The 59,331-nt window shown below is 44.4% G+C and overlaps 3 protein-coding genes across 4 annotated transcripts; 1 reads left to right on the top strand and 2 right to left on the bottom strand.

The window, feature by feature from the left end:
- The first annotated feature begins 8,608 nt into the window (after nt 1-8,608).
- LOC147603965 (uncharacterized) lies at nt 8,609-52,190 on the top strand. 2 transcript variants are annotated; one of them, XM_086796019.1, is made up of 7 exons: nt 8,611-8,948; nt 50,420-50,536; nt 50,672-50,767; nt 51,049-51,141; nt 51,314-51,349; nt 51,434-51,556; nt 51,902-52,190. In XM_086796019.1, exons 1-7 carry the CDS (start codon nt 8,673-8,675, stop codon nt 51,920-51,922), a joined length of 762 nt encoding a protein of 253 aa, XP_086652145.1. In that variant the 5' UTR covers nt 8,611-8,672; the 3' UTR covers nt 51,923-52,190. The 2 variants fall into 2 exon arrangements, with proteins under 2 accessions (XP_086652146.1, XP_086652145.1); XM_086796020.1 differs by lacking the exons at nt 50,420-50,536; nt 50,672-50,767 and having other exon boundaries at nt 8,609-8,948.
- LOC147603967 (uncharacterized) lies at nt 28,682-33,612 on the bottom strand. Its single transcript, XM_086795927.1, has 4 exons — nt 33,187-33,612; nt 32,932-33,093; nt 32,506-32,843; nt 28,682-29,035 (listed from the first exon to the last, which is right to left on the bottom strand). Exons 1-4 carry the CDS (start codon nt 33,610-33,612, stop codon nt 28,900-28,902), a joined length of 1,062 nt encoding a protein of 353 aa, XP_086652053.1. The 3' UTR covers nt 28,682-28,899.
- On the bottom strand, nt 33,662-34,121 carry LOC147603966 (uncharacterized). Its single transcript, XM_086796154.1, has one exon. It carries the CDS (start codon nt 34,115-34,117, stop codon nt 33,662-33,664), a length of 456 nt encoding a protein of 151 aa, XP_086652280.1. The 5' UTR covers nt 34,118-34,121.
- Nucleotides 52,191-59,331: the final 7,141 nt, after the last annotated feature.

Below are 59,331 nucleotides of genomic sequence, written 5' to 3'. Positions count from 1 at the left end.
CTCATCCTCTCATCACATGTACCTATGTGACAATGTAATATATTCAAAAATAAATCATGAGATGATAATTAAAAGACAACATATACAATAGAAATGTCATCAATTTAGAACGATACAGTGATGGATTGGTTAGGGTTCGATCTCATCTTCAAGATCCATCCTTGCCAAACGATCAACATCAATATCCATTTGATCAATTTGTAAGGCTACGATTAAATTTATTCCACTATCGATATTCTGTCCATTGATAATGGTACCGATGCCCTGATCATCCTCATCAACATCACCATCATCCTCAATGGTAGGGTCATCCTCATGATCATGAGAAATGGCATGCTCATCCTCATTATCATGATGTTTGTAATATTGAATCGTGAATTGATAGTATTGCATTCATGTCTGTCTTGAATCGTGTAATGACAATGTATGCATTCATGTCGTTCTTGAATCGTGTAATGACAATGCACTAAATCTTCCTCGTGGATGGTGCAATGCACCCAAAAAAAAATCCAAAGAGTGCTATTGGGTGCTCGAATGGTGAAACAGCATTCAGGTACTAAATAGCACTCTCTGGATTTTTTTTTTTGCTCTCTGTTCGCGTGTATAAACGCGTCAACTTTGTGAAAGTCGCGTGTATATACGCGGATACTCTGTGATATGCACGTGTATAAGCACAGCTAAACTGACAAAACACGTATATAAGCCCCCGTATCAGCGCGTCTGACTGCGTCTATACACACGCTTTTACACGCATGTCTTTGGCCGCGATGATACACGCGCTGATACACGGGCCGCTACTTTTTTTCCACAAGTCATTTTTTGCCGGCTACTACAAGCGCGGGTATGAGCCCGATCCCTTATAGTGGATGAAAATTTGGATTCCAAAATCCACTTTATTAACAAAATGGATTCTAGAATCCAAATTTCGGACACACTCACATTTTTATTCGTGAGAGTAAAATTTTCATCTAAAAAAAGAGAAATTTTGATCCATAAAATGAACGAAAATTTCACTTTTATTGGACAAAAAATGTAGTCCGTCGCCAAAAAAATTTCTCGATGGAAAAAATTCCGTCGAAATTTTTCATCGATGAAGACTTTCCATCAAAAAATTTCATTGATGAAAAAAAATATGTCGATAAAAATTTGGATACTAAAGTCCACTTGGATTCTGGAATCCAAATTTCTGTCGATGGATTGAAATTTTCGTCGACAAAAATTTCAATCTGTCGACGAAAATTTGGATTCCGTTGACAAATTTTTTTCCGTCAACAGAAATTTTCAACGGAATTTTTTCACAAAATTTTTTTCCGTCAACGAAATTTTTTCACAGACTAAATTTTCATCTAATAAAAGTGAAATTTTTTGTTCGTTTTATGGACCAAAATTTCTCTTTTTTTGGATGAAAATTTTAATGTCACAATAGAAATGTTACTCTTAATGGAATTTTATATTCTAGAATCCACTTTATCAACAAAGTGGATTCTAGAATCCAAATTTCCATCAATTTTTTAAAACGACAACTGTTGTTATTTTCATGGCTCAAAATCTAACTGTTATAAACTAAAAACTATGTTTTTACAAAGACTATAACTCTAAATCAAACTATTAGATCAAAATAAAGTAAAACTGATAAATTATAGTACTCACTATCATCTAAAATTTGATCGATCATTGGATTTCTATCTAAATCTAGAGACATCTTTGCTTTCAATAAACCTCTTCTCTATGGCCATGGACTCCATATACCTACCTTTCTTAATATCAAAATATGCTTAAATTCAACCATTGGATCAACTTTGTGTACAAAGAAAATTTATTTTCTTAGACAATGTACTAACTCCATGTAAGAGTTTCATCAAATTATATCGGGTCTAAAAGTAGCATCAATTTTATCACCTATCAGTTTGTTGATAACACGCTACGTATAACACACAGTGTAGAAATGTGTATTGGTACAAAACTTATCCGTGCTCAAGGGAAAGTATGACCTAGAGATGCTTAAACAAAGCAAAAAAGGAAAGAAAAGTGAAATTTGTTGACATGTGGACATGCTTAATTTGCATGATATAGAAATTGTTGTGTATGGATTTGAGTTAAAAAAACTTCTTGACACTTGCACCAGAAAATAATTGATACTTTTAAGCAAAAGGTCCAATGACTCTCCTAGAGTTGATTGGAAGAGTTTCTTCTCTTTTGTAATTCTTTTTTCAACTGGACGTTTTTGGGTTTAGAGTAAAATGTAAGTAATGTTTTATGCATTCTTTTTTCACAAAAGTAGTGTGTTTTTTTAATGTTTAACATGAAAGTATGTCTTTTGTCTCCATAAATTTAAAAAAAAATGTATATTTTTGGTTTTTTTTCCAAAAATGGAGTTGAGTTATCATTTGTATGATTTTGTTGTCATTTCTCATGACTCATTGTTCAAAGTGAAGAAATAAAGTTCAACCATATTTTGGTCTATGTTCAAGATTCTTGAACATGTTCTGGCCTTTATTCAAGATTCTTGAACGTATTTTGGCCTTTATTCAAGACTCTTGAATAACGTTCAACTATATTTTGGCCTATGTTCAAGACTCTTAAACATGTATTTGGCCTTTATTCAAGACACTTGTTCAAATAAAGTTCAACCATATTTTGGTCTTTGCTCAAGGGTCTTGAACCTACACGGTCTCTCCATCAAAATTTTAGTATGAAGAAAGACTCAAGTTTGACCATCATACAAAGTGTTTAAGAATTTCAACACAAACTTGAGCCATTTTGGGAGTATTGAGATAAGTCAAATTTTTGTTCTTTATTTATTTATTTATAAAAAATATTCATAACACCTCTATTTAGATATATGTTTGCAGCACATGGCTGATTTACGTGCACCACCCCCATAATGCAAGAGCAAATTATAGCACTTCAAAGGCAAATAGCAACTAAGTATAATCATAGGCACGAGTGGAACACCATATCAAACATTATAAAGTGATTATGTTCAAACACTGTATCAAACATTATAAAGTGATTATGTTCAAACACTGTATCAAACATTCTAAAGTAAGCAAGCTCAAACACTATATCAAACATTCAATAGTGATCATGTTTGATGCAATGTTAATGCTACATTAAGTGCCTAGAGTTCTCAAAAAGATTCACAAATTAGCAAAAGGCATTCACTTTTTATAATTTTGATGGCAATATAGATGTTCATGTGCTTATTGTATGGCTCAGTTAGTTAGATTATTATTTTAGAGGAGAAATTTTCTCCCAAAAAAAAAGAGATAAGGTTAAGCTTGCTTGCAAATTAATTTATTGAACGTGTTTCTTTAGGTTATGTGATTAAGCAAGGAAATCATCAACCTAGTACATATAAAGACTTTTAGAAAAGCTTGAAACATTTTCTTCCTTCACAATACAAGGGGACAAATCTTATCAATGATGGGATTCACTACACCAAGTGGAGAAAGAAAATGCATAGACATACATGGACATATTCTAGGATATCTTATTGTAGGTTCAAGTGATTGAGAAAGTCAAAGAAATTGAGCAAAGAAGGAAATTCTTTACCGGTATTAAGCCTATTATTAGGGTAGATGTTAATATGTTTCATCGCTACTTTGAAGCCTCTTGTCCCCCGACGCCAACAAAAGCAACTGCTCTAAGCGATGGGTGACTGACTCTTTGGAGAGAGACTGGAAGTCACTACATGTCAGAAACTAGAAATAATAAATTCCATCAACACCATAACTCCTAGGCCATACATTAATGAGAAAGAAGTGTGTCTTATCGGCAACCTTATAAAGTGTCCGGAATGCCCATAATGCAAAATATAACTTGTGATCCCAGTTTGTTTGATTCTAATTAACAATCTTTTTCAAGATTTTTTATAATACTTAATTTGTGGATTTACCCTATCTATTTGACTGTGGATAATAAAGTGTGGTTTTTTTTTGTGGGTTACCATATGATATTCTGTCGGACTTTGGATGACCGCATTTAAGAAGTGTCTGCCTTAATCACTCACTAACGCAATTGGACAGCCAAATCTGGTCATTATCCTTCCACCCACTTTGTGTAATAATCAGTACCAAAATGTACTTATTGCCAATTCTTTAAGCTAGAGGTTCACAAAAATCCAACCCCCATTTTTTTAATGCTTGTGATGGTAATATCGGATTATACGGCATTCTATCCACAACATTCGGCTGACCTAACCGTTGGCAAAAATCATACGCTTTTATAAACTGTTAGGCATCTTAAAATACTATAGGCTGCCATAAACTTGCTTGGAATATCTTCCTACCTGTAATTTGTCGAGAGAAGTGTCCTCCACTCACACCTTGATGTGCTTCTACAATTACCATAACTTTCCCATGCCATTACCATGACTCTCTCATCCTGTGACCCCAGATTTGGATGCCTTCACTATAAATTTATCCAGCATGTCGTGCATTTTTCCAATTTCCACCTCAAGTAAGAAATTTGATTATTTAGATGAGCCCATAATTTGGTTATCCCACGTCAAGATATAATTTGCATATTAGGATTTAGAATATGATAACAGCTGAAACTGGCAAATGGGAAAATAAATAGCAAACTCCAATTATTTACGGCAAGATTTATACTCGTTATCTTTTGAAACCTCTTCATATTTCCAGCAACAAAACACAGAAACAGATAGTCTGAAGAAGTAAGAGATCGAAATGAAACACAGGAATCGTTCGTTGGGAGGCCGCCAGAAGCGACTGAAACCGATAAATTTACGACCAAAAAGAGGAAAAGATCCATGCAAAAGCTATGAGCGAGGCGTACAAAAATTACAGGAGGGAGGAATGGAAGGTGAAATCCTCATACTCATGGGTAAGCTGGCGAGCAACATCATGGGACAGGAGAGGATGAAGGTTAACTACACTATGCAGGCGTACGCAGGCGTTGTTTTAAAACGGAATGCCGCCTCGGACTCGGGGGTAGACGACGCGGTTAGGGTGGGTGAGTATGCGGCGGCCTTTGATGCGACGGAAGCAGTACACCACGCCCCCAACGGGCCACTCGATGGCGGCCGCCACGCAGAAGGCCAGGAAGCCCAGCGTAGGGCCAACCACCTTGCACCCGCACGGGTTCTGCCGGGTCCCGCATTGCCAGCACAACGGGACGCCGGGGCTGTAGCCAGTCTTCGTTGCAGCGGCAGTGTGGTGGTGCGGGGGGTGGTGGTGGTGGCCGTGGTTGTGGTGGTGGTGGGCGGCTGCGGCCGTGTGCCTGACGTGATGCCGAGCCATTCTCTGTTACCAAATACAAGATATCGAAGACAACGGAGTGCAAGCCCGTCAGATAGCAAAACGAACGTTGCCTCACGCACTACTACCTGCACATTTTATCGCTATGCCCTACCTAACACGTAGCTAGTTCCATCCACTTGTCGCTTCGCTATAGCTCAGACGTGGCATCCTTGCACCACAAGCCGGCCAAGGGAATTACATCATTTATTTATCATCTTTTTTTTGGACCAATATATATATATATATATATGTATATATATGTATATATATATATATATATGGAAAGATGTAATGCTTTTCGAATAATATTTATCATCTTTTCTAAACTACATATAAGGGTGGTTGCAGTCTAGCCTTTTGAAGATCATACATATCATATAGCGTTGCCCCCTCCCACGGTCTTATCACTCGGCATCTGGCCATCGGGTTGCAAACAAAATTACAAAAACAAAAGGATTATGCATCAAGCTAATATTATCAAAACAGCTTACTAAAAGAATATGTATATACTCATCACATGTATATCTTGATAAGCATATAATCCCCTGCATAATCCACATCGGCTACCAGCACCGACGGCTCATCTTGCCCCACCTTCCAAGACGCCATCAATCATGTCGCCCGAAAGAACAGCTGTGTCTATCTCATCGGTGCCATTCAGAAAAGCTGTGCTCCTGCCCTCCAACAGCCGTGCGTGCGCAAATACCTGGCCGCCCTCTCCTCTTGCATGTCAGGCTGCCGCTACCGCCTATAGCTTATAGCTTGCCGTCGTTTATTAGACCATCCTTGCATGTACTCTCCTAGTCAACCGCCTCCTGTTCCACCTTCCTTGCTGAGATCAGAGCATCGTGCTATGACCTCCAAGAAATCAGCGATGACTCATTAGATGGTCGGCAAAGTGCGAAAAGCGATACGTCATGTACAAGCAATAAGATAAATAAAATCAGCGTTTATTGTGTCTGCACAGGACGGTTTTACAAGTTTTAACGCAGAGACCTACAGATATCTGATGGAGATACCAATGGATTAAGTCGAGGAGAACGTTTCAACGTAGAGAGAGAGGGGGGGGTGGCGATAGCGGTTGAGAGGGGGAGAGCGGTTGTTAATGAATTTAAAACGTAAGGTTTTTTGAACCTTAGGTTTTTCGATTCAAATAATTAATGAATTTTATTTATCGCTCATTGTGTGCCCCTATTAGTTAAAATTAATCATTAAAAAAGAATCATGACTATTAATCAATATCCTTGGCTTATTCTATGCTAAGGGCCGTGATATTGAGCTACATGCTTTCAATGATTCCAATCGAGTTGAGTGTTATGACACTAGTTGCTTTTGCTTTGTTCTTTTAGTGATTCATGTATATCATGGCTTAGCAACAAGAAGACAGTGGACACTTTGAGCTGTGAAGCTAAGGTGTTGATTTAAGGTATAACGAGCCTCCTTCATTGATTACACACAAAGAGAGAGAGAGAGAGAGAGAGAGAGAGAGAGAGAGAGAGAGAGAGAGAGCTTCAATGGAAAGCTCGACTACCACAAGCTATGAAAGCTTACACACAGTGAAGATAAAACCATAAAGCAAGCTATGTAAAAACTTTTCTTTGATACCACTATTAGCTCAAACAGAATGGAAAGCCAGACTCTCTCACACACACAATGCTCAAAGATAAGAATATAAGGGTGTTAAGTGCGAGAGAGAATGGCAAACTCAAAGGAGAGAGATGAAAGCTCTCTACAAGTACAAAGAGAAATTACAAATGAGCAAGCAACCCTAAATTGTGAATAAGTTTGCTTATATACTAGCTAACTCTAAGGTGCCCATTTGTGCCTAGATGGCCATGAGGAAAAACTTAGTAGGACAAGAATGCCCATGACCGTATAAGTGCATGACCTCATAGTGTCGTACTCCCAAGTATCTAGCATAAACCAAATTTATTTTTAACTATTTTAAAATAAGAAATTTAAAACAAGGAAAACCATAATCAACAAAGTAAAAGACTACTTTTTTGTAGTTGAATTTTACGCAAGAGAAAGTTAACATATGATCATGGATTACTTTAGATTGTTATGATGATTACTTAAACCTTCCACCCAATTTACATAAACATGTACATTACGTGTGATTCTAAATTACTACCAAAAAACATACAAGATTCTCAAACCCACAAACATAGTCACACTTGCTACAAAAATTAAAAAAATAGACAATGTTGCGTTGGGCTCTCTAGAACCCCTTTGGACAAGACACTAATATTGGATCCCTTAATTAAAGATGAATTATTTAAAAATAAAGAGCACAAAGAAAGCTTCAAGAAAATGAAAGAAAATTCATGAGATCTATAAAAAAGAAAGATGAAAGAAAAATTAATGATGAATTATTCCAAAAGAAAGAGCACAAAGAAGACTTGAAGAAAATGAGAGAAAATTTAAAAGATAAACATATACGAATGGCTCAATTATTTATCAATGACAAAAGATGAACACATGTACTAATTATACATAGTTCTTTGGGCAAACCAACTTTGTTTCTTCAAAGGGAATTTTTGGATATATATATATATATATATATATATATATATATATATATAATATAATAAGTTTACTATGGTAAGCTAATATCGATATACAATATCTTATGAATACATATACAACAATTTACTATTGTACTTCTTATATAATGAAGAATGACACTTCAATAACTAAGCTTCTTAAACAAACAATGTAAAAATGTATCGAAGAAAAAACAAACACCTACGACAGATTATGTAAAATGAGAAACATAAAACTTGCCTAGAAAAATTAGATCATGGACTCGCATATACTACCCTTCCTACTAGAGTATGTGAAATGGAGAATCTATTCCTCTTAAACCCACCAATGATGATCGATTTCAAAGTAGGTAACATTCTGATATCAAAGATGGGAAGATTGGCAACGTCCTTCAAAATTGAATATTTCCATTCCAATAACCACAAAACTAAACCCAAAAATAATAATCCATGTCTAAATACAAGAACTTTGAAGAAACATCACCAAGATGTAGTAAGCACAGAATACATAATGAAATTCAACATGTTAATATTGCATCGAGACAAATCAAGGAATGCAATTCATATCAGCAAACTTCAATTTACCAAACACAAAAGATTTGACTATAATAATCTGCTTAAAGGACCACCTCAATCAAAACACTTACTGAAGTACCAAAATTTTGTTTGCACATTAATTAGACTATATTTATTTAAAGCTCCACACCAAGTCTTCTTGGAGGTCTCAACATTATCTCCAACACCAACCTAAAGCCCTTCAAAAATTTCCAAGGAGTTGCAATTTACAAGGGGAGTTACAAGGAGTTGCAGTTAAGTACAATCACAATAAAGAAACAACTAGACTGATAGGAGCAGACCAGTCATGGCTATGCTTGCTACGAAATCATGGCTTGGTTCTCCCATTGTTGGGCTTCCAGCGAAAGCTCCGATCACATTTTTGGATGGTTGCCCTTACAGTGCATCAGGTACCTCTGCTATTCGAAATCCTGCTTGCTACACAAACAGCGGTGGGCGACGCAGGGACAGCAGGAGCGGCGCCGTTGCGGTTGCAGGAGGAGACGGCCCTTCCTTCTCCTCTCCAGAAGCCAGGCCTTCTCTTGCCCAACTCTGCCACACGCTGGAGCTCTGCTTCTTTGAAGTAAGTTTCTCTGTGCCCTAGTGGCTCAGCTTGACTCATCGTAGTCTACTCCATTCCTCAGTGAAAATGTGAATGATTCAAAAAGCAAAAGCACATGCCTGGCAACCTTGTAGATCTTGCAAGAGGTTGCCGCAGGCGTGAGTCAAAATTTTAGCAGGAATTTGTGACTTAGGTCTTTTCCCACCTGTGGTCACATCAGAACCTCAGAGCTCTGGGAACACATGCTGCGGGTGCTGATTTGTGATCGTACGTTAATTTTGATGTAGAAATCCACCTGATTGTACGGCTGAAATGAAGCTTCCTAGGACCTAGAACCATGACCTTGTCTTGGTAGCTTTGAGCCAGTGTTGTTGGGTTGCTGCTTTCAACTGTTTAGCAGAAGCGTTGCCATGAATACCAATGCTGCCGCTGTCAAACAAGACAACGACTCTCTGGCCACCTATGTAGCCAAAGGACTTGAGCAATTCGCTGCGCTCATACTCCTGGTCATGGGCGCCCTTTTGCTTATCTTCGAGATCCCGGCTAATAATTGCTCCAACTGAAGCACAGATCCCGGCTAATAATTGCTCCAACTGAAGCACCGGGGTTTGAAGAACTAGGGGTAGCCGCTGGGGTCTGTGTGGCATAGTAGCAACGGAACGAGAATGGGAACGGAACGAAAGCACCACCAGGGGAACAGGAACGGGGAAAAGGGAGAGCGGGAACGAGGGGGAACGAAAACAGGGAACGACCTAGATAATTCTTAGAAATGACGATAAATCTTAACATACAATGCTCATTTATATAACCAAATCAGAGACACACTAAAGTCTAGTGCACCACAATTTGCATGGCCAGATACTAACACTGAATAGATCTCACAAGTCAAAATAAATTAGCCCACATCATACATGACATAAGTGACAAAAAGCACAAAATGTGGCCCACATGGCACAGCCTAGATAAAAGAAACAATCCAAGTCCAAAGTCCAAGCCTCAAGGTGACATGCAAATAGTAAGGAGATATCATGCATGGCTACTGCCAGTGATGCCATCAAGGAGACTATCATCTATGTCATCCAAGAAAGCCATATCATCAAGACCAACATCTGCAGCATCCAAATCTTCAATCCCATCCTGACCAGGATCTGCAAGTCCATGTGTCTCCTCATCATCGGAGGACTCCTTATCAAGCAATATAAACTTCTCTGGTTTGGGAGAAGCCATATCACCAAGCAAGCGCAAATTAGCACTTACAAAAATCAAGTCATTGACTTGTTTTGTCCCAAATTTGTTCCTCTTCTTGGATGCAACATGGCCGAACACACTCCATAGTTGCTCAATCGGAGAGGAGCTTGCACCTTGAGACAAGATCCTTACTGCCAATGATTGAAGCTGTGGTGTACGAGTCCCATAATCCTCCCACCATAAAGCAGCCCCTATCTTAAACCTATCTCTCTGTGCATCAGCCGATCCAAACCTTCCCAACTTGCTGCGATAAAATCCAAGTTGGTCTTTCACCAACCTTCGTTTATCTGCATCACGAACTTGCCTAGAAAGCACTGTCTCCCAACCATCCACAACCTCATCATCGGCCTCTTGTCCACATCCTTGGAACTCGGGATCCAAGACATACGCAACAGCATGCATAGGAGAATGATAACCATTCCATCGTGCTTCACATAATTCTCGAACCTCTGTATATTTCTCATCAGACAGGCCCATTTTTCCTATTTTCTCGATCATTTGTGAATGAGTAGAATTAGGGTTAGAGTTTATGTGGGAGACATACAAGGGAGAGAGGCAAGGGAGAGAGAGAGAGAGACATATGTGGGGATAAGTCACCTCATGGGAATGAGTGTGTGACTCCCCTATCACACATGTATATTGCACTAGTATACATAGTGCACTTAGTACATTAAAAGTACTAAGTGTACTATGTCCTATAACTTATGGGCTAGTACACACTATAAGGGTGGGCATAATGCCTTTACCCCAACAACCTCCCACTTAAAGGCAAAGTGCCCTTAAGTAAAGAAAAAGAAAAAATCAGCATGTACATGGTAATATACAAGGCCATATCAAGGCTGAAACTGGTCTCATCCAACGCCCATCAAGTGTCTGCAATGAGCAAACCGCTCCGGAGGCAAACTCTTTGTCAACAGATTAGCCGGGTTGTCATCCGTATGAATCTTAACAAGCTGAATTTGCTTGTTCTCTATCACCTCTCTGATGAAGTGATACTTCACATCCACATGCTTCGTCTTTGCATGAAAGACAGGGTTCTTTGCCAACTGGATGGCACTCTGACTGTCACAATGCAACAATGGAATATCCCCTGTATAACCTAAATCAACCACTAACCGAGATAGCCATAATGCCTCCTTGTAAGCCTCTGTGGTGGCTGCAATATACTCGGCCTCTGTAGTAGATAAGGCAGTGCACTTCTGCATCCTGGATATCCATGACACAGCACCTCTTGTGAATGTAAACACATAACCGGTAGTAGACTTCCGGTTATCTGGATGACCGGCATAATCCGAATCCGTGTAACCATGCACTAATGCATCATGTTTGCCAAAGCATATGCACATATCCTGTGTGCCCTTCAGGTATCTCATGACACCTTTCACTGCTTCCCAATGCTTCTTGCCAGGGTTGGCCATGTATCTAGAAACCACTCCCACTGCAAATGCAATGTCCGGCCTAGTAGCAACCATGGCATACATGAGACTGCCACAAGCTGAAGCATACGGAATCTTGGCTATATCAGCCCTGCCACTATCTGACTGTGGGCTGTCCATAGCACTGAGTTTCACATATGGAGGCAAAGGAGTACTAGTCTTCTTCCCCCCGTCCATATTGAACCTCTGCAAAACTTTGCCAATGTATTCCTTCTGAGACAAATATAACACATGCTGATTTCTGTCCCGAAGTATCTGCATACCCAAAATGTGATTTGCATCACCCAAATCCTTCATATCAAAGGTTTTATGCAGCCTCTTCTTCAAGGCATCCATCTCTTTATGAGATTTCCCGGCAATCAACATATAAGATGAGGATCAATAGACTGCCATCCAAAGCTTTCTTGGTGTATAAGCAGTGATCTATGTCACTTCTCCTGAAATGCTGTGATTTCATGAATGTATCAAATTTATGATACCATTCCCTTGGTGCCTGTTTGAGCCCATAGAGACTCTTTTTCAGCTTGCATACAAGCTTCTCCTTTCCATTTACTGCATAACCCTCTGACTGTTGCATATATATCTCCTCATGGAGATCAGCGTGAGGAAAAGCAGTCTTCACATCCATCTGAATCAAATCCAGATTATCATGAGCAACCAAAGCTAATACAGTTAAGTGTGGTCATTTTGACCACTGGAGAGAAGATCTCATCAAAGTCCACACCATATTCCTGCTTAAAGCCCTTAGTCACTAACCTGGCTTTGTATCTTGGCTTTGCATCAGGTGCAACTTTGAGCCTGTAAACCCACTTGCAAGGCAAAACCTTCTTGCTTGTAGGCAAATGCACCAACTTCCATGTTCCATTTTTGTGCAGAGAATCCATCTCTGACTTCATAGCACGCTCCCAAAGAGCCTTGTCTGCCCTCTGTAAAGCCTCCTTATAACATGAGGGCTCCCCACAATCAGTGAGCATCAAGTAGTCAACCCCTGGAACAAACCTGTCAGGGGCTCTGGAGGGTCTTGTGGACCTCCGTACCCAATGACCATCATTTGCAGGTTGCTGTCCAGCCTGCATATCACCTATTGGTGGCTCCTGTTCCATGCCATAAGGCTGAAATATCATGCCCGGTATCTCCTCTAACTGTGGCATATCCATAGGGATATCTTCTGCCATCTCTAGCTGTCCATTTGGACCATTTTCAGCACCATTTAAGGACTGGTTTTGCTGCTGTAATGGCTGATTTACAGCCCTTGGTTGTTGTCCATGATGTCCATCATCATCAAAGATGACTCTGCCAGGCTCCTGTTGCCTTGCAGGCTCCTTATACTCTCCACCATTGTCGGAACGCAAAGCCTTCAGTGTTTTGCCAGTTTGATTCTCAACAAGAGCAACAAACTTCTCAAACACTGAGAATGTATCACTCTTCAAACGAAGAGAATAAACCCACACCTTGCGTGTGGCATCATCAATAAAAGAGACAAAATATTTTGCCCCTCCCAAAGAAAGCTGAGGCATCTCACATACATCTGTATGCACAAGCTCTAACTGAGCATCTTTCTGTCCAAGAGCTTTCTTGTGGGGGCCTTGTAGTTGCCTACCATATATACAATGCTCACAAAACTGAAAACTTGAAAACTTTAGAGAAGGCAAGTAACCCAAACGAGACAATTGCTCCATTCCTTTGACACTCATGTGTCCCAACCGGCTATGCCACATAGAGATTTCCGGCAGCTCGGTTGCATTTACATTAGCATGGTGACAAACACCTGCATGCATGAAGTAAAGAGTGTCCACCTTAGAGCCTCTGGCAACAACCAGTGAGCCCTTACTAATTTTCCACTTTCCACGACCAAATGTGGTAACATAATCATCATCATTAAGCTGTCCAGTAGAAAGCAGGTTCTTCTTGATCTTAGGCACATGCCTGACATCATGGAGCATAAGCTGTGAGCCATTTGAAAACACAAGCCTCACATCACCTCTGCCAAGAATCTTGCATGCATGGTTATCACCCAAATAAACTACTCCTTCATTGCCAGCAGTATACCTGACAAACAAGTCTCTGCAACCTGTGACATGAAAGGAGGCACCTGAATCAATGATCCATGAGTACATACCATGACCATCTCCTGCAAGAAGTGAATGGGCATCAAGTGAAGACGTGAATAGGACTTCATCCTCACTGTCACCTGCATGTGACACATTGACTTCTTCAATCTTGACTCCACTTTTGCCCTTTGGCTTTACATCTTTGGCTTCATCTTTGTCTTTGTCTTTGCCTTTTCCCTTTTCCTTTTGATCATTTTTCCATTTGTAGCATTGCTTTTTTGTGTGTCCCTTCTTGCCACAATAATGGCATTCCAAGTTCTTTTTGGAGCGGGACTTGCTCCTTCCCCGTTCTTGGCTTTTTCCCCTTTGCTGGGATCTCCCACGTGCATTCATTGCATTGGACTTTCCAACAGAATTGTTCTTCCTGTTCATCTCTTCGTGAAGAAGAGCACCCTCAACATCTGCATATGACAGCATAGCATTCGAATTGCTAGTGGCTGTCCTGAATGTGTCCCAACTCTCTGGCAAAGTGCATAAGAGAAAGGTGGCTTTGAACTCATCGTCCATTGCCAACTTTTGATTAATGACTTGGCTGACAATACCATTAAACTCATTTAGATGGGCTGTCATAGACGCCCCTTCCTTCATGTGAAGACCTCTGAGTTTCTTCAACCAATACACTTTGCTTGAGGCACTTTGCTGGGCATACAAGTCCTGCAATCTCTGCCACATTCCCCAAGCTGTCTTCTGTTCACGAATGCTGAAAAGTAAAGAGTCTGACACAGACAACATGATAGTAGATCTTGCCAGCTCATCCATATCTTCGTACTCTTCAGCAGTAAGAGAAGCGGGCTTTACACCCCTTTCTTTGATAGGCTTGTGCTCCTTGTTTTGGAGCAACACATTATAGCACTGGGTTTGCCAAATATCATAGTTCTGTGAGCCTTCAAGCTTCTTGATGTGAAGCAATGAAGAGCTCTCACCTGTGGTTGCCATAGCAATATGCAACCTGTCAATGCCTGACTCCTTGCAAAATGTGCAAACACTGCACCAAAAGCACACAAAGTGCTCACAGTTGTTCTCCCAAACTACTGCGGAAGCAAGAATGCAACTTTTCTCCCACTGTATGTGATGAAATCACCAAAATCTGGTTGCTGCAGATTTAGGACAGCACCTTAAATGTGCTCTGTTGCCCTTCCAAAGTACTGTACAACAGTACCAAGTGCTCACCAATGATGTACCAAACCTGTACCGGCAAGTACAGCAGCTGAAAATGAAGCTTTTCCTTGCTCAAATCAGTGTACAGCCATGCCAAAACTTGCGCAAAGATGCACCAAATCTGTACCAGCAGGTACAGTAGCAATAAATGCTCTCCTGGCTGTCCAAATGAGTGAAAATCAGACTTTTACAGTCCCGACCACTGCATACAACAGTCCCGAACAGAAATTGGGCAAAAGCCCCTTGACTGCAAGCTGATTTCTGAGGATTCAAAGCATAAAAGTCTTGCTTGCTGCTTTGCCAAGCTCAACAAGCATAAAATCTTGAAAAGCCCCTTGATTTAAGATCAATTTCTGATCATACATGGTACATTAACGCACATGAAGGCATCCAGAGTCTTCGCGATGCTTCCCCCTGGCCACATATACATCCAATACATGAAAGCCCCTTGATTTACAGGCACATTGAGTGCTTGTGGGGCATCAACACGTTGCCCAAAGCATCAAATGCGAGTGCCTGCATGCAAATCAATCCAATCGGCACAAAAGCCCCTTGATTTGCACTGCAATTTGCTGCAATTTTGCCCGAATGTGTGATTTCTCACATCATACAGCATGTACGAATGCCCAATTGCACAAATACATCAAAAGCCCCAAATTTTGACATCCAATTTCTTGCAAATTGATCTTGATTGTGACCAATGTCACCCAATTTTGCCAATTTTGCTCAAAAATTGAGCAATTTGGCACCTGTACCTGCTCAATTAATGATTGTACCTGCTCAATTGCAAATCCCAAAAAAAAAATTGAGGCAAATACCTTGTAATTTTTGATTTTTCTTTTTGTTGCAGGAAAAGGGGTTGATGATGCTGCTGCTGTTTTGGTGAAGGACTCCTCAGGCGATTTCTGATTGCAGGAAAGAAGGGGGTCGTGATGATGCTGCTGTAGCTGCAGACCTTTGTAGTCGGGCTTGGGCAGCCCTCTGCGCTGCCTGGTTGGGCAGCGTGGCTGCTGCTGGGCAGCTGCTGCTGCTGTTGTAGGCGCCTAAGATGCAGGCGCTCTTGGAGGTAGGCGCACGAAAAAAAAACGGGATGAAGCCGACTACAGAGGTGCCCGCACTTCGATCTCTACGCTACGCACAACACACTTCACAGCATGGCAGCCGTCAATACCGTCGCCGTCTGCTCCTCGTCCGTTAGTGAACCGTTGAAGCTAGACTGTAACGCCCAACGCGTTTATGCAAGCGCACGAGCTCAGCTGCCTTGTGGTTTGCTACGCGTAGCTCTGCCCGTCAACACCTAGCGTTTAGCTCTGGGCGCCTCACCGGCTGCGAGCGCTGCTGCCCTGTGGTGTGATGCCTTGTGGCCAAGAGTCTGACGTCTTGCTGCAACTGTCACGTTGCCTACGACTTATTCGCTACCTACTGTGCAGCGCGTTGCTGCGCTGCCTGTCATGGCGGCTGCTGACACCTGCAACACCCAAGCTAGCCGCTATCTGTAAGCACCTGCTCCACAGCCTGAAATGCAGCTTCAAACTGTGCACATGAAACAGCCTCACAATTTGGATAAGCTCTACTTGCCGCTGGGAGAGGATCAAGACAGCCACCTAAGCTCTCATACCAGTTGAATGAGTAGAATTAGGGTTAGAGTTCATGTGGGAGACATACAAGGGAGAGAGGCAAGGGAGAGAGAGAGAGAGACATATGTGGGGATAAGTCAACTCATGGGAATGAGTGTGTGACTCCCCTATCACACATGTATATTGCACTAGTACACATAGTGCACTTAGTACATTAAAAGTACTAAGTGTACTATGTCCTATAACTTATGGACTAGTACACACTATAAGGGTGGGCATAATGCCTTTACCCCAACAATTCGGTTAGCCCCCTCATAAACCTTGCCAATGCCTGGCTCCTGTCCATCTGCAAATCGGCATCAAGTGCATGATCGGCTTCATCATAGCATTGATAGTGTTGACTTCATCCCAAAATGTGAAGTCTTGTATGGTTCTTGCAACCTCTATGCCGGCTCTTGATCGAGAAAGAGCCCATCCCATCCACTCATTGCATACAACCAACTGCTTCAAAGGCAATTGCACTTTGGATAACCTCTTCATCATGAGAAAGTTATAACCAAACCGTGTCTCTGAGTACTTCAAGAGATCCTTTTTGGGCGATCTCTTGCAGAATTCATTCAAAATAAACTGATGGTTTTGAATGAAGCTTATTATCTCGTTGCCTTTTTGAATGTGTGGATCAACCCATGGCAAGCTGCCAACATCCTTCAATAAGTTGCTCAAACAATGAGCAAAGCATGGACTAAATGTGATATGCGGATACCTGTCTTCAAGCTTAAGACCAGCTGCTCTATTTGTTGCCTCACCATCAGCTAAGAACTGAATAACATTCTCTGGTCCAACTTTCTCAATACCTTCGGCCCACTCTTCCACAAGCTGACCTGCAGTTTTTCTAGTCCCAGAAGCATCATGTGAGGAAGTGAATTGCATTCTTTCTCGAGAATAAGCAACCATGCCATGAATGGACCTTTTTCGAGTGTCACTCCAACCATCTGCAATAAGTGACACACCATTCTTTGCCCAACTTTCATGCACAGACTCTAAAGCACATTCAATTGCAGCTTTCTCCTTTTGCAACATGGTGGTGCGTAGTGTCTCATACGAAGGAGGCTTGTATGTTGGGCCATAGTGCAATCTCCTGGACCATTTCAATGAAATATGGAGACCTGGCAACATTGAATGCTACATGATCATGATAAAAGAACCTTGCAACAGCTGCATCTACCCTCTCTTTCTTGCGGGGATCCCAAGCTGCTCCCAAGGTTTGTTGCTTGCCGGAACTTGCACCCATCGACTGCGAATCTTGGGAAAATGCAAAGCTCCCAAGTCCTCCATACTGTTGTCCATCTCCCAAGTGTACATCTTCCCCATGTCTATTGAAGTAAGATGCATCAATTGCCGGTTTCTTTCGTGCACATGCTTTCTCCTCTTCACTTGGGTACTTTGCCAAAAGCTCTCTACGCATTTCAGGTGTTGTCCCTGGGCATTTGTTCACTTGTGCTTTTTCATTGTTTACATGGCATAGATGTGCTCTCACACGGTTTGCTCCTCCCGACTTCTCTTTGTTACATTGCTTGCATTTCCATCGTGTTGCACCTCCCTTAGATGAATACCTTTCTAGCCTTTCAACCTCGTCCCACCAAGTAGCATTCGAAGCCGATCGCTTTGAACCCGAGTAAGCCATGATTTCTGCAAATTCGGGCAAAAATTTGAAGAGACTTTCAAAGTTAACCATTACAGTGAAACGAGTCCTTTTTTTTTCTTTTGTTTAATGGGGAGAGACTGTGCAGTCCAGATTGTGACATAGGTAATTTTTAAAACACCAAAAGTTCAAACAAAGAAAGAGAGAGAGAAGAAAGAGAAAAGCTTGCTGCCTTGTCTTCTAAAGATGTAAACTGTTGAACTTGAGTCTTGATCACTCGGGCCCAGGCAGATTGCACTGTTGCTGCTTGCAGGTTGGTACGAGGCAGTGTTGAGAACTTGAGTCACGAGTGAATGGGAGAATTAGGGTTAGGTTTTCATGTGGGAGACATACACACACAGAGAGAAGAAGGAAGAGAGAGAGAGAGAGAGTTGTGGGGATAAGTCAACTCAAGCATTGAGTGTGTGACTCCCCTATCACACATGTATATTGCACTAGTACACATAGTGCACTTAGTACATTAAAAGTACTATGTGTACTATGTACTATAACTTATGGGCTTGTACACACTATAAGGGTGGGCATAATGCCTTTACCCCAACAACCTCCCACTTAAAGGCAAAGTGCCCTTAAGTAAAGGAAAAGAAAAATCAGCATGTACATGATAATATACAAGGCCATATCAAGGCTGAAACTGGCCTCATCCAATGCCCATCAAGTGTCTGCAATGAGCAAACCGCTTCGGAGGCAAACTCTTTGTCAACAGATCAGCCGGGTTGTCATCCGTATGAATCTTAACAAGCTGAATTTGCTTGTTCTCTATCACCTCTCCGATGAAGTGATACTTCACATCCACATGCTTCGTCTTTGCATGAAAGACAGGGTTCTTTGCCAATTGGATGGCACTCTGACTGTCACAATGCAACAATGGAATATCCCCTGTATAACCCAAATCAACCACTAACCGAGATAGCCATAATACCTCCTTGCAAGCCTCTGTGGCTGCAATATACTCGGCCTCTGTAGTAGATAAGGCAGTGCACTTCTGCATCCTGGATATCCATGACACAGCACCTCTTGTGAATGTAAACACATAACCGGTAGTAGACTTCCGGTTATCTGGATGACCGGCATAATCCGAATCCGTGTAACCATGCACTAATGCATCCTGTTTGCCAAAGCATATGCACATATCCTGTGTGCCCTTCAGGTATCTCATGACACCTCATTGCTTCCCAATGCTTCTTGCCAGGGTTGGCCCTGTATCTAGAAACCACTCCCACTGCAAATGCAATGTCCGGCCTAGTAGCAACCATGGCATACATGAGACTGCCACCACAAGCTGAAGCATACGGAATCTTGGCCATATCAGCCCTGCCACTATCTGACTGTGGGCTGTCCATAGCACTGAGTTTCACATATGGAGGCAAAGGAGTACTAGTCTTCTTCCCCCCGTCCATATTGAACCTCTGCAAAACTTTGCCAATGTATTCCTTCTGAGACAAATACAACACATGCTGATTTCTGTCCCGAAGTATCCGCATACCCAAAATGTGATTTGCATCACCCAAATCCTTCATATCAAAGGTTTTATGCAGGCTCTTCTTCAAGGCATCCATCTCTTTACGAGATTTCCCGGCAATCAACATATCATCAACATATAAGATGAGGATCAATAGACTGCCATCCAAAGCTTTCTTGGTGTATAAGCAATGATCTATGTCACTTCTCCTGAAATGCTGTGATTTCATGAATGTATCAAATTTATGATACCATTCCCTTGGTGCTTGTTTGAGCCCATAAAGACTCTTTTCAGCTTACATACAAGCTTCTCCTTTCCACTCACTGCATAACCCTCTGGCTGTTGCATATATATCTCCTTATGGAGATCACCGTGAAGAAAAGCAGTCTTCACATCCATCTGAATCAAATCCAGATCATCATGAGCAACCAAAGCTAATACAGCTCTAAGTGTGGTCATTTTGATCACCGGAGAGAAGATCTCATCAAAGTCCACACCATATTCTTGCTTGAAGCCCTTAGCCACTAACCTGGCTTTGTATCTTGGCTTTGCATCAGGTGCAACTTTGAGCCTGTAAACCCACTTGCAAGGCAAAACCTTCTTGCCTGTAGGCAAATGCACCAACTTCCATGTTCCATTTTTGTGCAGAGAATCCATCTCTGACTTCATAGCACGCTCCCATAGAGCCTTGTCTGCCCTCTGTAAAGCCTCCTGATAACATGAGGGCTCCCCACAGTCAGTGAGCATCAAGTAGTCAACCCCTGGAACAAACCTGTCAGGGGCTCTGGAGGGTCTTGTGGACCTCCGTACCCAATGACCATCATTTGCAGGTTGCTGTCCAGCCTGCATATCACCTATTGGTGGCTCCTGTTCCATGCCATAAGGCTGAAAAATCATGCCCGGTATCTCCTCCAACTGTGGTATATCCATAGGGATATCTTTTGCCATCTCTGGCTGTCCATTTGGACCATTTTCAGCACCATTTAAGGGCTGGTTTTGCTGCTGTAATGGCTGATTTACAGCCCTTGGTTGTTGTCCATGATGTCCATCATCATCAAAGATGACTCTGCCACGCTCCTGTTGCCTTGCAGGCTCCTTATACATGCATGTTTCATCAAAAATGACATCATTGTTGCAAATAATCTTTCTATTCACGGGATCCCAAAGTCTATACCCCATTTCACCTTTGTCACCATATCCTAGGAATATGCATTTGTGAGACTTAGAATCAAGTTTGGTGCGCATTTCCCTGCGTATGTGCACGTACGCAACGCAACCAAACACTCTCAAGTGCTTGTATGACGGAGGCTTCCTTGTCCATACTTCTTCTGGCACTTTCCCACCAAGCCTCGTGTTAGGTGACTTGTTTATAAGATGAACAGCTGTCATAACAGCTTCAGCCCAAAAACCATGAGGTAACGCAGCATGTGACAACATAGAACGGACCTTCTCCTGAATGGTCCTGTTCATCCTCTCTGCTGTCCCGTTTTGTGGAGGATCATAAGGAGTAGAGAGCTCCCTCTTGATGCCTTTAGCATCACAAAAGTCCTGAAACTGTTTGGACATATACTCTCCACCATTGTCGGAACGCAAAGCCTTCAAGGTTTTGCCAGTTTGATTCTCAACAAGAGCAAGAAACTTCTCAAACACTGAGAATGTATCACTCTTCAAACGAAGAGGATAAACCCACACCTTGCGTGTGGCATTATCAATAAATGACACAAAATATTTTGCCCCTCCCAAAGAAAGCTGAGGCATCTCACATACATCTGTATGAGGCATCTCACATACATCTGTATGCACAAGCTCTAACTGAGCATCTTTCTGTCCAAGAGCTTTCTTGTGGGGGCATTGGAGTTGCCTGCCATATATACAATGCTCACAAAACTGAAAACTTGAAAACTTTAGAGAAGGCATGTCACATGCACTCTGCACTCAGTGCATGGTGATAAGATGGCTCATCATCAGAAGTGCAACAGTTGTGCAGTTTTAGAACCCAATAGGATGGTATTTGTCGTACGCCGTGACCCCATTGTACATCCTCAGTCCAGGATAAGTCAGGCACGAGCTACGTAGGTCATTCCTCAGCCTTAGCGGGTCAGTCAGTCAGTCAAGTCCCTTAACCCACTTGGAGAGAATCATTCATGCATGTAGAGTCAGTAGAAGCCTTAGGGTTTGCATCAGAAAGCACTGTGCATCCTGCATAATATGCATACATATGCCTGTGCATCATTTAGAACATCCCCAAAGCCTTAGGGAATTTACTGGGATTTATCTGGTATTTTTTCCATATTGCAAATAGGCTTGCCTAGAGCCTCTTTTCTCATTCAGTCTTCATTGTGCTAAGAGCTCTCCTCTCTCTTGCTTTCAGCCCAAGACTAATCCAGCCCTAGTGCCCATAAGCTTTCTTCTCCAGCCTCTTGAGATCCATAGCTTCAGCCCAGCCCTAGGTGCCTGTCTTCAGCCTCTTTCAGCCCTGAATTCAGCATCAGTTCAGGCCCACAGTTCAGCCCACAGATCAGCATAGATCAACGCCAGTTTGCAGCCCTCAGACACTTGCGTTTTTCTGTCCAGCAGCAGAAGACCTCTGCGTTTTCTGTCCAGCAGCCTCAGTACCCTGCAGCTTCTGTCCAGCAGCCCCAAAACTGCTGCGTTTCAGTCCATCAGCACTCCTACAGGCCTGCGTTTCTGTCCACAGCAGTATCCAGCCCTGAATCAGCAGTCTACAGCAGTTTCCAGCCCTGAAACTGTTGTTTGCATCAGTGTCCAGCCTTCTATGCATCATCAACACATTCAGCAGTCATCTGGTGAAGGTAACACAGCATTCATATGTGTTTTCAGCATTCTAACAGTGTGTAGAACAGTCCACCTTCTTCTTCTCTCAGCCTCAGGTGTGCAGCCCTTCCTCATGCCCTTGGGAAGAGTGCATAGGCTCGAGATCAAGTCATCGAGGTGTTTCTACAGCAGTGTACAGATTAGCCACTCTCCAATTCTCCGAGATCTTGTGTTTGGCTTATCTACAGTCCAAAGTCATTCTCTCTAAAATAAATAAGCAAATACTATCTCGTTATCGGGATAGGGGGCTCTTCAGTGGGTAATTCGGGACCCAATCTGGTGTACAGTTCTCATATCTCTCTCTCTCATCTCTTTAAAGTTTGAAGTAATGAAATTGATTGCTAAACTCACGAAACTCAGGATACAGAAGACGGTGTGAGCATTTGTGTGACAGGATCAACCAATACAAAGACTTCCGCTGCATATCACATTGGTATCAGATTCAGATAGTCCACACACACCGTATCCTAGCGTGGGGGCATCCTCGGATGGTTAGATTGCGTTCCGGCACGACCACCAACTTCAGCATCATGTCTACAGGAGAGAGTACTCATCAGCCGGAAGACGTCTCCCCCGAAGGAGACCTTGTTCTTCCGCCTACAGCAGACACCATAGCTCTTCTTAGAGCTCAGAATCAGCTACTCATGGAGCGTCTCCAACTCTTGGAGGCAACAGCAGCACGTCCTTCTACACCTCCAGCAGCACCCGACTACATCTCCCTCTTCTTTCAGATGGAACAACAAAGGAGAGAGGACGAGGCCCGAAGGAGAAGAGAAAAAGAAGAAAGACGGGACTATGAGGAAGCCCAACGCAGGATCGACGAAGACCGGCGTCAGGCTGAACTCGCCGCTCGGGAACACCAACGTGAGCTTGATCGAGAACGTATGTTACTCGAACACCAACGGGAAAAGGAGGCCATACACTTGAGGTATCAGCCGCTCTCCTCGGTCTCCCCAGTCATAGGTGTCACCAGCCAGCATCCCGCAAACAGCATCAACCACCATCATTCGCAGTCAACCAAAGTTCAGTAAGTATGATGGTAAGTGTGATCATTCTTCAGTTAATCAATTTATTCATCAGTTTAATGCTCATTTTCCATTAGCTAAGATCACAGACCCACAAGACAAAGTCCACTTAGCGGCTCCCCATCTCACTGGTGAGGTAGTCACTTGGTGGCAGCATTGGTCTGGTATTCATACTGACCAGGCCACAGGTGTCACAGCCTTTGACTGGGACATCTTTGTCCATGACCTGACAACCAGATTTCTCCCGCCCCAGTACATGACCGGTCTGAAAGACGAGTTCTATGGACTCAGACAGAACGGTTCCCCAGTGCTTCAGTTTTTCGGTAAGGTTATTACTTTAGCACAGCAGTTAGGGTTATCTGAGCAGGCCAAGATGGAGCAATTCATTGGTGGATTGGACTCCAACATTCGGTTCACAGTTCGTAACTTTGAATCAAGTACATATGACCGGGCTCTGACTCTCGCTCAGAATGAAGAAATGAAGCTCAACGGGGGCAAGCCCAAGCAGACATCTCAGTCCAGTACCAAACCCCAGCAGCAGCAATCAGCTGCACAGACAGGGAAAGGTAACGCATCTTCTAAAGATGCTAAGAAGGACAGCAGTAATAGCTCCAGTTCAGGGGGTAAGAAGGATAAAGAACCTAAGAAAACCCCTGATGAAAAGGCTAAAGCAGGCATTACTGGAGGTTATCTTCCTCCAGAGGAGCAAAGGAAGTACCAGTCAGAAAATAGATGTTTTTTCTGTCACATTATAGGGCATGGTAAGAAGGATTGCCACAAATGGCAAGCGGCACAAGTTGCCAAAGCCCCTTCTGCCACAGTTGCCACAGCCTCCCCAGCTCCTCCAGCCCCGCCTACTACCTCAAATGCAGTTCAACTTTTACCTTCCATGCATCCTAAGCCATCCGTGGTATTTGATGCTAAGCAGGAGGGTGAGAGCGATGCTGCTCAGAAGAGCCTTATCCGAGCTTATGGCTCTGCCCAGGGCCGACAGTTTGTAGTCCTGTTCGATATGGGTAGTTCTGAAGACGCCATCTCTCCCCAGTTGACTAATAAATTGAACTGCACTTTAGTCCCATATCATCTGGATGTGGACGGGTTTACACCTGGTCTTTGCACCCACATTTCTCAGAAGGCACAGCAGTTTGCCTTTGAAGTTCAGAAGGCCTCATTTGAACGAGATTTCATGGTCTCCCCTCTGTTAGGGTGTGACATGATCTTAGGAATTCAGTGGTTCCGTCAGTATGAGCCTATTCCCAATTGGGGGCAGGACACTTTTACTATTTGTAAAGGTTTTCCTGAGCCTGTCATGATTCGGGGGGATAGAAGCATTCTTGGCATCCCATTGATTTCACATCTCCAGGCCAGACGAGCTATCCGCAAGGGAGCAGAAGGAGCACTCCTTTATCTTCGTGCTCAAACAGCCCCTCCCTCATTAGTAGCATCCCTTACATCTTCAGTCCCTCAGTTAGCAGACCTCCTATCCAGACACCAGTACATTATGCTTAGGGACGATCTCCCACCCAGTCTCCCACCCTCTCGCCTTGAGGACCATCACATTGATTTGGTCCCTGGATCAGACCCTCCTAGCAGGTTTCCCTATCGTCTTTCCAAGACTTTAGAGGGCGAGTTGGAAAAGCAGTTATCTGAGCTTCTCCGAGTCGGATTCATTCGGCCTTCTTCCTCCCCATTTGCTGCACCTATCCTATTTGTCCAAAAGAAGGACAAGTCTGCACGCCTTTGTGTAGACTACAGGGCATTAAACAAACTCACTATCAAGAATAAGTTTCCTATGCCCAGGATAGAGTACATTTTGGAGCGTTTAGACGGTGCTAAGTTTTTCACTAAGATCGACCTCAAGAGTGGTTACCATCAGGTCCGCATTTTTGAAGCTGACATTCCAAAAACAGCTTTCAGGACAGAGCGTGGTCACTATGAGTTCGTAGTCATGTCTTTTGGGCTTACAAATGCACCCGCAACGTTCAATAAGATGATGTCTAGGATTTTCGCAATCCACATTGGGAAGTGTGTCTTCATATTCCTTGATGATATACTAGTCTTCTCAGCCATTGCGGAGCAGCATGAGAAAGATGTGGAGAAAGTCTTGCAACTTTTGCGAGATAATCAGCTCTACATAAACGCCAAAAAGTCTATCTTTGGTGTTAAGGAAGTTCAGTATTTGGGCTACATCATTGGTTCCGACGGGATACGACTGGACCCCTCAAAGGTTCAAGAGATCTTAGATTGGGATATTCCTAAGACCGCCCAAGAAATCCGTTCATTCGTAGGTCTTTGTCAGGCCTATAGCACAAGTTTTCCAACGTTGCAGCACCTCTTACCGACTTGCTCAAGGGGGTGAAGACTCGCAAGCAGAAAGTCTCAGTTTACAGGTAAGGCACTTGATGCATTCCGTGCACTCCAGAAAGCTGCCCCAGAAGCACCTGTATTAAAGTTAGCATCATGGGATGAACCTTTCGAGGTCATCACCGATGCCAGCAATGTAGCCATAGGTGCAGTCCTCCAGCAGGACAATAGACCCGTGGCATATTACAGCAGAAAGTTGGATGTCGCTGAAAAGAATTATTCGGTATATGACAAAGAGCTTTTGGGTGTGATCACAACGCTCAAACATTGGAAGCCTTTTCTTTATGGACAGGCTTTCACAGTGAAAACAGACCACCAAGCACTTAAGTGGCTTCAGACTATGCCAAGTGCCCAGTGGAGTGATCAACAGGCCAGGTGGAGTCAAATCTTCCAACAGTTTGGAGGTATGATTGAATACATCCCTGGTAAGCATAACCCAGTAGCAGATGCTCTCAGTCGAAAGTCCAGCATCCAGGCAGTCCAGGAAGCTACCATTCTCGAAATCACGGGGAAGGACTTGGATAGTATGAAAGACCAATATGTCGACTCCCCTGAGTTTGGTACTCAGTATAGTTTGGCCCTCACTTCTGAGCCTGGCCACTATTCAGTACAGAACGGTTGGTTGCTCTACAAGAACCGTCTCTGTGTTACTCAGGAAAAGTGTTCTGCTCTTCTCCACGATGCCCATGACTCCTTAGTTGGAGGACATAGGGGTATCAACAGTACCCTCGAGAAATTAGAACGGTCCTTTTATTGGCCAAAGATGAGGCGTGATGTCTATGCACATGTACAAGCCTGTAAGATTTGTCAAAAAGTCAAGGTTCCCCATACAAAGAAGGCAGGTTTACTTCAACCTTTGCCTATCCCCGACGGACCTTTTATCGACATATCTATGGACTTTGTAGGGCCTCTACCAGCATCCACTGGATCCCGTAACACTCAGTGTTTTACCATTGTGGATCGCTTTAGTAAGTTCTGCATGCTCATTCCATGCAAGCATACGGCCACAGCCGAGGACGTAGCCCGTCTGTTTCTCAAGCATTGGTATCCAATCTGTGGTTTGCCTAGCACCATAACATCAGACAGAGATTCCAAGTTTACCTCGCATTTCTGGAGGGCATTATTTGAAAACTTTGGAACTAAGTTGCAGTTGTCTAGTGCATTCCATCCCCAGACAGATGGCCAGATAGAAATTTATAATCAGTTGGCCTTCGATGTCCTCAAGTCATACTGTCATGACCAGCGGTCCAAATGGGAGCACTATCTTCCGTTGGTCCAAGCTATCTTGAACGACACGCATTCATCCAGTGTCGGACGGACTCCATATGAAGCAGCCTTTGGTCACCGTTTTTCTTCTCTTTTGACGAGAATGGTGTCTCTATCTTTAGAGGCTAATACAACCACGGAAGCATTTTCCGAGATCATTGAGTCAGTCAAGGACCGCTTGACCAAAGCTCAGGAAGCATATAGCAGACAGGCACATAAATCTAGACGAGATGTCCACTTCAAGGAAGGGGATTGGGTCTATTTGCGTATCATGAAGCAGAGATTGAAACAAGTGGGCAAACGTTGTCCCAAGCTTTCATTCCGTAGTTTTGGCCCTTTTCCAATAGTTAAGAAGTTAAGTGATGTCTCAATGAAGTTAAAGTTGCCTGCCAGTTGGACAATGCATGATGTTTTCCATGTTTCTTGGCTAAAACCATATGTTGGTCCAGAAGTGTTTGATGTTTCAGATGAACAGCAGCCAGATGTGGTAGACAAGGCAGAAGTTATTGAGCATGAGCAGATCCTTCTTCATCGATGGAAGCATGGTTCCGGTCGACGGATTCGTCAGTTCTATACGAAGTTCCGAGATCGAGGCACCCACGAAGCCGTATGGCTCGACGAGGAGTTCTTCCAGAAGTACCCCCAGTTATTGGCGGACTACTTGGAAGCCATGAACCTGCCGCCAAGCTAATCAGGAGGGAATGTCACATGCACTCTGCACTCAGTGCATGGTGACAAGATGGCTCATCATCAGAAGTGCAACAGTTGTACAGTTTTAGAACCCAATAGGATGATATTTGTCGTACGCCGTGACCCCATTGTACATCCTCAGTCCAGGATAAGTCAGGCACGAGCTATGTAGGTCATTCCTCAGCCTTAGCGGGTCAGTCAGTCAGTCAAGTCCCTTAACCCACTTGGAGAGAATCATTCATGCATGTAGAGTCAGTAGAAGCCTTAGGGTTTGCATCAGAAAGCACTGTGCATCCTGCATAATATGCATACATATGCCTGTGCATCATTTAGAACATCCCCAAAGCCTTAGGGAATTTACTGGGATTTATCTGGTATTTTTTTCATATTTATTAGTATTTATTTAGCATTATTTGCATTATTGGGCATTTATAAATATTAACTTTATTAAATGACCAACCTCCAGTTAGTATAAATAGGCTTGCCTAGAGTCTCTTTTCTCATTCAGTCTTCATTGTGCTAAGAGCTCTCCTCTCCAAGGTTGATGTGTACGTACTGTACGTAATGTACGGTACGTATTTGTACGTTGTTCCGTACAGATAAAATTTTTGTGTACGTAAAAATACGTACCATTGTAAAAAATATCAATCTATATGGCATTTCATATCAAAATAAACATAAAAAGATCCAAATACATTTTAAATTGTGAGAGAGACCTACAAGACAATCTAATAAGGTCTTTGCTAATACGCATTTGATTAGTAATCACAAAACCCTTGCCGCATGTTGTAAAACTTGTTACTTCAGAAATCAAACATCAGATACCAAAACCATTTTTCAATCAGATGACAGAGATCAATCTTCAATCACCAATCACCACTCTTAGAAGTTAGCTCTATATAAACTGATGAATCAGTGTTCACACAACAAAAGTCTCGACTCTCATCCATGTCAAAAGGCTGCAAATGCATCAAAACAAACTGAATACAATGCACATACTACATAGCAAGCTGCAACACTACATCATAGAAATGTCCTCAAAAGGCCCATAAGGGCTAGTCCAGAGTCTAGACTCCACAATGAAACGTGATCTAAGAGTCAAAACTCCTCATCAGATGATGATGATGACGATGCACCAGAAGAGAGCAAGTCCCCATCTGTCAAGACATTGCCCTCGTCGTCATACTCAGGCTCTGCCATCATGGGCACATGTGTGTTAGAAGTCATCTCCTGTCTAGATTTATACACCAGGGCCTTTGTTGTGGGTGTGCCCGCCCTTATGAGGTGTTTTATCATTTTTCCCCACTCTCCGTATTTTTTCCCTATTTTTTCCCATTTTTTTGAGGCTTGGGAGGGCTGCCAGGTGATGCCAGGAGCACTCTGAAGCTGGCCGACTGCATCTGTAGCAGTCGTGGGCTGTCTGAGTGCTGGCCGACTTGTTCTGTGCAGACATGGGGCACCAGATGCTGGCCGACTGCTGTTTTTCAGCAGTCGTGGGTTTTGTCCAGTCGTGGGCCTCTTCCAGTGCTGGCCGACTGCCCTCTAGGGGAGTATATATAGCTCCTCAGCCCCCATACCTCATTTGTATCATATTCGGGATCTTCTTGTGTATATCAGAGCAGAGTTACACGCCTACATCTCTCTCTTTTTGTGCTGTTTTTTCTGCCTGCGTTTTTGCTCTTGTGTTCCCAGATTTGGTCATCATCTCCGCTGCATATTCTGACATGGTATCAGAGCCTAGGCTCTAGATAGGTCTTGGGATTTGTGTGAGCAAGAGGGGGGCTGTTTTGTGGCTGATTGGTGGACTGTTCTGGACTGTTCGGGAAGAGGAGAAGCAAGAGGAAGGCGGGCTGATTTGCTGGACAGACACTTGCAGGTATCAGTTCTTCTTTGTTCCCACCCACCCACCCTTTTCAGAGTACATCCCCGCTATGGCAGATCTGTTTGAGATGGCCGAGAGACATGTGAAGATCCCGACACTCCCCACGTTTCCGGTGGACCGTCAGTTGGACGGGAGCAACTACGGCATATGGAAGGTGATGATGGAATCCGTTCTGGAGTCCTACGATCTCGCCGATTTCGTCGTTGTTGGTGTACCACGGCCGGAAGTAGAGGAAGGGGAGTTACCGTCAACCCGAAAGGACCGGGAGGCCCAGACGCAGATGTGGGATCGCGTCAACGCCAGGGTCCGTTCGTTTATTTTCCTCAACTGCACACCATAGGTAATCAATCATGTAAAGCACATGACGCTGGCCAGAGGTATATGGCAGCATTTGGCCTCACTTTACAACAGGGTATCGCCCATGAAGAGGATTTCCTTGGAAGTACAGATGCGGGTTATGAGCCCTGCAAAGTCGTCGACGATGCGGGAGCATATTAACAAGCTGCAGGCTCTTCAGCAGGAAGTTCTTCAGGCTGGGAAGGAGATATCGTCGGAGGACATGGCCATCACGTTGCTGTCACATTTGCCCTCTTCGTACTCAGCATTTTACTCGTCGTTGATTACCAGTGGCAGGCTCAGCACCATCACGTGGGAGGAGCTTGTGCCCATGGTCTTGGACCAGGAGGAACGATTCACGAACCCTCCTCAGGGTGGAGGTTCGGAGGCCTTAACTGGCCAACGGTCGAAAGGCCGTAACTCGGGCAAGGGGAAGGCTTCATCGGAGAAGTCTTCTGAGAAGATGTCCGACGCTGACCGCGAGAAACTCAAGGCAGAGAGGACCTGTAATGATTGTGGCGAGAAAGGCCACTACTGGAGGCAGTGTCCCAAGCGGAAGACCGAGAAGGGTGAAGACTCCTCAGCAATCATGAAGACTCCGGCTTTTGTGCACCTGGAGGTGATGGACACCGATGCTTCATTTTCTTCAGGCAGGGAGGAGATTGGAGGACTCTCCGCAACGGATACTCGGGAGTGGATTCTCGATAGTGGTGCTTCCAGGCACATGACTCCTTCCCGTTCCGGTTTACAGGATCTCTGCAGGCTTTCTGGTCATATTCTTACTGGGGATACGTCCACTATCCCAGTTCACAGTGAGGGCAGGATGGAGATAGTTCCCGATGGCAGAGGGGGGAAGCATTCCTCCCAGGTGTTGTATGTTCCGGCACTTGGTTTTCATCTGTTGTCAGTGCATCAGGTTTGCAAGACTGGCGTACGGGTGGAGTTTGATGAGCATTTTGTTGCTCTCCGGGACAAAGCAACAGGCCAAGTGGTTTGGGAAGGTGGAGTGGAGAATGGAGTCTACAGGCTTTCAGCACTCTCTCTCCCAGGTCCTCGGGATTGTGATGAGTGGCAGTCTAGTAATGGCTACTCAAGTGTGGATACGCTGCAGGTGCGAGCTTTCCGAGACCAGGTGGTGGATAGCTTGCCAGTAGATGGCAGCAGTTGGCAGGAACTTTCCAGTACTGAGGTTGGTAGTTCTTGTGTCCGTGAGTCAGAGGAAGCTGAACAGGTCACTTATGCTCTGATGTCTCGTCGTGTTCGGGACATAGAACTTCCAGTAGTTGAGGATGTTCTTTCCACGGGGACCTTTCGGAAAGCCAGGCAGGTGACAGGTGCTTACTTGCAGAAGGAGGTGGTTTCTCCAGGCTTTGTGGTTCCGGATTCAGAGGGGGTTGTTGACAGGTTTCATCAGGTTTCCAGGACTTGCTTGTGCACCGTAACAGGTGTTGATCCTTGTGAGCAGTGTGCTGTCTCTGTGACTCAGAAGCTGTACGGTTCATTGATCTGGTTGATGGACACCGGATTGGACGGGAGCTTTCTGATGAGGCGGTTGAGCTCTTGGTTGCAGATGACTCTTTGGGAGGCAGGATTGCGTTTCCTGTGGTTTCTGCGGCATGCGAAGGATCATGGACTCTTGTACACAGGAGGGGGATTGTTGGATGGAGTTCGACTCCGCGGTTGGAGTGACTCGGTTTGGGGAGGAGATTCGGACACGAGGGGATCTACTTATGGCCCAGGAGCAGTTTTACGGAGCAGGAGGAGGTTACATTGCAGGTTTGGGCTTCCACTGGAGGAACCCATGGTCATCCAGAGGCACTTTGTTCGTGAACAGATTGTTGCTGATGACATCTTGCTGGAGTTCTGTTCGACGGAGGATAGTACGGTGGACCTCTTCACGAAGTCGCTCTCAGGATTTGCTCAGGCGGCACCCCAGCTCCCAGTGGTTGGTCACACAGCCAGGAGCTGAGAGGGGGTGTTAGAAGTCATCTCCTGTCTAGATTTATACACCAGGGCCTTTGTTGTGGGTGTGCCCGCCCTTATGAGGTGTTTTATCATTTTTCCCCACTCTCCGTATTTTTCCCCTATTTTTTCCCATTTTTCTGAGGCTTGGGAGGGCTGCCAGGTGATGCCAGGAGCACTCTGAAGCTGGCCGACTGCATCTGTAGCAGTCGTGGGCTGTCTGAGTGCTGGCCGACTTGTTCTGTGTAGACATGGGGCACCAGATGCTGGCCGACTGCTGTTTTTCAGCAGTCGTGGGTTTTGTCCAGTCGTGGGCCTCTTCCAGTGCTGGCCGACTGCCCTCTAGGGGAGTATATATAGCTCCTCAGCCCCCATACCTCATTTGTATCATATTCGGGATCTTCTTGTGTATATCAGAGCAGAGTTACACGCCTACATCTCTCTCTTTTTGTGCTGTTTTTTCTGCCTGCGTTTTTGCTCTTGTGTTCCCAGATTTGGTCATCATCTCCGCTGCATATTCTGACAATGTGAAAGATGTATCATGAGATCCATGTGCTACATCATCATCTCCTGGCTCACTCTGAGTATGAATGAGAGTGACAGCCTCATTCGCCCGAGTCCGCTGCGTACGAACAGGCAGCTTCCCCCGACGAATGCTCCTCCGTCTAGCGCTCTCTGAATCTGCAGCCTCCTCACGCAAAGGTATCGCCAAAGCCCGTGCACGTGACCTTGTGACACGACGATCGATGCTCTCCAACTCTCTATGGAGGAGTCGTATAATATCTACTTGCTCGTCTCTGACACGCTGCTCCACGTCGCCCTCAGTAGAGGTTGGCACCATCTTCACACGGGTCGGATCTGCCTGTGGAAAAGCAAAATCCGACAAGTCAGAACCACAAGAAATGACTTATATTGAAATGTGTCAAAAGACGTACGACAGTTAAATATACCTGCTTGGGTGTCCCCAAAGCATGATAATCTCGCACGAGCTTCATGTTAGCTCGGCAATACACTAATCGCTCCAGCTGAGCGGTACTAAGTCGATTGCGGATCTTCGTGTGAACCAAGGAGTAGGCACTCCAATTGCGCTCACAAGCACCAGCAGAACAATCCTACGATCACGAATCACGATACGATTTCGGAGTCAAAACCCTTAATGAATCAAACTTTAAAGATGGATGCAATTGTGAAAGAGTCAAGAGTACCTGCGAGAGGATTCGGAGAGCAAGATGAGTCAGCTTTGGAAGACCTTGTCTTCCATAGCTCTGCCACCACGTGAGAGGAAATTTTGTCGCCTCCTCTCTCAAAACCACCGCTCTAGCAAAGGATGGTCCTAGATTGTTCATAAAACTCACCATCTCTGCATCAACCTCAAGTTGCTCATCCTCGTTGTACATTATGTTGATGTACTGGTCTTTCTGCGTGAGCAGAGTGCTCTCACTAAACAGCTCTGGCTTCTTGTAGAAGGGATGAAGCAATGCAGCCATCCCATGAATGGGACGGCTCATAAATGTCCATCGCCGCTCTACAATAGCCAGGATGTCACCACGGCTACAAATTGACAAGCCAACATTCCAACAGTCATTATATAATATAACTTTAAACATATTGTTCATTGTTGCAATGTGCATATTATTTAATATTAATATAATCAACCAAGAACAATATCCAAGTGTACACTCACTGAGACTCCGTCAATGTCGTACAGGTGGCAATATGGCGCTTCATCTCCATGAAGAGATGATAGACCAGTCCAAGAGTAGAGCCCTCCATATCTGTGATTCGGAGGAGGATATGGATAGGCTGCAATGCCACCGTCAAGCTCTGTACCTCTGTCCAAAAGGCCTCGTCAAGCACTTTCCGCTGAATGTATCTAGTGGCCTCTGTCTGTGCATGGTGCATAAACCTCCATTTCGGGTCCACCACAGTCTGTAGTAGTGGGTCCCGCAATCTAAAAAGCCTCTGCAAGACCAAGAACATATAAGAAAATCTGGTCTTCGAGGGTCGCACCATATCAAGTGCACTATGGCTCCTGAAGATGGCCAAAGCCTGATGTTTTTTTCGGAAAAATGTAGTAATCTTCATGGCATCTGCAACATTAGGTTGCACCCATGGCAACTTTCCAATATCCTCCATCAGCAGGTCCAAGCATCTGCAACATTAGGTTGCACCCATGGCAACTTTCCAATATCCTCCATCAGCAGGTCCAAGCAATGTGCAGCACAAGGAGTCCAAGCAATGCGAGGAAACTCTGCCTCGACCAGTTCACCCGTACGCTTGCAATTTGAAGCATTGTCTGTCACCACTTGGACCACATTCTCTGGCCCAACATCCAAAATTGCCTGTCTGATGTGGTGATAAATAAACTCAGCACTGATGGATTCTCCTGCCTTTCCTGCATCCACAGCCCGCAAGAAGTATGTGCCAAGACATGAGGACACCAAAATATTGATAATGTGTCGTCTACGCATATCACTTCAGCCATCAGATATGATGGTGCACCCAAAAGATTGCCATCCTGCCTTGACAGGTACCAATGCCTTGTCTATCAAGGCTTTCTGCTCTTCAAGCATCGTGGTACGCATTTTGTTATAGTCCACCCCGGACCACGAGTCTGTGTGGCCAACCTCTGCTATGGCCCTCACCATTCTCTTCCATTGATCAGTCCTCAGTACATTGAAGGAGATGTTGCACTCCACAAGAGTGCAAGCAATCTCCATCTCAGCCACTTTTTGTCTCTCTTTCACCCACGAAAGAGATGACACACGTGAAGGCAAAGTACTCTGTCTCAGCACATGTGCATCATCATCCTCATCACCCTCCTGCATGACACGGGCCCTCTTTCTGCCCCTTGTAGACTGGCTATCCTGTGTGGAAGAATCACCCATCTCCCCCACAAGCGCATCATGAAGTGCATCTTGAGTGTGCTGGCTGCCCCTTACCTTCTTTGAACCCTTTGCTGTTGATGAATTCTCAGCAATGAGCTTGTCTCTGATATCCTGCGGCACCTGCTTGCACCCACCACAATTGCCGGTGGTGCCAATACCTGTCAAGTGTATCACGACACGAGAAATTGTGCTCGTGAGCTCGAAGTTGCAATACTTGCACTGCCATCTACGCGTGCCAGAACCAGCTTGGGTCGGCGTATTAATAACACGGATGACATTCGTGTGCTCCTGCCAGTAGGGGTTGCATGGCTTCGGCATATTGGATCCTGGAAGCTCTGTGACACAAACAAAGAGAGAGAGAGAGCTTAGAGCAGAGTACATACTCCAAAGGAAGAAAGAGAGAGAGAGAGAGAGGGAGAGCGTAGAGCATACTCCAAAGGAGGAAAGAGAGAGAGAGAGAGAGAGGGAGAGGGACCCCGGACTCGGGAGGGAGTGAGAGAGAGACGAGATTAATCATGTAGTACATTGGCAGAGAGAGAGAGAGAGAGAGAGAGAGAGAGAGAGAGTACAGTACGAGACAGAGATGCATCATGAGGGACCAAGGCCATGAGCGAGAGAGCGTGTGAATTACCTGGTTGCAATGTGCACAGTGTGCAGAGCAAAGCGAAACAGAGCACTGGAGGCGAAACAGGCGAAATTCCAAAATAAGGCCAAATTCGCACGTTGAAGGTCAAAAAGGGGTTTTTTTTTAAAAATAAACGTACGGATCGATCCGTACGTACGTACGGATGCAACCCTGCTCCTCTCTCTTGCTTTCAGCCCAAGACTAATCCAGCCCTAGTGCCCATAAGCTTTCTTCTCCAGCCCCTTGAGATCCATAGCTTCAGCCCAGCCCTAGGTGCCTGTCTTCAGCCTCTTTCAGCCCTGAATTCAGCATCAGTTCAGGCCCACAGTTCAGCCCACAGATCAGCATAGATCAACGCCAGTTTGCAGCCCCCAGACACCTGCGTTTTTCTGTCCAGCAGCAGAAGACCTCTGCGTTTTCTGTCCAGCAGCCTCAGTACCCTGCAGCTTCTGTCCAGCAGCCCCAAAACTGCTGCGTTTCAGTCCATCAGCACTCCTACAGGCCTGCGTTTCTGTCCACAGTAGTATCCAGCCCTGAATCAGCAGTCTACAGCAGTTTCCAGCCCTGAAACTGTTGTTTGCATCAGTGTCCAGCCTTCTATGCATCATCAACACATTCAGCAGTCATCTGGTGAAGGTAACACAGCATTCATATGTGTTTTCAGCATTGTAACAGTGTGTAGAACAGTCCACCTTCTTCTTCTCTCAGCCTCAGGTGTGCAGCCCTTCCTCATGCCCTTGGGAAGAGTGCATAGGCTCGAGATCAAGTCATCGAGGTGTTTCTACAGCAGTGTACAGATCAGCCACTCTCCGATCCTCCGAGATCTTGCGTTTGGCTTATCTACAGTCCAAAGCCATTCTCTCTAAAGTAATAAAGCAAATACTATCTCGTTATCGGGATAGGGGGCCCTTCAGTGGGTAATTCGGGACCCAATCTGGTGTACAGTTCTCATATCTCTCTCTCTCATCTCTTTAAAGTTTGAAGTAATGAAATGGATTGCTAAACTCACGAAACTCAGGATACAGAAGACGGTGTGAGCATTTGTGTGACAGGATCAACCAATACAAAGACTTCCGCTGCATATCACAAGGCAAGTAACCCAAACGAGACAATTGCTCCATTCCTTTGACACTCATGTGTCCCAACCGGCTATGCCACATAGAGATTTCCGGCAGCTCGGTTGCATTTACATTAGCATGGTGACAAACACCTGCATGCATGAAGTAAAGAGTGTCCACCTTAGAGCCTCTGGCAACAACCAGTGAGCCCTTACTAATCTTCCACTTTCCACGACCAAATGTGGTAACATAATCAGCATCATCAAGCTGTCCAGTAGAAAGCAGGTTCTTCTTGATCTCAGGCACATGCCTGACATCATGGAGCATAAGCTGTGAGCCATTTGAAAACACAAGCCTCACATCACCTCTGCCAAGAATCTTGCATGCATGGTTATCACCCAAATAAACTACTCCTTCATTGCGAGCAGTATACCTGACAAACAAGTCTCTGCAACCTGTGACATGAAAGGAGGCACCTGAATCAATGATCCATGAGTGCATACCATGACCATCTCCTGCAAGAAGTGAATGGGCATCAAGTGAAGACGTGAATAGGACTTCATCCTCACTGTCACCTGCATGTGACACATTGACTTCTTCAATCTTAACTCCACTTTTGCCCTTTGGCTTTACATCTTTGGCTTCATCTTGTCTTTGTCTTTACCTTTTCCCTTTTCCTTTTGATCATTTTTCCATTTGTAGCATTGCTTTTTTATGTGTCCCTTCTTGCCACAATAATGGCATTCCAAGTCCTTTTTGGAGCGGGACTTGCTCCTTCCCCGTTCTTGGCTTTTTCCCCTTTGCTGGGATCTCCCACGTGCATTCATTGCATTGGACTTTCCAACAGAATTGTTCTTCCTGTTCATCTCTTCGTGAAGAAGAGCACCCTCAACATCTGCATATGACAGCATAGCATTCGAATTGCTAGTGGCTGTCCTGAATGTGTCCCAACTCTCTGGCAAAGTGCATAAGAGAAAAGTGGCTTTGAACTCATCGTCCATTGCCAACTTTTGATTTATAACTTGGCTGACAATACCATTAAACTCATTTAGATGGGCTGCCATAGATGCCCCTTCCTTCATCTGAAGACCTATGAGTTTCTTCAACCAATACACTTTGCTTGAGGCACTTTGCTGGCCATACAAGTCCTCCAATCTCTGCCACATTCCCCAAGCTGTCTTCTCTTCACGAATGCTAAAAAGTAAAGTGTCTGACACAGACAACATGATGGTGGATCTTGCTAGCTCATCCATATCTTCCCACTCTTCAGCAGTAAGAGAAGCGGGCATTACGCCCCTTTCTTTGATAGGCTTGTGCTGCTTCTTCTGGAGCAACACATTATAGCATTGGGTTTGCCAAATATCATAGTTATGTGAGCCTTCAAGCTTCTTAATGTGAAGCAATGAAGAGCTCTCACCTGTGGTTGCCATAGCAATATGCAACCTGTCAATGCCTGACTCCCTGCAAAATGTGCAAACACTGCACCAAAAGCACACAAAGTGCTCACAGTTGTTCCCCCAAACTTTATCTCCCACTGCGGAAGCAAGAATGCAACTTTTCTCCCACTGTATGTGATGAAATCACCAAAATCTGGTTGCTGCAGATTTAGGACAGCACCTTAAATGTGCTCTGTTGCCCTTCCAAAGTACTGTACAACAGTACCAAGTGCTCACCAATGATGTACCAAACCTGTACCGGCAAGTACAGCAACTGAAAATGAAGCTTTTCCTCGCTCAAATCAATGTACAGCCATGCCAAAACTTACACAAAGATGCACCAAATCTGTACCAGCAGGTAACAGTAGCAATAAATGCTCTCCTGGCTGTCCAAATGAGTGAAAATCAGACTTTTACAGTCCCGACCACTGCATACAACAGTCCCGAACAGAAATTGGGCAAAAGCCCCTTGACTGCAAGCTGATTTCTGAGGATTCAAAGCATAAAAGTCTTGCCTGCTGCTTTGCCAAGCTCAACAAGCATAAAATCTTGAAAAGCCCCTTGATTTAAGATCAATTTCTGATCATACATGGTACATTAACGCACATGAAGGCATCCAGAGTCTTCGCGATGCTTCCCCCTGGCCACATATACATCCAATACATGAAAGCCCCTTGATTTACAGGCACATTGAGTGCTTGACAGGCATCAACACATTGCCCAAAGCATCAAATGCGATTGCCTGCATGCAAATCAACCCAATCGGCACAAAAGCCCCTTGATTTGCATTGCAATTTGCTGCAATTTTGCCCGAATGTGCCATTTCTCACATCATACAGCATGTATGAGTGCCCAATTGCACAATTACATCAAAAGCCCCAAATTTTGACATCCAATTTCCTGCAAATTGATCCTGATTGTGACCAATGTCACCCAATTTTGCCAATTTTGCTCAAAATTTGAGCAATTTTGGCACTTGTACTTGCTCAATTGATTGAATTGATAAGAAATTCCCAAAGAATTGAAGCAAATACCTCTTAATTTTTGAATTTCTCTGAGATTTGCAGATTGAATTTTGTTGTTGCAGGAGAGGGGAGGGGGGCACGGCTGATGCTGATGCTGATGCTGATGCTGATGCTGATGCTGATGCTGATGCTGATGCTGATGCTGATGCTGATGCTGATGCTGATGCTGATGCTGATGCACGGATGGCTGGGCAGCCCTCTGCGCTGCCTGGTTGGGCAGCGTGGTTGCTGCTGCTGTAGGCGCCTAAGATGCAGGCGCTTGGAGGTAGGCGCACGAAAAACAACGGGATGAAGCCGATTGCAGAGGCGCCCGCACTTCGATCTCTACGCTACGCACAACACACTTCACAGCATGGCAGCCGTCAATACCGTCGCCGTCTGCTCCTCGTCCGTTAGCGAACCGTCGAAGCTAGACTGGGCGGGCACGCTTACGTTATCGAGTCGGTGACGCACGGCGCCCGACTCCTCGGCTGCGCGCGATGGTGAAGCGCCGTTGCTCTTCCTCCTCGCTCGCCTGCCTCACCACGTTGCTTTTATCCGCCCAACGCGTTGCTGTTTTCGCCGCCTCCGCCTAGTAGCCAGCCGTAACGCCCAACGCGTTTATGCAAGCGCACGAGCTCAGCTGCCTTGTGGTTTGCTACGCGTAGCTCTGCCCGTCAATACCTAGTTGACCTGCTTGCTGGCGGCGTTTAGCTTTGGCGCCTCACCTGCTGCGAGCGCTGCTGCCGTGTGGTGTGACGCCTTGTGGCCAGGAGTCTGACGTCTTGCTGCAACTGTCACGTTGCCTACGACTTGGCTGAAGAAGCGAGGCAACCAGGGCTACCAGGTCTGCACAGCAGCACACAGGAGTCCGTACAGCACATGAGGTCGTTTTGCAGCTCTTCTACGCCGATTTCCAGCTCTGCACCCTTGAGAACAAAACCCTAAAACCAGGGCTCTGATACCAGTTGAATGGGAGAATTAGGGTTAGGTTTTCATGTGGGAGACATACACACACAGAGAGAAGAAGGGAGAGAGAGAGAGAGAGAGAGAGAGAGTTGTGGGGATAAGTCAACTCAAGCATTGAGTGTGTGACTCCCCTATCACACATGTATATTGCACTAGTACACATAGTGCACTTAGTACATTAAAAGTACTAAGTGTACTATGTACTATTAACTTATGGGCTTGTACACACTATAAGGGTGGACATAATGCCTTTACCCCAACGAGTGTACTACTGTAGTCTGTTGTGGACTTGTACTATGTAGTATGTAGACTATAGTAGAATGTAGTCACTAGTGTGTACACTTAGCACTGTAGTATGTACACGGCAAGGGTTGGGGGCCTGGCTGGGGCGACTGTAGTGCCTAGTATAGAACAGTACGGGGAGGCAGAACAGTACGGGCAGTGGACAGCAGTACAGCCTACACGGGCAGTGGACAGCAGTACAGCCTACACGGCCACGGCCCACAGGTCACGGGCAGGCTGTAGTTGACTTGTAGGTCGGCCGACGACGACTACAGTACAGGCATGAACTTTCGAAAAGCGACGGGCGAAAGGCGTACGGGTGTGAACTTCCGAAAAGCGACGGCGAAAGGCGTACGGGCTTCTACTTTTTTTTATAAAAATCCACGTCATCGTTCCCACGTGGGGGAACGGCAGCCCAGCGTACCATCTCCTGTTCCACAGTCGTTCCCTGGCGTTCCACGTACGTTTCACCACCTCAACGTTCCTCATCCCGTTTCCATCGTTCCGTTCGTTCAGGCCATGGGGAAACGCGTTCCACCGTTCCCAATGGGGGGAAACGGGGTTCCCCTGCTACTATGCTGTGTGGGAGCTGAGCTCACCATGGAAGCTGTGGAGGCGGCGGGGGCGGGCTTTGGAGGCTTCTTAGGACAATCCCGAGAAGTATGTCCTTCTGTATGACAAAAGAAACATCTACCCTCCTTCTTGTACTGAGAAAGTTTCTCATCACTTAACTTGCCACATGTCTTGCTTGCCTCCGCTTGCTGGTCTGGAGTAAGCTTAGATGCATTGTTCGAGTTTTGGAGCCACAGAGGCTCCCGGGCTCTGACCCCGTCTGGTTCTGGCTTTTCCCTCCCGAGGCGTTAGCCTTGGGAGAAGCCGGTTGGGAAGTCTTGGGCTTGCCACCATTATGTTTCATTTCTGCACTCTGCGCAAGCGAGAGTGCGTCCTCAAAGGTGGCTGGTCTAAACATACGCACCTCCCATTGGATTTGCGTGTCCAGGCCATACAAAAACTGCCCTATCTTGTCCGTATCACATAAGCCTAATTGCAGACATAAAGTCAAAATTTTATTGGCAAACTGAAGGACTGGTTGCGTGTTCTGACGCACTTCCCTGAACTCGTCTTCGAGTCGCTCAAGGTAGTGGGGCGGTAGAAACTGCTGCTTAAGGTCGCGGACGAACTCGTCCCACACATAAGCTGCCATACCTGCTCTGGTGTGGGCATGAGCCCACTGAGTCCACCAAGGAATGGCCTCACCTTCCAAGTACCAACTGGCTAAGATCACTCTGTGAGTATCTGTTTTCCTAACTGCGGCAAAGTAAGCTTTGAATTGATGTAACCATGAATAAAGAGTTGTGGGATCGAGTTTACCATTATACTTACTAAAGTTCATTTTCTCGGGAAAATGATTCGAGAGCGCCGCCGGTGTCAATCTGGCGTCCAAAGCTCTGAGGTAACGCTTGTGTTCCACTCGTCGCATGGCGTCGTCTTCTCTTTGTCGGATCTCCAATGCACGCATCTGCAACTCAAGCAAGGAGCTTGGCTGCGGTTGTGACCCCGCGAGACGGTCCATGTGTCGAGGATCTGGTATCTGGGGTATGGAAGGAGAGGGAGGAGGAGATGGAAAATGCGACGCTGGAGAGCGGGTACGCTCCTCCAGAGCCAAGATCTGCACCTTCTGCTCATCCAACTTGGCTGTCTGTTCTGCGATTGCTCGCATCATCTGCTGGAACATGTCTGTGACACTCAAGCCTGGTGCCCTAGCTGGGCTGCCTGGTGCCCATGGTTCTTGGTCTCTCTCGTCGTTGAAGCTCGCCATAGCAGGAAAATGCAATTCCTTTCTGGAGCGCAATCTGACCATCCACTATGTGTGTGGGAGACTTCCGGAGGCTAACGAGGGACAGGAGTCACTCCGAAAGGGGTAGTCCACCGGCGTCTAAAAACCAACCACACGAGCGAGAAAAAATTTTGCTTTCTTTGCTGAATCTTTGTACTTGAAGTAGGCTCTGATACCACTGTAATACGCGGAAGCTTCGGAGAAGAATCGGTAACTTCAATACTCAGAATTCAGCACTCTTTTCGCGACGGAAATTAACGCACAAACTGAAAGGAGAAGTGCAGAAAATAGAGAGAGAGAGGGAGAGGTGGAGAGGACACAGTATTGCGTCCCAATTACTCCTGTAGGGCCCCCACCACAGATGGTGTATTTGCTTTATTAGAATGATGAGAAATCTGAAAGAAAATACAGCAATCTTGGACCTTTTCTTGGCTGGAAAATCCTTGCCCTTGACCTTCAGTTCTCCACCCCTTTGCTTAGCAATTCCCTTGGCTTGTCTAGCCCTTGATTTGCTTGAGCTCTTGGTGAATAATGAGATGATCAATTGGGATTGTGGCCTCCACTATTTATACTACCCAACCATGAGCAATTGGCCAGCATCAATTACTCCCACGACCAGAAATTTAGCAATAAATGCTGAAATAAATCCCAAAAAATGCTGCCTTTTTTCCCTAACAGGCTGAAAGTGATGCGCCTGATTCTAAAGGGCTGGGCACAGCTTTTGCCCACAATCCAAGGGCTGGGCAGCCTGTATGGGCTGCCCCATACATGCCCTACAGCCATATAAAGGCTATAAACTCCTGGAAATTGCCTTATCTTTGCCCTAGGGTTGTCCTACAGGCCCTCCATGGCTGGTGGGTTGAGCCTGGGCCTTCCTGGCCCTCATGGGAGTGGTTCTACACCATTTCCATGCCCACACTAAGATCCGGGGTAGCCCTATGGGCTGGCCCCTTGTCCTAACCACTATCTACTCAGTAATCTGGCATCCGGTACCATACCAGATACACAGAACCACTGACATCATTCTAGAGGGAGACTCACAGCACGGACTGGCATTGTTTCATGTGCAGGACAGTGCACACCTGACCTTGGACTCGTGTACAGGACAATGCACACCTGACCTCGGACGACTGAGATGGATCCCTGGTTGACTCGTCCCGGACTGGACTCACATGGGACCAATTCACCATCCCAGGTCCTGCACCTTCTGTACAGAAATGTCTACGTGGCATCCAAGTGCGGGATGCACGTGACAGTTTCATAGCCAGGAGCTGAGAGGGGGTGTTAGAAGTCATCTCCTGTCTATACATATACACCAGGGCCTGTGTTGTGGGTGTGCCCACCCTTATGAGGTGTTTTCTCATTTTTTCCCACTCTCTGTATTTTTCCTCCTTTTTTCTCTATTTTTTAGTGGCTTGGGAGGCAGCCCTGAGGTGGCAGGATGTCCTCGTCTGTAGCCGACTGCAGCTGCTTGCATTAGTCTACTTGCTGGAGGTGGCCGACTGTGTATGACTGGTCGTGGACCTCATAGTTGTTGGCCGATAATGCTCAGCTGGCCGACTGGTGCTGCTGCTGGTCGTGGAGTCCTTCAGGCCTTGTCGGCTGCCCTACAGCAGGCCGACTGTTGTTGGGGGGCCATATAAAATGGCCCCCAGTCCCCTTGTCACTATTGTATTATTCCCGGGATCTTCTTGTGTATATAGAGCAGAGTTACACGCCTCTACCACTCTCTCTCGTACTGTTATTCATTGCGTTTTGCTCGTGTTCCCAGACCTGGTCATCATCTCTGTTGCGTATTCTAACAGGTATATGCCAGGCATACTCCACCCACATAGACAAGTTTTCTGATCTCTCGGTGGATCTCACCGATCTGCTAGAAGGTGTGAAGACAAGAAGGCAAAAGATTCGAATGACTCCACGAGCGTTGAAGACATTCAAGAACCTCAAGGTGGCTTTGTCAGAAGCGCCTTGTTTAGCACTTGCCTTGTGGGACGATCCATTTCAGGTGATCACCGATGTGAGTAACATCGCAATCGGCAGTGTGTTACAACAATATGGTCATCCAGTAGCTTACATGTCTCGTAAGTTACTGCCCGCAGAGAAAAGTTACTCAGTCTATGATCGTGAACTCCTAGCAATTATACAAGTCTTGAAACATTGGAAACATTTTCTTTATGGCCATGACTTTGAGGTTCGCACTGACCATCAGGCATTACGCTGGATTCAGACAATGCCAAGTGCACAGTGGAGTGACCGACAACACTGCTGGAGCTAGATATTCGAGCAATTCAGTGGTATGATTGAGTATCTTCCAGGAAAGGCCAATCCAGTGGCCGATGCTTTGAGCAAGAAGGGATAAGTGACTTCAATTCAGACCACTAGACTCGATCTTGTTGGTACAGGACTAGATGACATGAAGCACACGTACGCGGATTCCGAGGAATTCGGTACACAGTGGAAACAAGCATTGGATGCCACAGGACCATGCCACTTTTGATACGTGATGGTTGGCTTTTCTACAAAGGCCGACTGTGTCATGAAGTCGTTCAGGGCAGCTCCTCTCCACTCTTCTCCATGACGCCATAGCGGCATGAATTCGACTCTGGAGAAATTGGAACGGCAATATTATTGGCCAAAGATGAGGTGAGATGTGTTTACATATGTACAACGCTGTGATATTTGTCAAAAGGTGAAAGCTCCTCGTGGAAAGAAGACAGGGTTATTACAGTCCTTGCCAATTCCTGAGGGTCCTTTCCAAGATATTTCAATGGACTTTGTCACGAATCTGCCTCCCAGTCCGGGTAAGCGTAATACGCAGTGCTTAACTATTGTTGATAGATTTAGCAAATTTGTTATGCTTATTCCTTGCAGGGCCAATGTGACCGCCGAGGATGTTGACCAGTTGTTCATTCGGCATTGGTACCCGATTGGCGGAATTCCTAGGACCATAGTGTCAGACCGAGATGCCAAGTTTACCAGTCATTTTTGGAGGGCATTGTTTGATAACTTTGGTACTAAATTGAATTTTTCCAGTGCATTCCACCCACAGACGAACGGCTAGACAGAGATATACAACCAGTTGGCCTTTGATGTGCTGAAGTGTTATGTCCACGATCAGCAAGGTAAGTGGGAATCTTATTTGCCTTTAGTTCAAGCTGTTTTGAATGATTCTTTTTCTTCAACTATTGGCAGGACTCCATATGAGGCAGCGTTTAAAAGACCTTTCCTGTCGTTGTTGACCAGAACCTCGTCTTCAGTACCTGAAGCGAAGAGAGTGATGGAGTCTTACCAGGAGATTTTAGAGTCAGTAAAAGACAGGTTGGCTAAAGCGCAAGAGGCCTACACTCGATAGGCCAATAAAGACCGAAGGGATATGAAGTTTTCGGAAGGGGATTGGGTTTATCTTCGGATTATGAAGCAAAGGTTGAAGCAGGTGGACAAGCGATGCCCAAAGTTGTCTTTCAGGAGCTTCGGACCTTTTCCCATCCAGAAGAAGATCAATGAGGTTTCCATGCAATTAAAGCTACCTCCAAGTTGGACTATGCACGATGTATTTCACATCTATTGGTTAAAGCCATATGCAGGTCCAATCCCTTCAGAAGTCAAAGACGAAGGGGAACCATATATTATTGATGAAGCAGAAGTTATGGTTCCAGAACAGATCCTTCTGCACCGTTTCAAGCATGGCTCCGGCCGAAGGCAAAGACAGTTCCTCATGAAGTTTCAGGACCGAGGGACCCACGAATCCGTATGGCTTGACAAAGAGTTTTTCGAAGATTATCCGGCGTTATTGACGGAATAGTTGGAGGCTATGCAGCTTCCATCAAGTTAAGCAAAAGGAGATGTCACGTGCATCCCGCACTTGGATGCCACGTCGACATATCTGTACAGAAGGTGTAGGACATGGGATGGTAAACTGGTTCCATGTGAGCTCAGTCTGGGACGAGTTAGCCAGGGATCCATCCCAGTCGTACGAGGTCAGGTGTGCATTGTCCTGCACATGAGTCCAAGGTCAGGTGTGCATTGTCTTGCACATGAAACAGTGCCAGTCCGCGTTGTGAGTCTCCCTCTGGAATAATGACTATGATTATGTGTATCTGGTATGATACTAGATGCCAGATCATTGTGTAGGTAGTTAGGGTTTGCTTTTAGGAAAAGGGGCCAGCCCATAGGGCTACCTCAAGTCTTGTGTGGGCATGGGGATAGTGTAAAACCACCCCCATGAGGGCCAAGAAGGCCCTGGCTGATGAACCCACCAGCCATGGAGGGGCTGTAGGACAGCCATAGGGGCAGGCTAGGGGAAAACATACAAGATATGCAGCCTTTTATGGCTGTAGGCCAAGTATGGGGCAGCCCATACAGGCTGCCCAGCCCCCAAGTTGCTTGCAAAACAGTGCCTAGTCCTTGTTGAAGCATGCGCCTGATGCCCAGCCAGCCATGAAGAAAAGCGTAGCTTTTACCAAGTTTTCCTGTATTTTCTTTCAGATTTACATCATTTAATAAAGCAAATACACTATTCGTGGTGGGGGACCCTACAGAGGGTATTGGGACCCAATATCGTGTCCTCTCCTCTCCCCCCCTCTCTCTCTCTATTTTCTGCACATCTTCATTTAGTTTTGTGCCTTAATTCCGTCGCGAAAAGTGTGTTGATTTCTGAGCATTGAAGTTACCGATCTCCCCCGAAGCTTCCGCATGTTATAGTAGATTTATGAAGGAGTATTTTGGGTGTTTTCCACCTTTTATGAAGGCAGCCTATGGCTGTAGATTTAGGGTACCTTTTTGTACCATATGATTATACTGAATTTCCAGCTGTCTCTCTCTCTCTCTACTCTCTCTTCTGTTTGCGTTTTTGCATCAGCATGTTCTACGTGGTGTTTAGGGCTGAAAGAAGACTCCCGGAGCTTCTGCGTGTTACATTGGTATCAGAGCATCAGCTCAGCAAGGCTAAACACTGTTTCAGTCCCATTTGATGGTGTACAGGTCCAAGGTACAGGAAAGTGCACGGATACGAAGCCCAAGGCAAGGAACACAAGATCGAGAAGAGCTCCCAGGAGGTTTGTTGGTGGTGTTCCACAACGCCAGAGGGGATGGCAGTCCTGTGAGCCAGATAGGTTCTCGGGCAACGGTCCCAAGGGAGGATTATCCTCCAAGGGGTGATGTGAGAGTGCCAGACTCATTTCTCAGGAATGAAGACTAAGACAGTGTTCAGAGCCAGGGCAGGAACGGATTGGGGACTGGATGGAACAGATGCATAGATATTATTCAGAGTTAGAGTGGTTTTGGAGATCGGGCCGGGTTTTAAGTGAAAAGGGTTGCCAGAGACGGATGGATGATAGAGGGACTAAGGGAACAGAGTGGGATGATGACAGTCATCCAAGAACAGGTTGGAATCCTGCCATCAAGTTTAGCAGAGGGGGATGTCATGTGCATGTTTGCCCATGGACATATCTTGACGCTAGTCCAAAAGGGGCAGCCAGAAAAAGATGATAAGAACCAGAAGTTGGAGCATAAAGTGCTGTTTTGGCTTGTGTGGACTTGGAGAAGGACTTGGATCCTGTCGGCTGCAAGGAGGGTATTGTTGGCTGCAAGAAGGACTGTCGGCTGAACCAGATGAGAGGCGTCTGCAGGCGCATCAAGCTTTATGAGATTTTGTCCCGACTGCTGGTCGGCCAGTTCTCCTTTTGTCCAAGGGCCTAGTAATAGGCAACTGTGCTCATTGATTCATTCATTCACTCTACTAGGGAGTGGGTCCAGCACTAGGAGTATTTTGGGTGTTTTCCACCTTTTATGAAGGCAGCCTATGGCTGTAGATTTAGGGTACCTTTTTGTACCATACGATTATACTGAATTTCCAGCTCTCTCTCTCTCTCTAATCTATCTTCTATTTGCATTTTTGCATCAGCATGTTCTAAGTGGTGTTTAGGGTTGAAAGAAGACTCCCAGAGCTTCCGCGTGTTACAGTGAGCTCTCATTCTAGGGGCAATCAGGCATGAGCTACGTAGGTCAGTCTCCGAGCCATAGAGGTCAGTCTGGAGTTAGTCCTCTTAACCCACTTGGAGAATTCATCAGAGTAGTGCATGTAGCAGTTAGCCATAGCTTAGTTCATGCATTAGCAAGCATATAGATGCATAGTTGCTCTATGGGACAGCCCAAAGGCCATCCCATAAGCATGGCAGCCCACAAAGGGCAACATCAAGGCCTTGGAGGGGCCTAGGCAGCCAGTCGGCTACCTACTTCTGCCCCTACCTACAGTCGGCCAGCCATGGGGGGCCTAGAGCACCTGACGTCCAGCATCAAAACAAGCAACAGCAGGTCGGCCAATAGGCAAGGGGTCGGCTAGGACAAAAAACAGCAATAAGATGTTAACGCAGCATTTAATGCTGTAAAACAGCATTTTTGTCCAATTAAAACAGGCGGACTGCCTCTGGATGGACCGACCAGCAGCACGAGGACATATATAAGCAATTGCTTCAGTCCCTCTTAAATCATTCAGTAATTCAGCAAAACATTCAGCAAATAGCATCCTATCATCCCTAGGCTTTCAATGAAGCTCCTCTTCAACATTCAGCCAGCATATGTGCAGTCCTATAGCTATCTGGACTTGCATAAGTGGCCCGAAGAGTCTTCTGCAGTGCCTCGGATGGGTGGATACTGAGCCGATGTACGGTGTTCCTCGTCCTTGCGTTGGGCAGTCATATCGCTTGTTCTCAAGCATTGTATAGCATTCTCCAAAGAATTAATATAAGAAAATACTCTTGCTTGCAAGGGGGCCCTTCAGTGGGTGAATGGGGACCCAATACTGTGTCGTCTACTTCACTTCTAGTCTCTTCTCTCTTTACTACGTGAAGTGGATGCTAAAGATCTCACCAGAAAGGTATAAAGAGGGCCCTGTTGTGCGTTACCACGATCAACTTCAGTGCAAGTAACAGTGGTGCATTGATATGTCTATCTCGGAGCTACCTTCACTAGTCTACACTTCTCTATGAGGCAGACAACGGAGGATAGACTCACTAGAGGATATGCAACTCTAGCCTTATTGGAGAGGCAGTGTTTCTAGGCGCATTTTCAGGAGCCGAGGACGAAGTGTTGGCTTTTTGACACCTTAGTCACCCCGGCACTTATGTATGGGCACCACATTTATCCCCAGCAGATTGGCAGCACATAGAGCGACCTCAAATCGTGATGCTATCACGGATAAAGTGCTGCCAAATAAAGTTATCTACATAGATCATTTCTTGAGACTCATAGCAGATGATTTCATATAGAGACCAAGTTATCTCGATGCTTTCATGTCCCATGCTATGAGGATAGCCATTGGCCAGCTTAGGGTATTATCCCGTATACTAAAGGTAGAGACTGGCAGAGCTAAGTGGATACCCAAAGAGGAGAGGACATATAGATTCTGGCAGACAGGGGTTGAGTCAGAGGAGCACCATGTTTGCCAGAACCCAGTCTACTATGAGATCAGAGGGAGATTTCAATGCCTATTCAGAGAGGGATTTGGACCCTTATCCCGGATCATGGAGCACCCAGATCAGAGGTGCCTTGGACTCTTCCTACTGGAGCTCAGCCGACACAGAGAGTCACTACATAGAGATCCTCGCCCCCAACAGCCCTCCACTCAGCATACCATCGCCAGTTTTTTCCAGCCTAGAGGGGTGGATAGGGAGGCACCAGAGCCCATCACAGTGGATATGGGAGCCTATACCACAATGCTTCCTCGCAGCAGGCCCATGGGAGTCGCATCAAACTGGGCACGCACACTCCAGAGAGCTAGACGGCCTCGTCCCGTCGGACCCCGACCACCCCTAGCTCATCAACCCCAGATTCAGGAGATCTTTGCCCGCCATCGAGCAGCCTCATCCTCATAGCAGACTCTCGACATCTCTAGCCTCCTTGTATCACCCATGATGGACATCCTAGATGGGCCCTTGCCTGGCATATAGGGTTGGTTGACTGTTTTTATTCAGCTCTCCCACATCCCTTCACTTATTGTACCCTATACCTGGCATAGTAGGATCCAGATTTTTCATCTTGTATAATCTTAAGAGTCTGAGATCTTAGCTTTCAGTTTTCAGTTTTAGTGTACTGTTGCTTTTTCTTATTTCATCCATGATGAGATTTCATGGACACTATGTACACATCATTTTGGTCTCATAGACCCTTTGGGAATTTTGAAGATGTTAATATCACTTTCTTACTTTCTTTCTCTCTTGGCCAATGCCATTTTAAACAGTGCGCACCTAGGAGGGGAAAGGTGGTTATGGATTCAGGAGTGTTGTTGTACTTTGATTTTTGCTGATTGCTGGGAGGTGAAATAACCCTTCGAGGAGTTGCAGGTCTGTGTCCGAAACCTGGGGAGGCCAGCGGGATTGGCCCTGCATGGTTTTGTTACTGCAACGGTTCAGGCTTTTTGTAATGGCTACACACGTGAACAAGTTTCTTTGCAACTTGTGGTGAGACATCTTACTTTTTTTTAAATTTAAAAAAATTGCAGTGAAGCCAGGAATGCAAATGCTATACAGACAAAAGTATTACTTGCAAGTGATTGCCTTCAAGTGTATATTGATCCTTATGTTTGATTTTAAAAGTTCGGATCGGCAGGCATGCATGAATTTGAGGTAGGCACTGCCGGGTGTAGATTAACTGCCACCGAGGAGCGCTATCGTTCTAAATGGTTGGAAACGGTACATTTTAGAAACACGCCATGGTTTTTTTCCCATTAAGTGCAGCTTGATCTTTGTTCTTAATTTTGATGTTAAAAACTAAGTATTGAAAGGCTTGCATAATGCCCTGCATCATTCTTTGCATCCCTGCTCTTGACAAGGTTTTGATTTTGTTGTCTTAAGTTGTATTAACACTAATCTCCCCTCGATTAAGTGAGTACTGTCCTTGCACCATCTAGTTGCAATGGTAGGTTCCTTAAAAATTTTGTGCTCGTTTGCAAGTAACTTGGGCCTCTCCACAGGTATACACCACTTTACAGATGTTGAAGATCATAGACAACGATGCCTCGAGATCAGCCACAACTGATGATATGCAACTGTACAGTACAATTCATGTGCGTTTACGCTAGGTCATAAGTAACATTTGGAAGTTTCATTGGTTCATATATGGTACAAGATGATGGTCATGCTTTCTTAATCCCAGCTTCATGAACTGCTTACCTGCCTACTTCTCATGAAGAAACTTCAGACTAATTTGCTAAGTGCTCGATTTGTGGTGCTCCATAGCATGTGCTTGAAGGGCAAAACTCGGGTGATGAGCAGGTAATTCATTTTACAAATCTTTTTGGAGTGCTTTAATGGGTCTTTGTGCACTAGCTGATACAGCTGTGTTTTGCAAGTTTTCAGAGCTTCGTCAATTTTGACAGAGGCCTTGCGACAAGGGGTGCATCTGGAGGCGTGGTAACAGGAAAAGTAGTCATCGCCCCACAGTGGGTGCCAGTGAGCCAGCTTGTTCTTCTGACTATGAAGGTGAGCCCCTATGTAGTGGCTTGAGGGAAATTAAGATCTTCCCCTTCCAAAAAGCCCCCATCCCCCCCCCCCCTCGACACGACCCAAGATCCTCCCATAGTTATACTGATTTTTCACCGCCCATAGGCGCTTAATTATCTGGCCGTAGGCGATGCCACTGAGGAAGCACCAAGGGAGGTTTTGAATCTAGGACCTCTTGGTCCTAGGCAAACACCTTCACCACTTGAGTTATCACCTTATTGGCAAGAAAATTAAGATCTTGTGGCTAAGCATAAACTAATTTCTCAATTATCTAGTTGAGCTGGCTGCTGACTAATTATTGAACATGTAATTGGTCGAAACTAGGTTCTGAGTGAATCCAAATAAACAATCAGCCAGCGTTTAACTTCCTTGTTCTTCTAAACTGCGGTGCTGCTACTGCAATCATTGCAGCACAACTGAGAGTGAGAACGGACGTGGGTTACATCGATGACACAATGTGGTTGCACTGCCTTGGACATTGCAATAATCTGTAAAAAGAGGAGCCCTTATTCATGCTTGATATGTATGTGTATTATTTATCAGGACTTCATGGCCGATTGTTATTACATGGTATGTATCACACTATTCTATCATAGTGAAAGAATTCAGGGTTTTAAGGTGCTACTTTTTGTTCGGACTAAGAAAAGCAGTTTTGTTCAACGATAATTCTTAGCAATCCGACATGGCTAGTTGGTGGTACATAAGTACGTGTGATTTTAATACGTCCGTTTTGCATTGAATTCTGTTATCTTCATTTGTCACTGCTAGAGTATGCATGATATTTTTTCTTGCCATGGTAGTGAAGAAAGTATTCTTTTTTCTTCGAGATTAATTCAATGTATGTGCCAGGGTTTGCATGTCGGCAGGCCAAGGCAATTTCTTTTGAGAGATTTAAATATAGGTAGGTGCTTGGACCTGTATTCATCTGCAGGCCGAAGCTAACGTTATCACTTGGGCTAAAGCCCGCTGGTTAAACTATCTTATGTGGCAAACATCAATCTTGGAAGTAGAAGTAACCCCAACCCACAAAACCACCACCACCACCCCCCGCCTCTCTCTTCTCTCACATTCATTTGAGGACAACCAGGAACTCCGTTTTGAGTCTATTTGATGTCTATTGGATGGTATCCCAGTTCTTTGGATAGCTCTTTTACTTTCATAGAGTAGTTTTATTTTGTGAGAGCTTTAAACTCTAAGCTGCAAGAAAGGATAGCGAAGGAGGTGGTCAGGTGCTATGATGATGTAGTAGCATATACCATGAAGAAAGAGGTGCGATGGATTGCAAGAAGGTAGGCCTTAAGGAGGAAATAAAGCTCTATGGTGATTGATCTACTTCAAAAATGGAAGGCAGCTCAAGGAGGTTAGCTCAACGTGGTTAATAAAGAAGGATGTTCTGCAGGATGCACACAAGGATGCCAATGCAGAGGGAATGTGGAGCAATGAGGAGTCTCTGGGGTGGATTGTGGGATATTGGGCAAGATGCTCATGTGATGGAATAATATGCCCACACAAGGGTGTTTGTCATTGTAAAACCCTTTTGCCGGAGTTGGACTTATTGGGACTTGATTTCTTTAAACATGTAGAGTCGAGTGAACAAGGTATCCATTTATGTGTCATGCATCCACATGCTCTTGATGCACCAACAGAAGTGGGTGTAGCCTCTATAGTGGAGTCTTTTCTTGATGATGTTGAATTGGATGAAGTATTGAATGATTTTAGAACTCTGTGTTCATGGTAAAAGCCCCACTAGGTTCTAACAGCGTTTATGAGCATGTGTATGTTGATGCTAGGGCAGCAGTGACGTCATGTTTTCCTCGGCTTTATGTGATGAGAGTATATGGTTGATGATTGTCTTGTGGGCCAAGGTGCATGTGTCGTAGGGTCAGAAGAGGAGACAATAGATGCGTGCTTTACTTTAAAGTTGGATCTAGTTGGTCTAGTGTTAGAATCATGCAACACAAGTGGTGAGACCATGCTTGGCAGTGTCTCGTGCAGGACTAGGGTAGGATATACCTTGTGAATTGCTGCTAGAGAAGATAGCTTTGGAAATAGAGAACCGAATGGGATCCCTCATGCATGATGGATAGTAAACCATGCTTGGAAGGGATACAAGTGCGTGCTTCTCTTGGGCCATGTATGGATGCAAGTGTTTGGATCAATAGCTAGGTTAATAAGGAGCCTAGGGTAAAGCTTTGTGATGTTTTGGAGGATCCCTTACCAAGGCTCAGGAAGAGCCAATAGGATGTTGAGGAAGTCATCTCCACTACATGCTTTACATTCTAGATGATGCATTAATAATTTTGCAGTTATATCTGCTGATTAGAGGGCTTTACAAAGCTCTAATTGTTTTGACAAGTAGGTACATGATGAAGTTGATGAGCAAGAAAATGGAGACATTGAAAGAGGCTTGGGTATGAAGTATTTGTGTGGTCACATGATGCCCAAGAGGATTCTCTGATGTAGATTTAGGGTTCAGCTTTGATGATGTTTATGGTCATGTTTATACCTTGGTGGTGCTATATTATGTGTTCTTGAATGGTGATAATAATAATGTTTATCTTCCTAACAATGAGGGTAAAAGGTATGTCTTGAGCATGGAATTGATGCTTGTGATTAAAGCACTGATCACATGCATGATGTAGTTTGGTGCCAGGTAGTCTCTTTTCATCTGCTGGTTACAACGGGAAGGTACCGAGTGGACATGGTTTCCATGAAAAATGCACTACGAAGAGCTTGTGAGTGAATGATGTTAACTGGGGGAAGCCGGGAGGGGGGACAGATGCAAGTATGGTGAAAGAGGAAAGATGTAAGGCTTTCACATGCATTGGAGCCTCAATGTAGTGCACCTAGACTCTTGGTGGTTGGAGGAGGGTGGGATGTGTGAGAAGATTTTGTTATGTTAAAGGTTTAATGCCTTTAGAGGACTTGTGAGAAACGTATATGCAGGTTTTAAGGTTCAGTCAAGAATTCTAATTGAGCAAGAAATGCATAAAGAGTAGTCGATCTCAAAATTGGATTCCACATGAGTAAGATATGGTATCTTAACAATTTGCCATGAGAACAATATCTTAGGAGGTGTATCTTCTTAGTGTTAATCATGATTAATTGATGAAAAATTAAATGTGCCTGTCGTCACTAGTGATTAAATGGTTGCAAGGTGGCGAAACGGGAGTTTTTTTTTTTTTGAAGTGTGAAGTTGCCTTGTTGATTGAGGTGGTATAATGGCTCCTTTTTCTTCCCTAAATTCATAGCTGCTTAGGGCTGGAAGCTCTGGTTTCTACAAAAACAAATCCAACAGGAACTGAAAATTCATATGGAAAGAAACCCTATGTGTGTTTGAACCACGTCAAATTGAGGATGGGTGTTTGACATTAAATTGAGAGCATGGGGGTTTGAACCTAAGTGGACGTTGCGCTCAGCGCCCGTGTACTTCTGTTCTTCTCACTGTGCACTCCACCCCTTCCATGTACCCACATACTAATCCCACCCAGTTCTTCTCCCTATGCACTCCACCCCTTCCATGTACCCACATACTAATTCCCTCATAATCCATCCATTAATCAAGATTAGTACCTCCTCACGTACACCATCTAAGAGTTTGTTCCCATGCCGTACAACAATGTAAAGGCTATGCATACCTATGCCGTTTAACCTCCAATCGAGATGCCGTTTAACAATGTAAAGGCTATGCATACCTATGCCGTTTAACCTCCAATTGAGATGCCGCCATGATCATCACGTATCAGGCATACTTCAAGCATCTCTTCCAACTTCCATGGAGCTAAGGGCACACCTTTGGTACCTATGTTTTGATGCACACACACTCCCCAGTCCAAGCATCTCTTCCAACTTTCATGGAGCTAAGGACACACCTTTGGTGCCTATGTTTTGCTGCACCCCCAATTTATAGTCCAACGAAGGGTGATAACCATCAAAAAATCCTTTCACAATGTGATTGAGAGAATCAGCAAGAGATGCAATGATCTGTGGAGATTCTATGGAGGGAAATTTGTGGATCTATATGCTCTTTATGAGCCTATAAAATAATGTTATACCAAGCTCATTTCATTTTGTGCTAATTACTTTGTCCAAATTAAGAAATTAGTGTGCTATTATTCTTGTGAATCATGACATGAATCATTTTCTATAAACCACCCTAGATTTTTATTGGGATCCAGGTATTCTAAGGCAAAATGGAGTTGAAACAAAGTTAGTGTACCTAAAGTCTTCTCATTGCATTTATATATAAGACATTTAATAAGTCATGACCATATTGTTCTCAACATTACATTGATCAAAATCATAGAATAATTTACTTCAAGCTCTCTTTATGTATATAGGTCTTGTGAAACAAAGTTAGACATTTCACTTTGGTCACTTCTTGAAGTTAGAAGTACACCCACATATGATGCTACACTACACTCTCACAAGTAAGATGAAGATAAAAACATCAAATGTGAGATTATAATTCATAAAAGAACATATGAAAGAATCGAGAGAAATAAGGATTTCAGCTAATCTCACCCCTCTAAATAAGAGGACGTTTTTTTGTTAGAAGAAAGTCTTTCGATTCAAGATTATATGAACAGAGACATAGAATGAGTGTTGGTATAGCTAATCTGGGCAAATTGGGTGATTTCAACAAAACATCTTAGAGGAGAGAAGATAGAAAGGTGTTAAAGATCAAATAGATGCAACGAGAATGACAATTCCACAAAGAGATTAAGAGAAATTAGACATTTTTTTAAGAGATGCAAGAGCAAAGATATCCCATTGTCCCTAGTAGACTTCTTGATATCTTTCCACATGCTCACTACTACTAAAACCATTAATGTCTTGAAAGAAGGATAGTAATAAGACAAGGGAGATCTTATGACATCACTAGTTTTTTTAGAATCAACAACTCCGATATCTTCCTTATTTTGATTCATTAAAAAGAGAATAGGACAAGGCATGGATGTCTGATGCTAAAGCACAAGAGAAAATTGCTAGATTTGGGAGAAAATAAAAGAAGCAAAACTAAGTGACAGAGCTAAAATGTAAGGTTGAAATGGCAAAGACATAAGAATGAACAAATGGGGAGGCTTTCTCATTCCTTTCATTGAAAGGGAGAGGAGGGCTCCTTTTATAGATGGAGAATCACCGTCTCTCATCTTGTTATAAATTATAAAAATAGGAATCTTCATCCCTCTGTGACATAAGGTTGTATGTTGCTATCAATTGTCCTTCTTGGCTACTTTTGACATGCATCTCCTTGAATTATTTAACCAAACGATCCTTTACTTGTGGAATAAGATCTAACCCCAATTTGAGTCCCACATAAAAGCCCCTCATGTACACATGTCGAAAGTAGGATTCACATAGAACTTCTGGAAGTATTATTCTCTATATGCATCCTTCCACACTCTTCCAAATGCTCTCCACATGTCATCCACAAGCTTAATAGAGTTACTAAGATATGTAGGCATAAGGTCCACTTTTATTTCCATATCACTAGAGTAAACAACTATACCAAAGTATCTATAAAGCATACTTATGGTATTTAAAATGTGCACATCGGCACATGAAATAAAACCTTAGGAAATATAGAATACTAAAATGCAAAAGCCATGTTGGGATAGCTGTCAAAAACCACCACATGCCATTCTAATGTGGGTGACACAATCTACAAGCTTCCACTTTATTGTCCTTGTAAAATCACCAAAATATATACAAAAGTTAAAAATTAAAGATATTAATTTTTATTGTCACATCTTTTCCCTCCTAGTAGATCCCCATGCTTGTCTTAGAGGTATATTGGCCATGGTGTGAGAGTAAAAGATCTTTAGTTAGTACTCTTTGGCATGTCTCGGAACCTACATCTTACTAAAGATTAGTGTTTTTTTTGAACTTCTACTTTACCCTAAACGGGTGTAAAAATAATCTAGAAAAACCCTAATAAACTTTCCCAAGTAGGACAAATACTTGACTCATGAATCATTGAAATGTTGATTACATTAGTCAAGCCAAATGGCATGAACCTATAGGAATACACCCCCAAGGTGTAACATGCATTTCTTAAATCGTCAACATGGATCCTAACTTGAAAATTTCCAAAGTAGCCATCGCACACTCAATATAATTCATGACCTACAACATGATCCAAAAATTCATCCTAAAAGAGTAAAGGATAATAATCCCTCTTTATACCTGTATATTCAAGGGGGAGGGAATCCACACAAACATGCCATTTTCCTCCCTTTTTTTAGAGTGACCATGACTAGAGATAACCATTCGAAATTCTCTAATGGTGGAAAGATAAACCCAACTTCAAGAAAGTTCCTTCGCTTAGCAAGCCATGGCCTTCCCAAGCTCATTGGGTAAGCCCTACCATCAGGCTTTGTAGGAATAACTTGAAAAGTTGTAAGTATAGAAATACAAAGAGATTAAGAGTAATTAGATTTTTTTAAAAGAGAAACGGGAGAACATTATGCTAAAAAAAGAGATAAACCTAGGAAAACTATTTTTAAGAGAAGTTGGAAACCATTTTGCTAAAAAATAGAGATAAACCTAGAAAAACTATTCTTTACTCAAATGGCTGCACAAAATTTATATTACATAGATGCATAGGACTTAAAGAGAGATTCATGTCTCTATAAAAAGTTACAATGGAGTCAAAAGTTATGTCCATTTTACTAGAGGGGTAAAAAACTAACAAAAATGCCTTGAAAATAACGATAAACTTGTAACAATTTACCCTTATGGCTGCACATAGGTGAATAGAGATTGAAGAGAGCTTTTTCACATCCATATAAAAAGTTTTGAGGTTGGACAACTGAGCAAAAAGTTATAGTCATTTTAGTAAAAAAGGGAGAGGGGGTTAAACTACCAAAAGAGCATGCTCCTCTCTTACATTTGCACAAACACTCATGTCTTGTGTCTTCGCAATGATTCAAAATAGAGAGCTAGGGTATGCCAATTCCCCTAGTAGACTTTGTTCCTGACATATTTCCAACCACATGCTCACTACCCTTAAAACCATTGGAACCCTAAGATCTTTCTACATGCTCACTACTGATATGGACATATGATATACACATGTTATGGAAAGAACTATATAATGCATGTTTTTCTTTTATAAAGGACTGTTTTCAAAGGAGTGCATGTGTGAACTTATCTTAAGTGGTGTGTGTGAGTAAAGTGGTAATTTCAATTTTAGGTACGTGAGTTCACACCAACTCGATAAGTCAAGTAGAGGATAAAAGGCTAGATCCATGGGATTGGATGGCGCTATAGGGCTAGACTAAGTTTATGGATCTTGTTTAAGCAGAAAATGATCAAACACTAGAAAATGGATAGTAGGGTGGATCTGAATTGTTACAACAAACTTATGTTTATAAAAAGAAGGAAGATTGGGATGTGCAGTTTAGTCTGGCAATTATAAACATGTATAGAAGATTTGCCTTCATAAACAAGGAGTCAGGACATGTTGTTGAGCCTCGAGGAACCACTCAATGTGACTTACTTATGAGAATTATGAAGAGAAAACAACTAGAGGAATCATGCACCTTTCCTGCATAAGGATTGTTTTAGTAGTCAACATAATATTCAAGAATTAGGATATTGTGATATGAGGCCTTGAGTGAGTCTCTCTACCCTTAGTGTGATTTCATTGCCACCATAGATAGAGGGGTAGAGGTCTCACAGAGCTAACATTTGAGCCAAGTTTAAGGAGCAAGATATTCCTAAGATAACTTTCATACTTAATATGGACA

This window comes from Cibotium barometz, chromosome 63 (assembly GCF_041138505.1).
Source record: "Cibotium barometz isolate CiBa-2024 chromosome 63, ASM4113850v1, whole genome shotgun sequence".
Classification (NCBI taxonomy): domain Eukaryota; kingdom Viridiplantae; phylum Streptophyta; class Polypodiopsida; order Cyatheales; family Cibotiaceae; genus Cibotium; species Cibotium barometz.
Note: the sequence above shows the minus strand (reverse complement) of the source record. Positions and strands in the feature narration are given on the sequence as shown.

Coding starts and splice junctions, on each gene's coding strand:
- LOC147603966 (XM_086796154.1), bottom strand. CDS start 34,117: ATGGAGGATATTGGAAAGTTGCCATGGGTGCAACCTAATGTTGCAGAT.
- LOC147603965 (XM_086796019.1), top strand. CDS start 8,673: ATGGCTATGCTTGCTACGAAATCATGGCTTGGTTCTCCCATTGTTGGG. Junction 50,537..50,671: donor AAGTTTCTTTGCAACTTGTG/GTGAGACATCTT, acceptor TGATTTTAAAAG/TTCGGATCGGCAGGCATGCA. Junction 51,142..51,313: donor AACTGTACAGTACAATTCAT/GTGCGTTTACGC, acceptor GGTGCTCCATAG/CATGTGCTTGAAGGGCAAAA.
- LOC147603967 (XM_086795927.1), bottom strand. CDS start 33,612: ATGCACATTGCAACAATGAACAATATGTTTAAAGTTATATTATATAAT. Junction 33,094..33,186: donor CTCTCCGAATCCTCTCGCAG/GTACTCTTGACT, acceptor TCGTGATCGTAG/GATTGTTCTGCTGGTGCTTG. Junction 32,844..32,931: donor CTTTGGGGACACCCAAGCAG/GTATATTTAACT, acceptor GCTTTTCCACAG/GCAGATCCGACCCGTGTGAA.